The following is a 69,227-nucleotide window of genomic DNA, read 5'->3' on the forward strand; positions in this document are numbered from 1 at the left end:
TATCATATATCATATATCATATATATCATATATATATTATCTATTTCTCAATACATAAAATATCTTTTTAGTATAAATTATTTATTTTGTAAATATATCTATTTTGTCAATATATAAATATATATAAATGTATAAAGATGAGGAACTTTAAAAGTTTTAGTATTTACACATAGACACACACTTTCCCACTGAGTTTTCAGGCATTTTTGAGGCTGTAAACTCCTTTTTTGTGAGGTTCCACCTGCCCCCATTGATTCCTTACTCATCCTTTCCCTCATGCCACAATGGAGCTGGAAGTTAAGAATGAAAATGTAAAGATTAAACAGGGAAAACAACCCCAAATCTCAATAATTCACTTTACAGCAAAAATATGTGCCTTTGTTTACATACATCCAGTAAAATATTCCCTCTAGAGAAATCCTGGATTTCCTTTTGCAGTCACTGAACTGGCACAGCTGCAAGCTGATGCCATTAATTTTTTATCTCCAAAATACACAGTTACCCTTCAAGGAGGGATTTTTAAGAAATTACACTTAAATTATTTTTATTTTTAACTTAATAACTAACTACTTATAGCTCTGAATGTGGACTTTTTATCTAATTACACAATACCACTTAAATCTATAAAGAATAAGGTGAAGAAGGACCAGGTTCTGCCTTAAATTTTATATATATATATATATATATTACTATATTCTAAAACTTTAAACTAAGTTTTCTACATTGTGGTACTACACACTGTTATTTAAACTATACACTCATAATCTTAGTTCTGTCATTTAATTTTGGAAGCTTTCTCCACAGCTTTAAGTTAAATGCAGCGTTCTCTTGGGGGTCAGTTCCTGTCAGCACAGAAAGTCTAAAATTCTCAGTAACCAGGGTTCCAACCTTTAATCATCTTTTTCTCAAAAGAGAATTTTCCACCTTCCCATCCCTTAATCCCTTCTGCATCTCCTGGTCCCTTCAGACTCCTTGAAGGGCCATAAATTTCCAATCCCAGATGTCCAATATTCCAACTCCCTTTGGCTTTATTTGAGGCTCGCCGGGGTTAATTTTGGCAAAATTAACGTTTGGCTGATGGGATGGTGAAAGTAAAAACCATTCAGCCAGTGCTGAATGCGCTGGGAGGGTCTCAAAATGCGATTTTTGGGACGGAGAGCGATCCCGGTTCTCCCGAGCATCCCAAATTCGGGATTGCGGGAAGCGCTCGCTGCGCATGCGCGGCGGCCCCGCCCGGCCGGGATCCACCTGGGATTCACCCGGGATTCACCGGGATTTACCCGGGATTTACCCGGGATTTGGGCCAGGACCGGGAAAACGGCCCCGCCCAGGTGGGTCCGAGCCCGGGTGGCGGCATTCCCACGGGAACAGCCCCGGGATGAGCCGGGATCGGGAAGCGCCGGCGGCTGCCGGGGCAGCGGCACCGGGCAGGGCCCGGCCCGGCCGCGGACACGGCGGCGGGAAAGGAGCCTCGGCCCCGAGTCCCTCAGGGAAAGTCAATCCCAGATCCCTCAGGGAAATTCGGTCCCAAATCCCTCGGAGAAATTCGGTCCCCAATCCCTCAGGGAAATTCGGTCCTGAATTCCTTCAGGGAAATTCTGTTTCGAATTCCTCAGGGAAATTCAGTCCTGAATTCCTCGGGGAAATTCTGACCCAAATCCCTCAGGGAAATTTGGTCCCAAATCCCTCAGGGAAATTCTATCCCAAATTCCTCAGGGAAATTTGGTCCTAAATTCTTCAGGGAAATCCCATCCCAAATTCCTCAGGGAAATTCAGTCCCAAATTCCTGAGGGAAATTCGGTCCCAAATCCCTCAGGGAAATTCAGTCCCAAATTTCTGAGGGAAATTCGGTCCAAAATCCCTCAGGGAAATTGTGCCCCAAATCCTTCAGGGAAATTCCATCCCAAATCCCTCGGGGAAAATCCAGCCCCAATCCCTCAGGAAAATTGTGCCCCAAATCCTTCAGGGAAATTCCATCCCAAATCCCTCAGGGAAAATTTAGTCCCAAACTCCTCAGGAAAATTTAGTCCCAAACTCCTCAGGAAAATTTGGTCCCAAATCCCTCAGGGAAATTTGGTCCTGAATCCCACAGGGAAATTCTATCCCAAATTCCTCAGGGAAATTCAGTCCTGAATTCTTCAGGGAAAACCCATCCCAAATTCCTCAGGGAAAATCAGTCCCAAATCCCTCAGGGAAATTGTGCCCCAAATCCTTCAGGGAAATTCCATCCCAAATCCCTCAGGGAAAATCCAGCCCCAATCCCTCAGGAAAATTTAGTCCCAAACTCCTCAGGAAAATTTGGTCCCAAATCCCTCAGGGAAATTCGGTCCCAAATCCCTCAGGGAAATTTGGTCCTGAATTCCTCAGGAAAATTTGGTCCTGAATCCCGCAGGGAAATTACATCACAAATTCCTCAAGGAAATTTGGTCCCAAATTCCTCTGGGAAATTCCTCCCAAATCCCTCAGGGAAATTCCACCCCAAATCCCTCAGGGAAACCTTTGTGAGGGTATTTGGGAGCTGGGAAGTGAAAAACATCCACCTCCCGTGGGAGTTGCTCCATGGGAAGTTAATAATTAGTCCTCATTTGCTCTGTAAATGCAATTAAGGCATTTACAAGGGCAGCAGCCTCGGGCCCTGTTGGTGTAGAGCAAACTTGAAGGAAAATGTGGGGGAAAACCCAGTTCAGGGATGAAAGGTGCACCTTACAAAACAGAGATCAGGCAGAGGAGTTTATTCCTGGTTTTGCTTTAATTGCAGCACCAAAATGCTCCATCAAGGCCCCAGGCTGGGGGGAAAAGCTGGAGCCAGTGCTTGCCTCCCCATGCATCCTTCCCACAGTGTCCAGTGCAGGGAGGAATGGATGGCAGCAAGGACAAATGTGTCTGGGAAACACAGGGTGGGGTGTGAGGGAGCCCAGCACAGCTGCTGGCTTGCCCTGACACCCCCTGGGGGCCTGGCCACCCTTCAGGCACACACGGCTGTCCTAATCCCAGTACAGACCAGTACAGGTGTCCTAATCCCAGTACAGGTGTCCCAATCCAGTACAGGTGTTCCAATCCCAGTACAGCCCAGTACAGCTGTCCTAATCCCAGTACAGGTGTTCCAATCCCAGTACAGGTGTTCCAATTCCAGTACAGGTTTTCAAATCCCAGTACAGCCCAGTACAGGTGTCCTATTCCCAGTACAGCTGTCCTAATCCCAGCACAGCCCAGTACAGGTGTCCTAATCCCAGTACAGGTGTTCCAACCCCAGTACAGCCTGGTACAAGTGTCCCAATCCCTGTAGAGTCCAGTACAGGTGTCCCAATCCCTGTAGAGTCCAGTACAGCTTCCTGACACCTGTAGAGCTGTCCCAGTCCCAGTACAGCCCAGTACAGGTGTCTCTGTCCCTGTCCAGCCCAGTACAGCTTTCCCAGTCCCTGTCAAGCTTTCCCAATCCCAGTACAGCCCAGTACAGGTGTCCCAACCCCAATACAGCCCAGTACTGGTGTCTCTATCCCTGCCCAGCTGTCCCAATCCCAGTACAGCCTAGTACAGGTGTCCCAACCCCAATACAGCCCAGTACTGGTGTCTCTATCCCTGCCCAGCTGTCCCAGTCCCAGTACAGCCCAGTACAGGTGTCCCAATCCCAGTCCAGCCCTGTCCAGCTGTCCCTGTCCCTGTCCAGCTTTCCCAATCCCAGTCCAGCCCAGTACAGGTGTCCCAGTCCCAGTCCAGCCCAGTACAGGTGTCCCTGTCCCTGTCCAGCCCAGTAGAGCTCTCCCAGTCCCTGCAGAGACCTCAAGAGCCAGAGCCACCTTGGCACATCCTGCTGTTCCAGGTGGGACACGCCACAGGATCTCCTGTGGGACAACTTCTGCCTTCCCTTGCTCCCAGGATGCAGCCACCACTGAGGGGGTGTTGCTGCCTAAAGCTTTAAAAACACAACCCCAAAACAGTACAGGAAATATGAAAATGCCACAGTAAGATTGAAACTTTACACTCTGAGGTCACATCCAGGGTAGAAGAGTTGAGGCTGTAGGAGCCATGGAGGACAATTCCAGCACTGGGTGTATCCCAGGATTTTCCCTGCAGCCTCACTGGTGATTCCCTGCCTGCAGCACGCCCTGCCCATGAACTGTGCAGGTTTTTATGCTGCCCATGAACTGTGCAGGTTTTTATCCTGCCCATGAATGATGCAGGTTTTTATGCTGCCCATGAATGTGCAGGTTTTTATGCTGCCCATGAATTGTGCAGGTTTTTATCCTGCCCATGAACGATGCAGGTTTTTATGCTGCCCATGAACTGTGCAGGTTTTTATCCTGCCCATGAATGATGCAGGTTTTTATCCTGCCCATGAATTGTGCAGGTTTTTATCCTGCCCATGAATGATGCAGGTTTTTATGCTGCCCATGAATGATGCAGGTTTTTATCCTGCCCATGAATTGTGCAGGTTTTTATCCTGCCCATGAATGATGCAGGTTTTTATGCTGCCCATGAATGATGCAGGTTTTTATCCTGCCCATGAATTGTGCAGGTTTTTATCCTGCCCATGAACTGTGCAGGTTTTTATCCTGCCCATGAATGATGCAGGTTTTTATCCTGCCCATGAATTGTGCAGGTTTTTATGCTGCCCATGAATTGTGCAGGTTTTTATCCTGACCATGAATGATGCAGGTTTTTATCCTGCCCATGAACTGTGCAGGTTTTTATCCTGCCCATGAACTGTGCAGGTTTTTATGCTGCCCATGAATTGTGCAGGTTTTTATCCTGCCCATGAATGATGCAGGTTTTTATCCTGCCCATGAACTGTGCAGGTTTTTATCCTGCCCATGAACGATGCAGGTTTTTATGCTGCCCATGAACTGTGCAGGTTTTTATCCTGCCCATGAATGATGCAGGTTTTTATCCTGCCCATGAATTGTGCAGGTTTTTATGCTGCCCATGAATTGTGCAGGTTTTTATCCTGCCCATGAATGATGCAGGTTTTTATCCTGCCCATGAACTGTGCAGGTTTTTATCCTGCCCATGAACTGTGCAGGTTTTTATGCTGCCCATGAATGATGCAGGTTTTTATGCTGCCCATGAACTGTGCAGGTTTTTCTCAGGTTACAGTGTGTGTGTTGACAAGGTGTCAGCCCGGATTCTTAATCAAGATGCCAGGGAAGATGGAGCAGCTGCCCCGTGAGGCTTTGTTAGGCCTGCCCATAATGTGATCACTGGGTTATTACAGTTCCTAGAAATTGAATTCTGGCAATTCCAGCCTGTCACTCAAGCACCCTGACAGCCCAGCTCTCCTGGTGGGGTTTGAGTTGGCTGCTTTTCCACAAAATTCCACCTGGGAATTCTGCAGCAGTTTGTCCTTGCTCTGCTGCTCTCTTAAGGTTTTGTCATTTTTAATCATTTTTAGTGATTCAGGATTTAAAAATTACTTTTTTCTAAACTCCTACAATGTTATAGTTCCTCTTCTTTTGTGAAAAAAACCCAAGAACCTCTAAAGGTTATAATGAGTGATTTTAACACTAATATGAAGTGACAATTCTTGCTAAGGTTTGATGATTTTATGTCAATAAAAGCACAACCCTAAAGCCATTTATTTGTGATTGATTATAGCACTGATGAATAGAGTAACACATAATATCTTCTATTACATAGGTTCTGGAATAATTTTGTTTTCAGTAGATTGATTTCCTGAGAACTCTTTATTCTTCTGTTCATCCTGACCTTTTTAAATAAATACCTTCCTTTCTAGGCTAGGTGGAAAAAACTCTTCACACCAGAGGCCATCCACACTGCACAGCCAGTTTATTCTTTAGTAAACCCTCATTTATGCAGCTTGATTTGTTTTCCACATGAAAATATTCCTGTTTCCCAGGGGTTTGAAGCTTACTCTGAAAATGGCACATTTTAAAACCAATTATCCTCAATCCTCTTTAACCAGTGGCTTTGGTGCTATGTCTTTTTAGACCTGGATATTATTTAATAAATTTTTTTTTTATAACAAACTAAGTACATAGGATGATGTACAACTGCAGAATGTCCTCAGCAGTCACAAATCACTCACCATAAAGAAATTTCCTTTCTGCCTCTTTCTAGTTCTGCACAATTTGTGTCTCCTTGCATTGAACTAAATGCACATCACCAGCCCTCACACCTGGAGAGTTCTGCTTTATTGAGCAATAACTTAATGTCAAATCAGCTGCCAGAACTCAGAGTTTACCCAATTCTCATGGAATTGTGGAGGATCCCTTGGGATGGACTCTGTCAGTCCACCCAATACCTAAATGAAAATGTCATTTTACCACAGAATTTTCTTACCACAGAATTCCTCCATTCTCCAGCCTCACTAGAGCTATAAAAGAGGTCAAATATTGTCAAATATTATAGAGAGATGCATATAAATCCCATCAATCTTGCTAAGCAGAGATTAATTAAGACATCACAATTTTGAAGAAATGAAATTCAGTTGGTAAGGACCTGATGAGGGATTTGTTTAAACAAAACCACTTTAAAATAAGCATAGTCCTTAATAATTCACCACTTAATCATGTTCCTCAGTGCCACATCCACACAGATTTTAAATACAGGGCTCTAAGACAGTAAGAACAAATATTGCTCTCATTTAGGGCTCTGCACAGCAATAAATGTAGCTGGAGAGTGAGCAGCAGCTCTGCATTAATAGTTTAGAAATAAAAATAAGTAGAGTGCCAAGAATGAGATAATTAATTCAAAATTAGGAAAACTCTCTCTGCTTCAGCATCAAAACTAATTTTCCTCTCTGAAACCAATGCTAAGGCCCAGCTCTTGTGGATTTCTGACAGGATGGGTTTTGTTTCCTTGTTTGAGGAAGCTCTGGGGGCTTGCAGAGTTCAGTAGCACTGAAGCCTCATCAGGAAAAATTCAGACAGACAAGTCCATTCCCAGATTCAGTGAAGTAATTGAGTAAACTCTGCTGGAAATTGAAAAGCTTCAGGAGAGACACTGATTAAAGTGATATCTGGCAGTCTTGCATTTGACAATCAAATTATAGCAGAGGACTAATCAAAGCAAGATACCTACATGATCTATATCTGTATTTATAACATTTTCATCAGTTCTGAAATGTTAATCCCAGTCTGGAAATTCAGGCTGTGATTACTCTTGTTTTGCCTGCACTGACAGGCATCCTAAGGAATCCTAGAAATTCAGATTTTATTTTTTTTTCTGATGATTCTTCAGGCAGATAAAAACTCATCTCTTGCTCTTCCCAAGCCTTACAGAAATTCTTACTCCAGAGTGCTGGAGGCTGTAGGAAATGCAGTATCTTGTCTCCTTGGAGACCATAAAAGAGCTGTTTGTGTGAGCTGAACACACCCCACAAATGACAGGCCAGAGCCTAATTGTGTAAATCCTTCCTAAAACTTTCATTAATTCTGCTGGGAACAAAACTGCAGGGAAAAAACATTATCCCACTTCATAACAAGAGGTGTGCAGTTATACCAACACTTTTCAATTTTGAAGGATTTCCTGTATCTTCACAAACAGCACTGAATGATTTGCATGGAATTAGTGGAGAGGGGATTTTTAGAAAAGCTTTTTGCTCATGAAGTAAAAAATACATTTTTGAACAGGAAAATGTTCTTGTGCTTAAGGTTGAAGGGAGATGGGGTGGGCAACAAAAATCAAATTCAAGATCTGTGGAGGAGCTCATCCCAGATGTTTGACACTCAGAAGGACAAAAGTTGGTTCTTCACACCCACCAAGTAAAAAAAAAAATAAAAAGAAAAAAACAACAGCAACAAAGTCAATTTAACCCACAAAGTAAAATTCCTGGATGTGCAGGATCTTCTTGCTGCATCCTGCTGGCCTCCTTTGGCTTTTCCAGCTCCTTGTCTCGTGCTCCTGGGGGTGAAGGCACAGGGGTTTGGGTGCAACCTCCTGGCCAGTGCAGAATTTGGATTTAGATGTTTGTCAGTTTTCATTTGTATTACAGTTTTACAGAGTTTTATAGTACTTTATGTTAACAAATTTAAAATGGAGCTGCATTTTTTTTCTGTAAGGTTTTTTTTAAGGATAAGCTGTTTAATTAAGAAATGACACTTAAATTATTTTTTTTTCTTTTAACTTAATAACTACTTGAGGTTTTTAATGTGGATTATTATTATCGAATTACACAGTATTTAAATTCATGAAGAAGAAGAGGAAGAAGAAGGAGTGGTTTTTCTTCTAAAGCATTTATTTTGTTTTATATACATATATTATATTTTTAGATGTTAAACTTTAAGGTCTTTACTGTGTGAAATGGATTGAGAGGTTCACTGGAGGAACATCCACAGGTTTTGTGCTCTGTGCTTTCCACTTGTGATCACTGAGTCTCTGTGTGTAAGAAGGGACTTGTACATTAATTATAGTTCAAATAGACTAAACTTGGCCTTCTCCCTTGAAAGCTGAATGGGAATTTTGTATTTTTTTTATGTATCCAGTCTATCCTAAAGATATTTCCCAAGAGAGCAGCAGTAGCTGTGATTCCCATCACCTAATTTTGGTCTGATACTGAGAAAAGGAAACAAAAATTCAACTTACTCTGCATTAAAAAGATGCTTGTGATGGGGAGAGAGGAATTGCAATCACTTAAGTATCTGAAGTGATATTATACACTCTTATTTAAACTACACACTTATAATTTTCATTTTTAACTTAATAACTAGCTACTTGTGGCTTGCAATGTGGACTTTTTTATCTAATTACACAATACTACTTAAATCTATGAAGAAGAAGGACCAGCTTCTGCCTTAAAATTTTTATTTTGTTATATATTCTAAAACTTTAAACTTTAGTTTTTCAACTATGTGATATTACACTTTTATTTAAACTATACACTCATCATTTTAGTTCTATCATTTAATTTTGGAAGTTTTCTCCACAGCCTCAGGTCAAATGCAGTGTTCTCTTGGGGATCAGTGCTTGTTAGCACAGAAAGTCTGAAATTCTCAGTAATTTCATCAGGTTTCTAACAGAGGCCCTCAATCATTGCTGTTCTTTATTCATTTCTCCCACTCAGATGCATCACTGTGCACGTAACAGCCACGTGCAGAAGCCATGAATTCCAGAAAACTCCCTTCAGAAGCACGGAGAACCTTCCCTGCTGCCAAGGCCCCCAGCCAGCAGCCATCCCACATCCTGGTGGTGGATGCCACCTGCCCTGGCTGGGCCAGCACCTGCTCCGTGCTCTCCCAGGCTCTGGAGAACGTCCTGGTGCTGGCCTGCGGCCTGGCAGGGCCCTGCAGGGTGCCCCTGCTCAGCCTCTACGTGGTGCAGCCCCAGCAGGAGTGTCTGCTGCCCTTCACGGTAATGCCCCAGGCTGTGCTGCTGCTCGGGGGGGGAAAAAATGTTAATTACTGACAGCTAAATGCATATCTAAAAATCTGTGTGTAAACTGCATCTTAAAAATCAGCCGTTCTCAGAACGATCTTTTCGCCGTGAGGTGAATTTCATGAAATTTCATAAATTTCATAAAGTTGAAAAGGAGGAGTGTCATTTTTGATCTGTCAACCTGATCAATTAGGTTTTGTGCTCTACCTTCCTAAAACATCTGTTTTGGAGGGTCTGTTGCACCTTTTGTGTGCTGCTTTGTGCTGTGCTGCTTCTCTCTCAGAACTATCACACACAGCTCCAGCTGGACAAATATTACCAATGTGTGAGAGGTTCTAGATGTTGGAGGGGAAAGGTGCAGAATTAAAAAAAAAAATTAAAAAATATATATATGTGCTGAATATATTACCAATATGTGAGAGGTTGTAGATATTGAAGTGGAAAGGAGCATAATTTAAAAAAAAATAAATATATATATTTTTTATATATATATATATATGTATATATATATGTATATATGTGCTGAATATGTATGTATGTATCTATCTATAATATATATCTAATATATATAATATATAATATATATATATAAAATATATATAATATATATGATATATATAATACATATAATATATATTATATATATCTGTGCTGAATTTTAGAAACATCCAGATGATTCTGTGATTTCAGGAAAAGTCTTTTAAGACTAAATCCAATTCTAAACCCAGACCTGCCAAATCTACCACTTAAGCATGTTCCTAAGTGCCACATCCACACAGATTTTAAATATACAGATCGAAGTCAGTAAGAACAAATAGAACAAATATTGCTCTCAAATCATCTGGAGAAGTCCTGTAAGACTAAATCCAATTCTAAACCCAGCACTGCCAAATCCACCACTTCAGCATGTTCCTAAGTGCCACATCCACACAGATTTTAAATACAGAGCTCTAAGTCAGTAAGAAGAAATTGCTCTCATTTAGGGCTCTGCACAGGAATAAATGTAGATGGAGAATGAGCAGCAGCTCTGCAGTAATAGTTTGGGAATACAAATATGCATCTTAAAGTTCACAAGAATTTTGAAGTCATCCTGTTAGAAATAATCACACTGAGCACTCCCATTTACACAGCATCGGTGTAAACACACAGGATTAACCCTTCCAATTCACACAGCAATGGTGGAAACATTCTGAAGAGTTTTGTCAAGTCTCCACATCTTGAGAAAAATAAAAAAGCAGAAGTCAAGAGTAAATTAGCAAATGTGATCTGCAAGAAGACTCTGGCTAGTGCTGGTGTTTGTTTGGTAGGAAAGGTTATAGATAATGTGACAAGGACAATCTTATGACTGCTGCTCCTGATCAGCTGTCTTTTTTATTTAAACAACAATTCCTCATTTTGATAGTCACAGTTTTTAAAGACAGAGGAGCCCTTAGATCACTGTTTTGTATGTTCACATCACAGGCTATTATATTTCACTAAAGTACCCCTGTTCATTAAAACTTCCTTCCAGAAAGCCATCTAGTTTTGATCTGAAGACAAGATGGGTAATCAAGGACTTCTCTTGATAATTTCATCCAGTGCTTAATAACTGGCATTGTGAAACCTGTACCTGGTTCCAAATTTGCACTTATTTGCTTTATCCTCCAGGGATTTCTTAATATTGAAGAACATGCTTGTATTTTATCCTTTCTTCCTCTAAATAGGAGTAGGTCCCTTCTCTGTTCTGGCTGGGAAATCAAGAACAAATTATAAGTTTAACTGCAAAACATTTTTACAATGATTTTAATAATTTCCAAGCCATTCTTTGTATTCACTTTACTGTACTGAAGCTGTTCCTCAGAGCTGTGTTAGACAAATCATGAAGTCAGGAAAGCCCCAGAACTGAAAATAGAGATGGGGAGAGTACATGGGGAAGTGTCACACACACTTACCCTGGGTTTAACCTTTCCTCTGTGCTTGTTTATGGTCTCTGTTCCCACTGTAGGAGAGTCCATAAAGCCTCCCTGGAAAGGGCAGGGAGGGCAAAGAAAGAGAAGCCAGAATGAAAGTAGATAACTCAGGGGGAGAGTAAATGGTGGCAAGATAAGAAATCAGCATTGAAGCATCAAAAAATTTAATGTGGCACTGAGTAAGGACTGAGCAGAGCCTCTGCAGCTTCCCACTCAGTCCCACTGACAGCCCACCTGCAAACCAGGGCTCAGGGGTGCTTCAGTGACCCAGAGCTCCACACACTGAAGCAAACAAGTCAAATGTTCACCTGCTGCCTCTTCAGTGGGGAAGGTGACCTCTGGCAGCAGTGTCTTGTATTGCTTTAAATAAATTTGGTAGAGTTCACTCAGTATCTTTCCCGTGGCCACAATGGACCAGTTTAGCTGCTGGGTCTGTCTCAGCTCTGAGTTCTTGGTGAGGCTCAGGTGAGCTGACTTCTCTGTGACCACCAGCCTTCCTCCACATTATGGAGAGGTATTTTATGTTGTTTTACAGCAACATAAAGTCATGTTGTTACAACATTTTATGTTGTTTAGCAGCTGTCTTGGTTTGAAAAGACAGGTATCTGCTAAGGAAGGCAGGAGCCTCCCCTGAAATGGAAAATGTAAACCCACTCCCTCTGAATTATCATAAATTTGAAATTAAGGGGCTCTCAGGTAAAGATATGGGAGTAGGAATAATGACTCTTTATTAGGAAAATTAAAAATACAAATGTAATAGTACAAACAAAAAAATAAACCAAACCACTGCCAGAGTCAGACCATGCCCTGTCCCCTGTGTGTCAGGGGGTGGCACAGCCCCATCCCATGGGGCTCAGCCCTCCTGCAGTGCCAGCTGTGGCTCTGCTGGAGCAGGGATCCTGCACAAGGGGGGAGTTTTCCTCTGCAGCTCCAGGGCTGCTGGAGATGGGCCTGGGCTCCCTCTGGCCATGCAGGGCAGCAGAAGCTGCTCCTCTGGCAATGCCCTGGGCAAAGGCTGCTGTGCTGTCCCAAACCTCAGATTGGATCCAGGTAGGAATGCTTGGCTCCTCCCCTGGGCAGAGCATCTCCCCATGGGATGATGGAATTGGATCAGCCATGCAGGGACACTCACTGGCCATGGACAGAAGAGAATTAATAATTAATGACCCATGGACAGAAGACAATTAATAATGAATGGCCCATGAACAGCAGAGATCTCCTGGAGGGAGCATTGGCTGTGGAACAGATACAGAAAACTGCCCAATGAACAGAAGATAACATCCCACTTCTAACAGATAGTGATGAATACACACACCCAGCTAAATCTTGTAACCTAAGAGACCAGCCTTTCCTTGAACCCTGTTTTGCAGCAAGTGAAAGAAAACTTTGCTCGAGTTCAGGCCTGCATTTCAGAGCTCCGCTCGCTGCCAGCTGAAGGCTGCTTCCCCCAGGGAGGGAATGGAGTGCTGCAAGCTGTGCAGGATGGATTGCAGCAGTTCAAGCAGTACAGCAGGCACACAGCAGCAGGAGGCTCCACAAATAGTTCTGTTGAGGTAAGAAAATGCTGGGAAGGGACTGGGAGCCATCCCCCGTCATTGTGATTTATAAATGTGTATTTAGTGAGCATGCAGAAGAATTTAGCTATTCAGCACTCTGGATGTTACAGAGATTCACAGAAGTCCTGAAGGAAGATATCAAGTCTTCAAATCCCTCTGGACAGATTCCTGTGGAAAAGAGGACACATCTAGGGAAAGCTGTCCTGGTCCAGGGTCTGATAGGTTTTGGTGGACACACTTTTGGTGGACACACTTTTGGTGGATTTTGGTGGCTGTGTTTTCAGCTCTAAATGTGTGATTTTGCATAAAGGGGAGGGAAGCTGCTACTAACACATGAGAACAGATGTGTGAATGCAGAAAGCAGAGCAAGGTTCACAGGAGGAAGTATTTTTTAAATAGTATCAACTGACATGAAAGGACAGGGAGTTATCAAGGGGAAAGGACTCACACAGGAATGTTTTCCTCTGGACAGCAGAAAATACCAGCTTCAAACAATCCTACATTTCAGACTGCCCAGGCTCAGGGTCCACCTGCCAGTCATAAACAAATTGAAATGGAAATTGAAATTTGCCAAGTCTTTCTGCTTTGTTTAGCTCCTTAAACCCTTTCAGAGTGTGACAGAGTCACGCTGTGGTCAGGCTGCAATTGAGACTCACTCCCAGTGTCTGTCCAAGAAACTTTTCCACTGATTTTCTGCCTTTCTTGGGGCTTTAAGGTATTTTTCCTGACCATTTGAAAGGTGATTTGTGCTTTAAAGCTGGGGTTGGAACAAACAGAGCATGCTTTGGACACAATACCTTATTTGACACACCACAAAATCCAGGACATTTTCTAGTATACTTGAAGGAACAAGCTACATTAAAAATTAAGTTAACCCATGGATATAGGGAGTTTTTAGTCCCCTAAGCAGTTCTTCTGGGCTAGTTCTTCTAGATTATGCAATTATTCTTCTAGTTCTTCTAGATTATGCAATTTTCTTGTACTTCTCTTTGCAAGGGGATGTAAGAAACGCTGCAGGGACAGGCTTTGGTCACTGACAGGCAGGAGGGAGTTTTACCCTCACAAAAGGCCAAAAAAAAGTTTCAAAAAAGGCCTCTTTCTGCTCCAGATACTTAAGTGATTGCAATTTCCTCCCCTCCCCATCACAAGCATTTTTTTAATGCAGAGTAAGTTGAATTTTTGTTTCCTTTTCTCAGTATCAGACCAGAACTGGGTGGTGGGAATCACACCTACTGCTGCTCTCTTGGGAAATATCTTTAGGATAGACTGGATACATTAAAATAAAAATAAAATTCCCATTCAGCTTTCAAGGGAGAAGGCCAAGTTTAGTTTCTTTGAACTATAATTAATGTACAAGTCCCTTCTTACACACAGAGATTCAGTGATCACAAGTGCAAAGCACAGAGCACAAAACCAGTGAACCTCTCAATCCATTTCATATTGGCTTAAATGTGAGCCAAAACTCAAAAAAACCCAAAAAACTTATAAATCTTCTTTTGATATTTCAGCAAGATTTCTCCTCTCTCATAAATGAGACCAGTGTTACTCAACATCTTCACCTCCCAGGAGAGAATTGGGGTAGAGGCAGCTTCTTCAAGCTCTGATTTGTATTTCAGATCACAATTCTGACCAGCCAGCCCAGCAGAGACATGGTAAAGCAGCTGGAAAAGAAGTTACAAGACATAGACCTGGTCAGCCTGAGAAAAATACAGGTCATTGAGGTAGTGAAGAGAGATTTCCTGGAGCCTGAGGATGTGGAGCAGTGTGTGCCAGCAGAGGAGCTCAGCAGTGGTGAGTGGAGGGCACTTTTAGGGAAGTTATGGCTTTGGGCAGCATGACAATCCAACATCTGCCACTTCCCTTTGGGCCATTTAATGTCCCTTGGGTCAGGGGGGACTGCTGTGGCTGGAGGAAATTTGTACCACAGCACTTCTTGGGGCTTGGAGAACTTACAGAGCTCCTGTGTTGTTGGAGTCCTGGATGTTGGAGTCCTGGATGCAGAGAATTTTAGATTTTCTGTGCTGCCAGGCACTGACCCCCAGGAGAACACTGAATTTAACCTGAGGGCGTAGAGAAAGCTTCCAAAATGAAATTATAGAACTGGGATTGTGGGTGTGGAGTTGGACTAGAAATGTGTGATATCACATGGTGGAAAACTCAAGAGTTTAAGGTTTTAGAATGTAGCAATGTATATAAAGCAAGATGGAAGTTTTAAGGTGGACATTAGTTCTTCTTCTCCACCTTCTTCTCCATGGGTTTGCTGGTATTTTGTAATTGGATAAAAAAGTCCACATTGTGGACTTCGAGTGATTAGTTATTGGGTTAAAAGTGAAAATAATTTAGGTGTCATTTCTTAATTGGATAATTTATCCTTAAAAGACCTTGTAGAGAGAGAGATGGGGCCATTTTGTGTCTTGTTAGTGAAATGCTGCAGAACTCACTGCTGTGAGACTGTAACATAGATAAGAACTAATAAACATCTGAGTCTGAGCATGAAATACCCTCTCAAGTGCTTCAGTCCCAACCTTGACAGAACAAAGAAGCCCAGAACTGGCAGTGTGTTGCTTCAGCTCATGGTGTTATTTAAAATCCATGTGTGACACAGCTTCACTGAGGGGGTTAAAGAGAAAAAGGCATCGAGTTCTGGGGGTAACACACTCTGAGCATGGAGGAAAGCAGCAGCAGGAAGCAGGAACTGTATCAAAGACAAAAAAAACAGTTAATTAAGAGGCTTGGTCAGTGCCAGTAACTCTTCCCAGCAATGTGCAGCCTGGGAGAGAGGATTATGTGGGGATTTTTTAGGTTCTGAATGAGATAGAGACAGGATTTCTGAGCTTTTTCCATGATGTGGTTTTTCTTATCTTCTACATAGGCAGGAAGGATGAGTTCAGCTCACATCATTACAGCATGCTTCAGAAGGCCATAAGATCTTTAATCACAAGGGTTTTTTAAGGAGTTCTTGACTAATAAAACACTGCACTAATAAAGGATATTTATGGTTTTGACCCAATCCTTAAATATTTTGTCTTATGGACCCATGCTACAGTGTACATGTTCTTAGCTAATCATTTATGACACACAAACTCACAGTACTGCATTCTAATTTCTTTGTTGACCTTGGTAGCTACTTTAATTTTTTCTATATCTTAAACTCTAAAACTCTCAACTTTTTTTTACTTAGCTTAACATGCCTTTGCTTTAAACTACAAATCCAAATTCTTGCTTCTAGCACTTAAGTTTGGAAGCCTTTTCTAAAGTCTCAGCTCACATCTTGTGTTTAATTCTAAGCTTTGGCTTGCAGGCCCAAAGTTCTGAGAATTCTTTGTATTTCAGATATTCCAACAACAGGATTAAAAGGGTTATTTCTGGTTTTTTACTGAGGAACAAGCAGGGTTATTTGTTTCTTGCTGTTCATTTTCTTTCGTGGTTGCAGCAAATTTCTGGTCAGTTGTCACAGTAGGGAAGGCTTGGAGGGCTCAGCTCACAGAGGAGGAGATGCTCTGTGCCTCTCTGTCACAGGGCTGCTTCAGGGAATGCAAAACCCCACCCAAATTATGTCTAAATGTGGATTTTTGTGTAGCCCTTTCATCCAGTAAATGGAATGAAAATATAAATGTGGACATAAAAGCCATTGAAATGTCAAGGGATGAAATTCTCATTTTCTGAGTGGATGAACTATTTGCTCTCTAAAAAAAGCAACAGGGGATGAATAAGTCAGATCATTGGGAAAATGAGCCCAACTGGTTTATGATACCCATTGGAGCTCCCTCCTTCTGTTTCAGAAAAAAAAATCCATTTTCCTATTAAAAAATTACAGTAAAGAGCATTGAATTTGCAAGATCCAGTGCACAGGAAGTGCAAGATTGGTGCTGTGTTGAACTAGAAAATAAATGTGATGCAGCACTTAATCAAGAGCTTCATTTCACTGAGGATATTTCTTCCATTAGTTTCTTTAGGGGTTATTTGAATATACTTACATTTTTAATATCCAGAGCAGGATCAGGATATCCCCTCCACAGGCTCATTCCCAGGTCAGTGCAGCTGGAAAAGACTGAAAACCTCACATTGGCAAATCTTAGAACAGCTTTGAACATGCTGAGATCTCAGAATCAGAGCAAAGTGATTTAACTAAACTCTGTGGAGAGAAGGACATCTGAGGTGGGAATAATCTGGGGGAGTAACCAAGAGGATGTCTGGCCTTGGGATGGACTGATCTCTGATAATAATAATAATAATAATAATAATAATAATAATAATAATAATAATAATAATAATAATAATAATAATAAATCATTACCATCACCATTATTATCATTATTATTAATAATTTATTTTATATATTACCATTATATTGCATTATAATTATATTATATATTATAAATATCATTATACTAATATTATAATGACATGGTATTAATTTTATGCAATCAATATATTGTTATTATTGTTATCATCATAATCATCACCACCATTATTATTATTAATAATTTATTATATATAACCATTATATTGTATTATAATTATATTGTAATTATATTTCATATTATAAATATAATTATACTATTATCATAATTATATAATATTAATTTTATACAATCAATATATTATTATTATTGTCATCATCATTATCATCATCACCACTATCATTATTAATATTTTATTTTATATTTTAAAATTATATTATATTATTATTATATTGTAATTTTATAATACATTATAATTATAATTTTACTATTATCATAATTATGTAATATTAATTTTATACAATCAATATATGATTATAATTATTATAATAACTTATATTATAGTTATAACTCATAATAAATAATTAGATATAATAAATGATTGTAATTATATTATAATTCTATTGTATCATAAATTATCAATATAGTTATACTATTATTCTATTATAATAATGATGATGATGATGATGATGATGATGATGATGATGATGATGATGATTAGTATTGATGTTGATGTTGTTATTATTTCTCTTCCCCTGCCCCATTACACTCCCTGAAAGCAGCTGAGCTTTGCCAGACCTTTAGCTAACAAAGGTTAATATTTGCATGTGCTGGAGATAACTGCTCCCAGCTATTTCTCTTTGATAAAAACAAACAACAAGTCCTGCAGATAAAGCACTGCTGACTTTTTATGACCCCAGCCCATCTTCTGCAATCCCAGAGCTCCTTTCTCTGCCTGGCTCTGCCCTCCAGGAGGTTTGAGACCCACAGCACAGGAGATTTTGGCACCCCAACCTGCTTTTCCTAATGAATGCAGTGAATTTCTTTTAAACTTGTCATGTCTTGTGCCAACTGCAGATGTATAAGTGATTAAATATCTATTCCAGAGAAAAAAATTAAGAAAACAAAAATCAGGAAAATATTTACTGAGGGAGGAACTAAAGCATTTAGCAGCCCCAAAAACAAATAATTCCCTTTGTCAGCTGTGTTTTGCTGTTGATAAAAGTTAATTACATGTATTTCCTGGTGCTTTGTCTTCTGAGCTGTTAATGCCCTCTTCAGTGCACATCCCTGAGAGAAGCCCAAGTCTAAAATCTGTAGGAAATGCATCCAAAACAGGATCATCCTACAACAGTGAATTCTGCAGGGAAAGGGGAGCAACACTCAGGGCAAGGGGCTGGAGGTGGGAACAGCTCCAAATAAAAAAAAAAAGAAATATAAGAAGTAGTAAAGAACTAAAAGAATAAAGGAATTCAATATCCTGGCAGCCAGTGACAGTCAGAGAGGACAAGGAAAGGTTTTTAGTAGCAAGGGCAGTGGGAAAGAAAGATCTCCTGTTGAGAGTGGGAGCTGAGTTTGCTTTGCTGCAGACACACAACCAACATCATCTCTTCCTCAAGGCTGGGAGGTGGGGACAGGCAAAAAGTGTGTCCTGAAGAGTTACAGTCATTACAGTAGTCCTGGATTATTTGCCAGCTAGAAATTAGTTCATTTCTGGGTATTTTTCTTTGGGTTTGGGGTTTTTTAAATGCATAAGTGTCATTTTTGCCAAATGGCGTTAGAAATGAAAAGATTTCTCAGTGTAGAAGGATGCAGCGCTGGTTTTTAATCCCCTTGCTGGCCTGGTAAACACAAGGGGTGGAAAAATGCTATTTCTGCTATTAATTCCTCTTCTGAGAAAGCCTTTCCACATCCTGGCTGTATGGTAAAGTTATTAGTGCTACCACACTGCACCTTCTGGGTTTACCAGTGGTTATATTGCATGCCTTATGCAATTTGCAAATGGTTTTTTTTTTCCTTCTCTTTATTTTGTTTATCCCATTTTATTTTTGTTTATCTGATGGACTTCAAGTAGCTTCTCATCTGCATGCATCTTTGAGATATTATTTGTGGGTGGTTTGGGGTTTTTTTGGGAGGTTTATCTTGTTTATATCCTGCCTAACTCTGCTGTCCAGCCTACATTTCTCCACGCTTAAAAGTTGTTGCTACATCAAACCACATTTCTCTGCACCTCCAACCAAGGAGTCTAACAATTGCTGAAGAAATCTTTTCAATGGCTGAAAATATTGGTGCTTTTTCACCTATTTTTTCTTTTATCCTGCAGATATGGCAATCCTGGGAATGGACATCGAGGTGCAAACCATAGAGGACAATGTCATCAGCCTGGAGATGCTGTTTAAAACCTGGCTCCATGACCATGGCACAGAGAGGGAACAGCTCCATCTCCTCCTTCCCTCAGGAGGTTTTGGCCACGCTGCTGCACCCAAGAACACCTTAAGTATTTCATTTTCTCTCCTCTCTGCTCCCCTTCAAGGAGCTCCTGAATCCCTCAGCCTTAAAAGTTCCCCAGGATTGTCCTATGGGCACCTTCCCTCCCATTTAGAGACCCAGGTGAGGTCTGTGGATAACTTGGAAAATCATCAGGCTTACAAAGCTGCTCTTTGCTGCCACAGCTGCTGAGGCTGCAATTGTTTCCATTTTGCAGCAAAGATGTGCCTGGAGGTGCATGTGAATTTACAGCCACGTGGCCAAGGTAAAAAGGAGCCTTGAGAGCTGAATAGCCCTAAAAATTGTGTTCAAAACAGAGTCTGTGCCAGAGCTGCACTTAAATAAATGCTGTTTTACAGAGAGCTGCACTTGAATAAAGGCTGTCTTGCAGAGGGACTTGGGGACAGGTTGATGCCTTGTGCCAGGCTTTAGTATTTTCTTTCCCCCAGTAGTTGCTAGAAAACATTAATTTTGAAGTGCTTTGAGCATGTCATGTGCTAAACATTGCCCATCCCAGCGACCTAACCCATTCTCCTTCTCCCAGTGTGCCTGAAGTGTGATTTGCAGGAGAGGCTGCTGGACCCAGCCCTGCTTTTGGGGACATGTGATGGCACTGGGAGAGCAGCAGATGCCAGCTCTCCCTGGCACATGGCAGCCTGGCCATGCCCAGCTCTGCACAAACTCCGGGTGCTGAAGTGAGTGGTGCTTCTTGTCTTCCACTGGGTGACTGGGGGAGGGTGTAAGAAAAGCTCCACTTTCCTGGGGCCTGCTGACATCACCAGGAGGCTCTGGTGGTGCTGATGAGCCAAATTGTGGTGTGAAAAACCCTCAGTTCCATCACTCTTCCTCTCATGGAACAGCACAGCCCACGTGCAGACCACAGTCACACCTGGTGTCACCACAGCACCCAATGAGGGTGACACCACAGATGCCATTCCTGCTCAAGTTCTTTCACCCCAGTGAAATGTTTTATTGTAATTATTCTGCTCTCTCATTACCTAACGAGGCCACAGCAATTAACTGGATGTCAGAAACTAAGCAAAGCCTCACAGTGCTGTGATTTCACCTAAGAATTCACTTTCCTGGCAGCAGTTCAGGGCAGAGCACAGAGATGCTCTCCAGTGTCTTTATAGGAAAAAGCAGGATAATTTCTAAGCTGTGCAGTTAATGCTGAGCACTAACATGAGCTGTATCCTGCAGGGCTCTGAAGTCTGAAGGGGTCTGTGAGTCTGTACTCTATGGGCTGCCCTTCATCATCAAGCCCACAAGCTGCTGGCAGCTGGACTGGGATGAACTGGAGACAAACCAGCACAGCTTCCATGCTTTGTGTCACAGCCTCCTGGTGAGTGTGGGAAGGGCACTGTGATGGGCAGGGATGGCCAGGGAAGGGAACACTGAGTGCACACCTTGTAGCATCTGTCAGGAAACATTTTAAAAGCTACAACCTCATCTCATGGGCCAGAATTGGACTTGTAAATCCTTCCATCTGCTGGGAAGATGCTCCAGCTCATCAGAGCTTAGGGAAGACTCTCAAACCTTCCAGAAATGAGTGTTTGGAGGTGTGAAGTGCAAATGCCAGGGTTGGAGTTAGATTTGAGACTTCAGCAGCGAAAATAATTAACCAAGGCTTGGACTGTGGAGAACTGGCTGTTACTGACAAGCTGCAAACCAAAATTGGGTGGGTTTTTTTAAGAATTGACTTGCTAAAAAAATAACCTAAATGCCATACTGTCCTGAGCCCTGCTGCAGAATACTTTCCCTTCCATGATGTGTGAGTGTGCCTGCCCTGAACCCACGGTGGCAGTGCTGAAGGAAGTGGCTGTTGCTGTTGCTGTTGCTCACACCTGGATTTTGCCCTTTAGAAAAGGAAGTGGATGCTCTTGGCCAGGCAGGAGCCCCAGAACGCGGGACCAAACTGGAACGTGGTGGTGCACCCCTATTATGTCATCGTCCCCTCTGACTCTGCCACTCTCCTGGTGAAAGCAGTGGCCATCAGAGAGCTCCTGCTGCCATCAGCCTTCCCAGCCCTCCTGGCTGAGCACCCCGAGCGTGTCAGGGGCCCCATCGAGGTGAGTCACTCATTATCAACTCTCCTTATCACCTCAGTAGATAGCGAGAGAAGGAAATGGCTGTGACAATGTCTAGTGACATTGTGTGATGTTGCACTCCAGAACTCCTTCCCAGCACACAGCTTTCTCCATGGACAGCAAATACCTGTCCTTGGGAGCAATGTTGGTGTCTGATGGTGGGAAGAGGCCTTGTGAAGCAGAGTTGAGGGTGACAGTGCCCAGAAAGGGAGTTGCAGCTTGTTGGCTGATTCTGGGCGTGGGAAAGGATAGGACTGCATCCTGCAAGGGGATGTTTAAGTCCATTAAGATCTGTCTGGAGATGCCTCTTGTTCTATACACAGTTTGCAGCACAGCCAAAAATCCCTTCACCTTTTACTGCAGGGTGGGTGGTTTGGAGTGTCTGCAACACTGTCCCTGAAAAAGAAACCAAAAAAACCACAAACATGCAAACCCCACAGCTTCCACCTGTCACATCCTGTAGCAAACTCAAGTTCTCTCTTCCAAGCAGAATGCCCTGAACAACTTGGAAGTGGAAGTTGCTTACAACCCCTTGCACCTGAAGAGCAACCTCTACAAATACCTGAAGAGCTCCTTGTACAAACCTCCCCACCGGCAGCAGCCCCAGCCCCGGGAGCAGCGCCCGGAGCGCCACCAGCCCAGGCAGGTGAGTCCTGTGTGTGAGCAGCCTGCATGGGCTCTGATGTCCCCTCCTGGCCAGATTCCAGCAGATTGTGCCCTCCTGGCCAGCTTCCTGCAGGAATTCCCAGCAAGGTGAGGCACAGCCAGCACCTCCCCACACAAGGATTTGTGTTTTGTCCCTGTCTTGCAGCCTCAGAGCAGAGCCAAAGCTGCAGTGGCTCCCCTGCTGATGGCTCCCTCTCCCCTCCAAACGTTCAGACCAGCAGCAGCAGCAGCCAGGAGAGGCTCCTGTGAGGGCTCCCTGCTCCCCAAGGAGTACGAGGAGTTCCTGCAGTGAGCAGCAGCAGCTGCCCCTGGGCAGCCACAGCTCCTGGCTCAGCAGCTGGCCGGATGTGGTCAGGCAAGACACCGAGCTTGGCCTTGGGCAGGCAGGCACTTCCCATCGTTTGTTCCTCCTTGTTGTTGTTTCACGTTGTGTTCGTCACCCAGCCAGTTCTGCAGGAAGTTTGCTGCTCAGGGACCCTCTGTCCAGAGCTCCAGCTGTCCCCTGCAGCAGCAGCAGCACCACGTATTTCCTGTTCTTGCCAGCACACGTCACCAGCCTGCCTCAAATTTGCGTTTGTGAGACTGGGCCAGCACAGGCCACAAATCACAGATTGCTGTCAGTGGCAGCAGAAGAGCTGCAGGCAGGGCAGGGAGGAAATCAGACAAGGCAGGCAGTTGTGCTGAGCTGCCCTCATCCCACAGCAGCAGGTGCAGTGGGGTGGTTAAACAGGAATGAAACAGGGCTCTTGGATTTAATCCTAAGGCCTGGAGTTCTGCTCTCCAGATGATTCAGTTGCTTTCAAGACTGGCCTTGCTGTCCAATGCCCCAGCTCGTGAAGGGGGTTGGAGTAAATGCCCAGCCAAAGCAATTCCAGAGAATTCCTGCCCAGATGCCAGCCTGTTTTCCAGTGTAGGGTAGGTGTGAGCCAGGGGCAGCTTGACCAAGCCAAGGTGGGGTGGTCTCACTGAGCCCCTAAAGCCAAGCACCAGCAGAGTTTGTGTTCTACTTACCTGGTTCTGAAAAGCTGTTCCAAAATAAAGTTTTCCTCCATGGAGCTCACTCCCTGCCTGTGGTTTCTGACATGTCCAGCACTGCTCTCCCACCACTGACCTGTGCTTCCTGGGAAACAGCTGCAGGAGAGCAAGGGCATGAGGCAAGCACCACAATCCCATCTCTTCTCCCTGGGATCCCAGCTCTGACAGACCCAAAGGCATGGGCTGGCTCTTCCCATGCCCATCTCATCAGGCAGCTGCTGGGGGGCAAGGCATCAAGGGCAGGTACCATGGAAGAGAGGGCTGGCACCCCTGCAGGCACAGGGATGGTTTGGAGCAGGAATGAACACACAAATGGCCCAGCCTGGGGCTTGCAAACCAGTCAACATCATCAAAATAATCAAGTCAGGTTTAGGGAGGAGGCAGCAGGGAGGCAACAAAGTTTTTGGAACCACTCAACCTCCCTCAGATTTCCCAAAGCCCATTAGGCTTTTCCCCTTCTCCTGCAGCAAAACCCCAGTAGAGAAGAGAACCCAGCAGAGGGGAACAGCCACAGATTGGTCCTGACCACAGCTGAGCTGTGTTTTTACAGGACTGAGGCTTCCCCTGCAACCTGGGCACCAGATAAATGCCCGGAGTTCATCACCTTATCACCAGCCTGGGGACCTGAACCTCCAGGCCTCCCCAGCAGTTTGGCTGAGCCGGGGCTGCAGAAGTTGAGCTTAGCCCTCCCACAGGTGCAGCACAGAGCTGCCTGCCACCTGCCTGTTCTTTAGGTACCAACAAGCTGCCAAACCTGCAGAAGTCACCAGCAGACATGGGGACAGCCAATGCCAGCGTGCCTGGTGTGGTCCCACACAGAAAGCACAACCTGTATTGACCCTGGGTTGGCTGCTGGCCAAGGCTTGCTACACAGCAGTGCCACAAACCACACAGCAGGCATCACAGATTTGGCCATTAAACTCAAGGGGATCCAGGCTGGGCCCTCCCAGGCCTCCCAAAGCAGCTGGGAGTGGGGGAATTCAGCAGTGGGATCAGGCTGGAAAAGGAGAGATCCTGTAACTCACCAACAGCCACTGAGCTGCAGCAGAGCTGGCATCTGTCTCTGCCCAGCCCTGCGCCTGGAGGCCATCACATATCTGAGAGCCTGACTCTTATTTCCCTTAATCCCCTGGCATCAGGGCCTCCAGCCACAGCTCAACCTGGCAGGCACTTTTCTTTGAGCTCAGGAGCTCTGGCACAGACACAAACGTGCACCTGCACCTCCCCATCCATGCCACAGGCAAACGTGTCCTTCTGAGACATAAAGACTTTAATATTAAAATAACTTTGTATAAAAATACTTTTGGAGACTGATGGCAAGCAGCCTTCCACACACCATAAAAGGCACCAGAGGCCTGCAGCCTGGTCAGACAGGAAGCCAGAGCAGAGCCAGAGCAGCAGGTACAGGAAAACACCAGCCCTCCTGCAGACCAGAAGGCACAGTGGAGCCAGCTCCAGGGCTGGAGAAACACACTGGGGCTTGCTCCAGCCACAGCTCTCTTGCTGTTTCCCTCCAGGAAAACCCTCAGCACTGGTGAGAAAAGGGGCTCTGCCTGAGCCCAAAAACCCCAAGTCATCCTGGGGAGGAAAAGCCCAGCTGGCACTGGGATGCCCAGTCCCTGCTGGCATACAGACAGAGCAGCAGCAGCTTAGATCTCCCCTAAATCCTCATAGAGAGGCCACAAGCTGTACTCATCCACACACTGCTCCTTCCTCTGCAGCTGCTGGGGCTTCACCACCTGGCTGTACAGCACCTCCACGTTGTTGTTGTTGCTGCTGTTGAGGCTGGGTTTGGTCAGCACCTTCTCGGGGGCAGCGCTGCCCCATCGCCTGCCAGGCTCCTCCAGCCTTTCTGCCCCTTTGGGGATAAAGGCTGCCTGGGGCTTGGGGGCTGGCACCGGCTTGGGGTTCTTGGCCTTGGCAGGGAAGTTGGGTACCGAGTAATCGTCAGTGCTGGGGTTGTAGGGGTACTCATAGCCCCCCCTGCCATCGTGGCCCTGCGTGCGCCAGGCCTCGCTCGTGGGCCGCGCCTCGTCGTAGATGTAGGTGAAGGGATGCAGCGAGCGGGGGGCACGGCCCTCGGGCTCGTCATAGATGTGCTCCTTGTGCCCAGGGACAGCCTGGCCACGACCCTCAGCCCTGCCCTGGCCCTCAGCCCTGCCCTGGCCCTGCCCCTCGGCCCGGACCTGCTCGTACGGGCCCGAGTACGGCGGCACCGGCGGCCGCGCCTTGGGCTCCTCCACGGCCCCGCCGGGCGCCTTGGCCACGCTCAGGGCCTTGCTGTCCACAGGGTCCGAGTACAGCGGGTCTGGCCACGGCTGCAGGCCCTTCACCGAGTCCAGGGGCTCCGAGTACACGCTGGAAGGGTCCTCAGAGGGTGGCACAGCACGGAGCACCTTGGGCAGAGGGGAGCGTGGGGGGGTGCTGGACACCGTGGGCTTGGCCGGTGGCACAGGCAGCTCTGGCAGAGTCCGGCTCTTCAGCAGAGATGTGGCATCTCTCTCCTCTGCTGCTGCTGCTGCTGCACCAGCCCTGGGTGCCAGCCCTGCTCTGGGTGCCGGGGTGTCATCCCCCTCAGCAGGCAGCTCCAGGTTCAGGCTGTCAGCCAGGGCCTGGCGGATCTGCACCATGCCAGGGCTGTCAGCTTCCAGCGAGTCACAGCTCTGCCGGTTCTCCTCCACCTGAGCCTTCTGCTCCTGGATGGAGGCTTCCACCAGGCGGAAGATCTCGTTGCCCTGCTTGGTCTCAAAGGTGAAGTTGCCAGGTCCTGAGTCACAGCGCCTGCCAGCCTCGAAGGAGAACATCACCTGGAGGAGAAGCAGAAGGGTCAGGTCCTGCTCAGCATCCAGCACCTTGTGCAGGCTGTGCTTCCCACCAAAGGGTGTGTGGCTGCAGCACTGAGCCTGCACACCCTGAAATCCTGCTCTGAAATCCTGCCCTGAAATCCTGCTCTGAAATCCTGCTCTGAAATCCTGCCCTGAAATCCTGCCCTGAAATCCTGCCCTGAAATCCTGCTCCTTCCACTCCCACAGCAAGGGCCACCCTGTGCCCAGCAGCTGGGCAGGGACAGGCCACACTACAAGATGTAGAGCTGGAGCACACCTGAGTGTGCTCATCACTGTGAGTGCCCCAGAGAGCTGCAGCTCCTGCTGGAGCCCTGCCGCCTTCCATGAGCAATTCCAGCAGTTTCTACCATTGGCACCAGATAGTCTAGGAAACAACACTGAGGAAGGAGTAAGGTGAGAAGGTGAGTGACAGTTCAGCAGGGGAAACTAGTATGGAATATTAGGAAAAAAGGGAGAGATCTGGAAGCAAGAGATTGAAGAGGATGAACACGGCTTTCCACAGGAGAAAGCTCAGCAGCAGCAGCTCAGTTACCAAGAGTAAGCAAAGCACTGACCTACCAGCATTAATCTGTTCATGGTAAAAGGTCCTTTAAAGAGAAGTCTTGCACCAGGGCTGTGCTTCCTCTGGCCTGAACACTCTCTGGTGAGCAGGTTCCCACCAGCTGACGCCCACACCCTTCCTGAGCCTCAGGATTTTCTGCCTCTCTCACAGGCAGCAGCAGCCCCTGTGGTTGCTACAAAGGTCTCTGGGGACAAACTCCTTTTTATGGGTCAGTGCTGCTGAACAGAAGCACAATCAGACCCTCTCTGCTCAGGTCACTGTGGGTGCAGCTCCCCACACCCTACAACTCTCCTCCTTCCCCCAGCACAAACTGCAGATGAGCTGGACACCCCCACAAGGGCAGCTCGCTTTCCACCCCTGCTTTGGGAATGTGCTGCAGAAAACACCATAAATGTGTGGCCAACATGGTCCCTGCTATAAACAGCTCCAGGACAGCACTGAACAACCCCAGGACACCACTAAAGAGCCCAGGGCCACCACTTCTCCCTGTCCAGCATGGCCCTTGCACCCAGGGTAGAGCAAGGCAGATTGAGGATTCACTGCACGAGGACTCTGGAGAGGGTCACACCCTCAAAGGTCACTGAGAATAGGAGCAGCTCCCCCCACAGAGTGAACAACTCCAGAGCAACTGGTGTCTCAAAGCCCCTCTGCTCTGGCCACCATGCTTAGGAGGGAGGGACTGAACCCAGGGCAGAGACAGGAGCCAAGGTTCCTGGAGTTTGGGGACAGCGTGTGTGCAGCACTGAGGGATGTCCCTGCTCCTGGCACAAGCTGGGAAGCGCTGGGATGGAGAAGGGGAGCAGTGGGACAAGCACAGAGGGGACGAGAGTCTCACCAGCCCCCGCTCCAGCCCAGTGACACAGGCAGGAACTGGGGACAGCCAAGGGGCTACAGCAATGCTGGCAGGGCTGGCTGCAGGACACCAGGCCAGCCTTGCACAAGGGAGCAGCTCCAGGGCAGCAGCTGCAGCAGAGCACAGAGGGGGCCCCCCTTGCCCACCTTGTCCCGGCCGTATCTGCGCAGCAGCCGGTAGGGCCACACAAAGAGGATCCTGTCTGTCCGTGGGTCCTTCAGCACCAGGCTGTCCCTCTCAGCCTTCAGCACGTAGGTGCCACGCAGCTCACAGCGCTCTGCAGCCTCTGTCCTCTGCACTGTCACCCAGAAGGCGTTCACTGTGGGGACAGGGCTGCTCAGGGACACACACTGAGGGGACAGGGCTGCTCAGGGGACAGCCAGCCCCACTGCAGGGACAGGGCTGCTCAGGGGACACCAACCCCACTGCAGGGACAGGGCTGCTCAGGGGACAGCCAGCCCCACTGTGGGGACAGGGCTGCTCAGGGACAGCCAGCCCCACTGAGGGGACAGGGCTGCTCAGGGACACACATGGCTCCATTGTGGGGACAGGGCTGCTCAGGGACACACATGGCTCCATTGTGGGGACAGGGCTGCTCAGGGACAGCCAGCCCCACTGAGGGGACAGGGCTGCTCAGGGACACACATGGCTCCATTGTGGGGACAGGGCTGCTCAGGGACAGCCAGCCCCACTGTGGGGACAGGGCTGCTCAGGGACAGCCAGCCCCACTGTGGAGACAGGGCTGCTCAGGGACACACACTGCAGGGACAGGGCTGCTCAGGGGACACAGGCAATGCCCAGCATGGCCCCAGTGATGGGGCAGCAGCAGGACAAGGCTCCATGGGAGGTGTCCCCAGGCCAGGGCAGCTGCAGGTCCCACCTTCGTCTCTGGTGTAGTAGATGGAGTTCACGGCCATCTCCAGGGCTGGTGACTCCCCGCTGCCCTCTCGGCCATGCTGTGACACCAGGCCATCACTGGGGCCATTCCCCTGGCAAAGGACAAAGGAGAGCAGATCAGACCCAGAGCTCTCTTCCCACATCAGCCCCCAGCCCCCTTGCATGGCCCCACACAGCCTGGCTGTCCTGCACCCTGCCCGCCCCAGAGCTGGCACAGGATCCCCTGAGCCCACCTGAGCACTGGGGGGACTTCCCTGAGCTCCTGGCAGCACCCTGTCCCCAGCTCTGGGCTCTGCACCCACAGAGCTGCCCCCACAGCATGGCACAAGCCAAACACACCCTCCTGGCCATACCACCCCAAGGACAGGGGGCTGGTGGCCTGGTGACACGGGGATCTGTGTCCTGCCCTGCCCAGGAGGAGGGGCAGCCTGCAGAGGGGAAGCGAGCGCTTCTATTTTAGCACATGCAGAACTGAAAATGCAACACACACACTGTGAGCCACTGTGTCCCAGCAGCAGGGCCCCCAAAGGGCCTGGGGGGGGACACAAACCCGTGGTGCTTTCACAGATCCTCCTGCAGAAAAGCCCCTCCCAATTACAGGCTCCCTGAGCCCTGTGCAGCTGGCACAAGGGAGGCTCAGTGTGTGGAGCTGTTCTTGGGGTTGCAGCAGAGGGTGCATCTTGCACAAGGCAAGTGCCACAGTTTCAGTTTTAAACTCACACACATGAGCTTCTTAACAAGAACCCCAAAAACGGCCATCCAGCCCTTGTGTCTGGATCCTAAAACCTCATATCCTGCGAGCTGACAGCAGCAGCTCCTCCTCAGCTAAAGCATCCAGCACAGCAGGGCTCCAGCCTGGGACTGCAAAGCCAAGGGCCACCAAATCTGCCAGAGCCTCTAAGGCTCCATTTGACTGCACTTCTCCTCATCTTCAAAAGGAAATTAAAAACAAAAATAAAAATCTGTTCTGAACTCCAAATGATCTCTGGCCCCAGCTCCCAAGCTGCTGGACCCTGCAGCCCCTCTGGGCAGGAACATGACACAAAATCACATTCTCCATGCAGATGATCAGCAATCCCAGCTGAGGATCTCTGGCTCTGTGCAGAGAGGCCACGTGGTGCAGCTCTTGTGCCTCCTGCTCCAGGTCAGGCCTTTTTAAAACACATGCCAGCCTTGTAACCTTTTGTTCCCATCCTCCTAAACCTTCAGCTTGCTTCTGGAGCTCAGGCACATGAATGATGGCTCCCATGTGGGGGATGGGAGCTCCAAGCAGGTGCTCCCTGGCCTGGCCACCACCCTGCCCCACTCCCAGGGTGTGTTGTGTGCCCAGCTCAGCCCAAAAGCCACTTTCAGGGCAAAGGCTGCAACCCTGACTGCACCAGGAGACACAGAGACATTCCCACCATGACTGCACCAGGAGACTGCAGGGAGGGACAAAGGTAAATCACACTCAGGGGCCATCCTGGCATCACCAGCTGTGCACCCAGTCCTCCTGCCAGGCAGCCCTGCCCAGCACTCCAAGGCTGGAATCAGCTGGAGCCCAACCCAGGGCTCTGCAAACTCCTCCCAGGAGGGAGAGGCAGCGCTGAGGAGCTGGGCAGGCATGGGCTGTGTCCCAGAGGGCACAGAAAACCTCACTGCCAGGGCACCCAGTGCCCAAAGAGCCTTGGCTGGGCACACTGGCTGACCAGCTCCAGGGGCTGCAGAGGACGGGGCTGGGCAGTGCTCCAGAGCCCCAGCACAGATGGGTGCCCACAGCAGCAGCCAGGAGTGAGCCTCGAGGCTGGGAAAGTTCCTGGAACCAGACAGGTCCCACAGGGCTCCCCAGGACCAGCAGCTCCAGGGGCTGCAGAGGACGGGGCTGGGCAGTGCTCCAGCGCCCCAGCACACATGGGGTGCCCACAGCAGCAGCCAGGAGTGAGCCCCGAGGCTGGGAAAGGGGGTTCCAGCTCCTGGAAGCAGACAGGTCCCACAAGGCTCTCGAGGCTGCGCTTCCTCCGCCGCTGCTGTGGCAGGAAAGGCGGCAATGGTTGGGCCAAGAGGAAACGCTCCTGGCCATCAGCTTGGCCTCCTGCCAGCCCTCTGCAGGGGCGAGCACGGGCTCCTCACAGGGCAAGAAGAGCCCGGCTCGAAATTTGGAGCCACAACCTCGAATTATTGACAGCACGCTGAGGAGTCCCACAAACCACAGCGGGAGCCACCGAGAGGGCACCGGAGCGCCAGGGCCGGCTGGTTTCAACCTCAGGGTGTCCTCCCCGAGCCGCCAGGTGGGAACGGGTCACCCCCCCACGCTGACGCCCTTGTCCCGTCCTGTCCCCTCCGCCCCCAGCCCGGGGCTCACCGGGAAGGCGATCTGGCACAGCTTCGCCACCCACTCCTCGCTCTGCTGCTTCTCGGCCGCGAAGAGGAAGCTGCGCTCGCGGGTCTCCAGGCGGAAAGTGGCGGTGCCGGCGCGGGGGCCGCCCTCGCCCACCGGGGCCACGCTGGTGCAGTCGCTGAGCCGCACCACGGTGCGGGCGAGCCGCCGGGTGCCCGCCCGCCCGGCCGCCGACGGCTCCTTGCAGTCGAACACCTCGAGCCGGGCCACGCCGTGCTGGCTGGCGGGGTAGAGCGCGGACCAGCCGCGCTTCCAGCGCTGCGGGCAGCGGGGTCACACCGCGCACCGGGAGCGGCACCGGGAGCGGCACCGGGAGCGGCACCGGGAGCGCCCCCGCCCCGGCGCGCAGCCGGCCCGAGGGCAGGGAGGGAAGGAGGGGAGGGAGAGGGACAGGGAGGAAGGGATCCCCGGACTCACCTTGGTGCCGAACTTGTGGCTCTGCTGCACCAGCAGCGGCCCCTCCATGGCCGGCGGCTCCATCCCCGCGCGCTTCCGCCCGCGCCGCTGGGGCGGGGACCGGGACGGGACCGGGAGGGGACCAGGACGGGGAATGAGGCGGGAACGGGGCGGGGATGGGGCGGGGACCGGGGCGGGGCCGGGGCGGGGACCGGACGGGAATGGGGCGGGAACGGGGCGGGGACCGGGATGGGGACGGGGACCAGGACGGCGACGGGGGCGGGGACCGGGACAGGGCGCGGATGGGGCGGGGACCGGGCGGGGACCGAGACTGGGATGGGACCGGGACAGGGCGCGGATGGGGCGGGGAACAGGACGGGGACCAAGACTGGGATGGGACCGGGACGGGACCGGGGCGGGGAGCAGGGCGGGGACGCGCGTGTCAGGGGCGGGGCGTGCTCGCGCCTGTGCGCGTGCACGTGAACAGATGTGTGCACAGCTGGGCTCGTGCACGCGCGTGTGACACCGGCGTGCGCTCTCCATGGGGACGGGAAAACGCGCTCGGGTGGGCTGAGGGTAAGCGAGGTGTGAAAAACGCCAATCGCTTGGTTTTGGATTTTTAAAAGTTTAACAGTAGTAAAATGGTTGTAAAAATAGTAATATAATTAGGGTAGTAAAAATTTGGACAGTTTGGATTAGGAACAATATAAAAACAATAAAAACAAAGAATTACAGACAGTCCAGGTACCTCTTTCTGAGCAAAATAGGCCCGGAAAAGGACCCACGTTAACAGAGGATTAACCCTTAAAAACAATAACCTGTTGCATATTCATACACCTCATCCATGATGCATAAATTCCATTCAAACAAAGGATTCTGTCTGGTCAGTGTCAACTTTTTCCTCTTAATCCTGACGGCTCTTCAGGGTTGAATGAGTTCGTTTCTTCTGATAATGGAGCAATAATGTCTTTTTCTCTGAAAGATTCAGGTGTCCTGTGGCTGCTATCTTGCTGCGAGTCCTCTCTTTAAAAAAAAGTATCTTACATAGCTTAGTTTCTATTTTAACATTATATATAGCCTAAAACTCTATTTAACACACTACTTAAGAAAATTAACACAGCATAACTTTCTAACATAACACATATAATATTCATTTTCATATTTGTGAAAAGCCAATCATAAAATATGCATTTTTCACAGAGGGCAATATGGGGCGTGGACAAGGGGATAGGTGATGTTTCACAGGACAGAGAAAAGAAGTGATGTCTTTGACAGGAGAGAAAATGGAGGACTAGAGGCTGCTTACCTCAAGCTCATAGTCCAGGAAAATTGTGGAACAGCCAGGTGCTCACAGAGAGAGCAGAAAAGGCAGAGAATCACAGCAAATCACAGCAAAATCCCCTGTGTATGCACAGGCCTGCAGGATGTCATTCTCTGACTGTGTTTGAGGACAGATTAACGCCATCCATATCTCATGCCATGTCCCTCCAGGGGCACTGGGCTGCTCCCAGGACTGCCCCTGTCACTGCTGCCCACTCCAGCCTGCCCCAGAAGCCTCCTGCAGGGCCAGGCTTGAGTCCAGCATTCCCAGCTGCAGGTGGGCCAGGGGAGGCTCTGAGGCAAAGAACAAGGACAAACCTTGTGCTCAGCACACCCAGCATGGATGAGTCAGCCTGGTGGCACTCTGGTGGCACTGGGACTCTGCCAGCTCACTGCTGGTCACTCTTGGGCTTCTTGCTGCTTTGATGGCCCAGGCGCCACGACTTGATTTCCTGACACAACATAAACCTGCAAAGGGAGGAGGCAGAAGCCACAGATCCCGGTTTTCCAGGCTCTGATGCCCATTTCTCCAGCTGTGGTTTTGACGGAATGGCTGCAGGTGTGGAGAGCAGCTGAGGGCAGCTTTGCAGTGCCTGGATGGATGCAGGGGTGACCCTCAGCACTGTCCTGGCTTCACCCCTCACATTTGCATGGTAACAAAATTGTGCTGGTGCCCTGGTTTAGGAATGACATTCCCCAATTAAGCGCTCACATTGAAACATCCCAGACCGATTGCTCACAGCCCCACCCTCCCCCGAGGGCAGGACGGAGAGGAGAATTGGAGGCACGAAAATTAAAGATCACCCGGGCTGAGATGAGAGCAATGTGCTAGAAACAGCAATGGGATGTAACCACAGCAATACCAACAACAGAGTGTACAAGACAGATGAAAGATCAAACCACAAACCCGGGCAAAATAACGACATCAGTGGTCTGAAACTGATCTCAGTGGTCTGAAACAGAAGAAAATGACGTGGTGGTGTCAGACAGCCCGGGCCGTGCGTAGGCTGGGCTCTACAGGGAGCTCGTGAGTGGCAGCACATCTGCCCGTGGGACAGCCACAACCACGAGCCAGACGAGCTCAGAGCCGGGGCCACAAGGCAAACAGCCTGGCACAGGTGAGTCCCTGCCTGGCACCTGGACCTGGCATCACACCCTCGGCCTGGCATGAGGGTGTGCCAGGGCAGGTGCCAGCTCGGGGGTGAGCACGGGGAGATGATGACATCCACCCCTCGGGAACAGCTCCGGGGCTGCGGGCTCCCGGGGAGCTTCAAAGGCGGGAGAAGGCAGCGTTGCACCGGGAGGAGCCCCGCGGTTGGGGACGGGGGGACCGGGGCTGCCGTGGGCACCGGGGGGGCTCCGGTAACCGGGACCGCCGGGGGCTCCGCTCCGCGGGCTCCGAGACTGCGGCTCAAGCATCGCTTCCCAGGGGCTCCGCGGGCATTTTGGGGATCCCCCCCCGCTCCGCCCCATGGCCCCACCCGCGGAGCCGCCCCCTGCGCTGCGGCGAGCGCGTCCCGCGGGGGGGCGGGCGGTGGAGCCGCCCCTGCGCGAAGCTCTGCGAGCATCCTCCCGTCCCCTCCCGCGAGCCCTGCATCCCCCAGCAAACATTCCAGCCCTCCGCGCATCCTCCCGCCCCCCTGCGCACCTGTCATCCCCTCCGCGCATCCCTCCGCGCACGCCTTCAACCCCCGCTCCCCCTCCGTCCATCCTCCCAAGCACTCCTCCATCCCTCCGCGCATCTCTCCGCGCACTCCTCCACTCTCCGCGCACTCCTCCATCCCTCCTGCATCCCTCCTCCATCCCTCCTCGGTCCCCCCGCGCACCCCGCGCCCATCCCCGGCCGCCGGGGCCGCTCCTGCGCGGGGATGGCGGAGCGGCCGCGCTTCCTCTGCGGCGTGGTGGAAGGTAGGTCTGTCCGTCCGGGGCCGCTGCCCGACCCGCCCGAGCGTTTCGGGGCTGTTCCGACCCACCCGAAGGGAACCGGGGTCAGGAAGGGCCCCAGGATGGGGGGGAGGTAGGGGTGGGGCCCTTGCACCGACCCCCATCTGAGCCAGGGGGCTGGAGCAGCACCTCCCCAGAGAGCCCTGCAGCCACCCCAGCAGAGCCAGAGGGGCTCAGGGAGCCTCTGCTCGGCCTCCAGAGCTCCACACGGGGCTCTTGGCTGCCCTGGACTCAGGGGCACTTCCCGATGTGCTCACCCTGCCCACGGTGCACAGAGCTGGTCAGGGAGAGCTCTGTGCTGCTCCCTCCGCACATGCCCAGCTCCCTCTGGAGCTGGCAGAACCCTCTGCCCTCCTGCTGGCAGCTCAGCACCCCCGGGAGGGGCACGGCCCTCGGCCCCACCTGAGAGGGAGCAGGAGCACCGTGCAAATGGATGTAAAACAAACAGGAAATGCAGGGGTGGGGAGGCTGACATGATTCAGACGTGAATCACTGATGTAGTAGAGCTGACCTGGGAAGGAGGACAGGGATGATGCTGGCAAATGCATTCCAGGAGAACACTGCTGAGTGGCCTCCTTGGCAGCCCACGTCAGCTCACAGCAGCACGTGCTGTGGGAGTGTCACTTGCAGGGGCCATGCAGGGACTCTGGGGACCTCGCTGGGATCTCAAAATGGCAAATTATTTATCACAGAAATAACTTTTTTTTGGGGTGAAATGTTTGCTGAGATTCTCGAGTGGCCACAAATTTGTCCCCGTGCATGGTAGGGGATGGATGACAGTGACCTTATATTGTTTCAAAATATATGGAATAACCATGTAGGCGTTCAGGCAGGTAGAAAATGTGTCAGAGAGAGAGGACAGATGGAGGGTGGGTGTTACTGTGGTGCAAAGCCCCTCAGCACTGCCCAGGGCTGGTGCTGGGGGCTGCAGGGTGGGCTCCTGCCCAAGGGAGCCAAGGGAATGAGGGCAGGTGAGCTCTGGGACACTCAGGTGCTTTGGGAAATGCAGGTGACACTGGCCTCATGGAGAGCTGGTCCTTCCTCCCAGCTTGATGGAGTCAGTGCAGCCTGCACCACCCACTTTTGGGAATGCTGTCACTTCTCAGTATCTGCTGCCCTTGGCCCTGACTGCTGGAAATTGCAGTGATTGACTCAGAAGTTGCCCACAATGCAGAGAGAAAGCAGGGAGATACCTTGATGGCCAATTCTCATCACTGTCCAAGACATAATGGATTTTCTGTGAGACTTCACCTTGCATCTGCCAGATCTTGAAGAGAATTTAAGTGGCTGAAGGTTCTTCTCTTGCTAAATCTCAGGTCTGTGCTGGGGCTCTGACAGGTTCCCTTTAACCTTCACTTTGAGGAGCTGTCAAATCTGCATTTCTCCAAACCCATTTATCAGCCTGGCCCAGGGGAAGGGGTTTGTGTTCCTCTGCATATCCTTTCTCCCTGGCTTTGCAGACAGCTCTGCACCTCCCAGATCTCCCCACATGCAGAAATAGGAAGGGCCCTTCCCTGGAAGTGATCCCAAAGGCAGAATGGGTGCTGCATGTCTGGCAGTGCGTCTCTGCCTGCAGGGATAGCCCAGAGAGGCTGTTCTGAGGCACTTTCCAACAACTGCATTGTTGGGAAGGGTGAAAGTTTGACAAGAAAGTCTCACAGATGTGTGTGTGCTTGGTAGAAAGATTTTTGAATGTAGAATCTGAAGAAGGAATAGAGATGGAAGCGAGTTTTGATATAGAAGAAAAGAATTGCTGAGCCAGTCTCACTGGATAACCAAGGAGGCAAAGGGTGTGTTAGTTACAAGGGGTTTTAATGACTTAAAGGATAAACCCACCCCAAACAAGAAGATGTTTTTACTAAGCAGAAAGAGAGCACAGGCAAACAAATCAACAAATGTTCCAAGTAGAAAAAAGGTCTCAGAATTTTGCAAGTAGAAAAAAGATCTCAGAATTTTCCACTGTGAGAAAACTGAAAAGCAACTTCTAGCTTAAACTGTAATGTACTGACTTATAGTGATTGGAGAATAGTGACATGAATATGGTAATTACAGTAGTTATGATAGGCTAGAGATAAAAGTTAAGGTACAGATTGGTTCTACTGGATGAAGATGCTCAGCAAAGAAAAGTATATAATGCATTGTGACCTAAAGAAAAGTATATAACATATTGTGACCAAAAGAAAAGTATATAATGCAATGTAACCAAAAGAAAAGTATATAATGCATTGTAACAACAACAAAAAAATATAATATATTGTGACCAAAAGAAAAGTCTATAATGCATTGTGACCAAAAGGAAAGTCTATAATGCATTGTAACCTAAACTCAGGGTCTCCAGGCCTGCCTGCAGCTGGAGCTGACAGCTGTAGGCACAGGCTCTGTCACCCACAGCCCTGGACTGCTGTGACACCTTGGGTACAATAAACTGCATTTTGGAGAGCCCCTGAAGTCCCACATCTCTCATTCAGGCTCTCACTGCATTTTGCCTTTTTTCCCCTCTCTTTTCCAGGTTTCTATGGGCGACCCTGGTCAATGGATCAGAGGAAACTTCTCTTTCAATGGCAAGTACCCTGAATTTTCCTCTCTGAAGGTGGGGGTGGCAGCCAAGGGACCTCAGGCTCGCAGTGTCCCCCCTGTCCCGGCGCTCTCACGGCCCCGGGGAGGATCCGCGCTCGGCCGGGCCGTGGGTGCGGCGGGACGGACGGACGGACGGACACGGGGCCGGCAGGTGGTGCTGGGGCTCCGCACATCCCTGCATGGGACGTGATGCAGATGAGGAGACCAGAAACACAGACAAAACCCAGGCTAGAGTCCCATTTCTCCGGAGTTAAAAGGCAGTTTCTTCGTGGAGACGATTAATTATTCTGCCATCCAATGATTAGGATGAGCAGTTAGGATTCAGAGCTGATCTGTACTAATGAAAGAAAGGAGAGAGAGGTGGCTTCACAAACAAACTGTGGGGCTGCAGGTAGATAAACCCAGATATTGATATTTGAAAAAAAAATCAGTAAAAAGCAATAGGAGTAACCATAAATTCCATAGGAATTCCACTAATTGACACAGACTGTTGCTCACCCAAGGCCATGCTAAATTCCTGGACTTGGAGAAAAAGAGCAGAGACACAAAGAAAAAGAAGGGAGGTGGGAAATGCCTGCAGGTAGATAAACCCAGATATTGATATTTGAAAAAAGCAATAGGAGTAACCATAAATTCCATCAATTCCATAGGAATTCCATTAATTGACACAGACTCAACCAAGGCTGTGCTAAATTCCTGGACTTGGAGAAAAAGAGCAGAGACAAAGAAAAAGAAGGGAGGGGGGAAATCTGCAGGTAGATAAACCCAGATATTGATATTTGAAAAAAGCAATAGGAGTAACCAAAAATCCCATCAATTCCATAGGAATTCCACTAATTGACACAGACTTTTGCTCACCCAAGGTCGTGCTGAATTCCTGGGTTTGGAGAAAAAGAGCAGAGACACAAAGAAAAAGAAGAGAGGGGGGAATGCACCTTGGAAGAAGGGGGTCTGGATTAGGTGATTCAGGAACTCTTTGCCTCTCAAGTACCTCAACCAACAGGGAAAGAGAGAGGGAAATATAGCTGGGAAATGAATGAAAAGGAGGTGACAGTGTGGGCAGTGACAAGTGGAATTAAGGAGCAGAGTGCAGGGACAGAATTCAGACAGAATTCCCAGAATGACCAGGTTGGAAGAGACCTCCAAGATCATCGAGTCCAACCCAGCCCCAACCCCTCAACCAAACCCCGGCACCCAGTGCCACATCCAGGCTTTGTTAAACACACCCAGGCATGGGGACTCCACCACCTCCCTGGGCAGAACATTCCAGAACTTTTTCTGTGAAAAGCTTTTCCCTGCTATCCAGCCTGGATTTCCCTTGGCACAGCTCGAGGCTGTGTGCTCTGGTTGTGTCAGAGAAAGAGAAAGAGCCCAGCCCCAGCTGAGCACAGGCACCTTTCAGGAGCTGTGCAGAGTGATGGGGGCACCCCTGAGTCTCCTTTTCTCCAGGCTGAGCACCCCCAGCTCCCTGAGATACAGAAAATGGAAGGAAAACAAGCTGGGATGTTCTAAAGTAGCTCAGGAATGAGAAAGTCTTGCCTGGTGCTGCACTGGGATGTGTTCACATGTGGCACATGAGGGTCCATTGGTATTTTTCTTATCTAGAAAGAAACAAAATAAGGGACTTTTATCAGGAGATACCTGAAGTGCTTTCTGTTCTGTCCACCGTGGGAAAATGTAAAACACTGTCTGCTGAGGAGGATGAATACAACCAAATGAATATATCAGATGGCTTCCATGCAGAAGTGCCAAAGAGGGAGGTGTCTGCCCTGTCTGTCCCAGGGGGCACATCCTGCTGGTGTCTGACACAAACCTTGGAGTCCCAGGACTCTTGCTACTCAGAGGGACCCTGAGGTGTTGGAAAGTCTCTTTTCCCAGCCTGGTGATCAAAGAAGGAGTCAGGGCTCTTCATTTCTTGGTCTCAAGGTTGTTTATTGTTTCTTATCTATAAAATTCTTTTTCTTGTCCTGCCGAGGTCCATTCAGCAGGTCAGACAGAGGCACCCTGCCTGCCCCCAGGCAGTGTTATCTTTTTATACTAAAAACAATATTTACAATTCCTTCCCAATACCCATCACCTATGTTAGACAGTGAGCTTCTACTCTAAACCAACCCAAAAGTGCCACCATCACAGCAGAAGATGGAGGCCAAGAAGAAGAAGGAGAAAGGCTGGACACACCCAGATCCCTCCATCTTGCCCCCTTAACCCCCATGCTAAAAACACCAAAAATCTATTTTTTCACCCCATGATAAATTCACTATCATTCTACTTAAACTCTCATGGCTTGTAATTCTTCATATAAGGTTGGTGATTGTTTTTTCCAAGGGCTAAATCAAAGGCACAGGGGTCTTGGTCTCTGCGCCAAGGTCTCTGAGCCCCCTGGGCCGGGGCTGGAGCCCTCCAGGGCAGCCAGAGGAATTTCCTGGGTTCCCACATTAGAGCTCAGCTCTGGGAGCACTGGCTGGGATCTCTGTCTCCCTGTGGCTGTGCAAAGAGCCCGTGTGGAGCCTGGCTGACTCCTTTCTCTCCCTGCCCAGGCTGCAGCACCGAGGGCTGAACTGCTACATGTATGCACCCAAGGATGAGCTGAAGCACCGGCTGCTCTGGAGAGAGCCCTACACAGAGCATGAGGCAGGTAGCGGCTCTGCTGGGCCCCTGGGGGGCTGCAGGCGTCCCAGGTCCCTCAGGGGAAAGCATGGGCTGTGTCCCAGCTATTTCCATCCTGCCAGGACCTTGCCCATGCCAGGGAAGCCCCCAGACCTTGCCAAGGGCAAGAAGACTCCCAGAGCGTGCCCACCATGGGGCATTGCCTAAGGGACCAGCCAGCCTCTCATGTGGGTCTCAGGCAGTGTGCTTGAGTACAGCCAGGCCCACAGACCCTTGTCAGAAGCCCTCTGTGTCATAAGGAAGTGGAAATGGTCTTGCTGGAGCCTCTCCCTCCCTGTGACCTCAGCTCCTTCCTTCCACAATCCTGGGATCACTCTCCCTCCACCCCTTGTCCTGCTCCATCCCTTGTCCTGCTCGATCCTTTGTTTCCTTGCATCCCTTGTGCCACTCCATACCCTGTCCCCCTTCATCCCTTGTCCTGCTCCATCCCTTGTCCTGCTCAATCATTTGTTTCCTTCCATCCCTTGTGCCACTCCATACCCTGTCCCCCTTCATCCCTTGTCCTGCTCCATCCCTTGTCCCACTCCATCCCTTGTCCTGCTCGATCCTTTTTCTCTCTCCATCCCTTATTTCCCTCCATCCCTTCTACCCTCCATTCCTGGTCCTATTCCATCCCTTGATCCTGCTCCATTCCTTGTCCCCCTCCACCCCTTATTCCCCTCCATTCCTTGTTGCATTCCATCCCTTGGTCCTGCTCCATCCTTTTTCCCCCTCCATCCCTTGTCCATTCTTTGTCCCCCTCCATCCTTTATTCCCCTTCATTCCTTGTCCTATTCCATCCCTTATTCTCCTTCATCCTTTGTCCCCATCCATCCTTTATTCCCTTCATTCCCCTTCATCCCTTATCCCCCTCTATCCCTTTTTCCTCTCTATCCCTTATCCCCCCTCATTCCTTGTCCATCCCTTGTCCTGCTCCATCCCTTGTCCCCCTCCATCCTTTATCCCCCTTCCATCCCTTGTGCTGATCCATCCTTTTCACCCTCCATCCCTCATCCCCCTCCATCCCCCTCCATTCCTCATCCCCCATCCATCCCTTGTCCTGCTCCATTCCTTGTCCCCCTCCATCCCCCTCCATCCCTCATCCCCCTCCATCCCTTGTCCCTCTCCCCTGTCCCTCCCAGCTCTCACAGGTGCCCTGTGCTCTGTCCCCAGCCCGCATGCGGTCTCTCATCGAGGCTGCCCAGGAACGGGGGGTGGAGTTGATTTTCGCCATTTCTGCCGGCCAGGACATGGTGTTTTCCAGCGCTGGGGATCGCCTCCTGCTGCAGCAAAAACTCAGGCAGGTACCGTGGGCCATTCCTTCATCCCACTGCTCCCAGGCCAGGGGCACATGTGCTATGTGTGCCCCCTGTGCCCACCCACATGTGCCCATGTGTGCCCCCCGTGCCCACCCCATGGGCTGGTATGGGCTGTGAACCCCTCCTGCTGCTCTGGGCTGCCCAGTGGCCAATGTGCCGTCCCTGTCACTGTGACAGCGAGCTGAGGGCTCCATGGGTGCCTGACTGGGGGCAGGAGAAGGAGCAGCCAAGCCCCAGAAACTGCTGGGCAGCGCTGAGAGTGGCACAGGACGGAGCAGAGCCCCAGGGCGGGCAAAGAGCTGCTGGCATGGTGGAGTTGCTCCATGGGCAGCTGCCACCTCCTTGGCAGGAGCTGCCCCATGCTGTGCCATGCCCAGATGCCCCTGTGGAGCCCCCTGGGGGTCTCTGCTGCCCGGGGGTCCCAGCAGCCCCTGTCTGTGCCCACAGGTGGCTGCCCTGGGGTGCCGCTCCTTCGCGCTGCTCTTCGACGACATCGACCCCTGCATGTGCCAAGCTGACAGAGATGTCTTCCCCTCCCTGGCACAGGCTCAGGCCTCTGTGGCCAACGAGGTGTACCAGGAGCTGGGCCAACCCTCAGTCTTCCTCTTCTGCCCTACAGGTACTGCCTGCAGCCCCAGCTGCCCAAAGCGGGGAGCGCCCTCAGACTGGGGTGCCCTTGGGCTGCACCCCTGTTCCTGCTGAGAGCTGAGTGCCCTGGCAGCCCCCACAGCTCTCCCTGGGCTCCTCATCAACCCAGGGGAGCTCTGGCCACCTCAGGACTAGCCCATGATCCTGGCAGCCCATCCCAGCCTCCTCATCCTCCTAGTGGAGCTCTGCCCATCTCAGGACTAGGCTAGGACTAGTCCATCATTCTGGCAGCCCTTCCCAGCCTTTTCACCCTCCCAGGGGAGCTCTGGCCATCCCAGGGCTAGACTAGGACTAGTCCATGATCCTGGCAGCCCATCCCAGCCTTTTCACCCTCTCAGGGGAGCTCTGGCCATCCCAGGGCTAGACTAGGACTAGTCCATGATCCCGGCAGCCCTTCCCAGCCTTTTCACCCTCCCAGGGGAGCTCTGGCCACCTCAGGGCTGGCCCATGATCCCGGCAGTCCCTCCTCTTGTGGTCCCCAGCCCTCAGGAGATGCTCTGTGCTCTCTCCCCAGAATATTGCAGCTCCCTGTGCTCTCCCAGCCCCAGCCAGTCCTGCTACCTGCAGACCATTGGCCAGGAGCTGCTCCCAGGGATTGCTGTCATCTGGACAGGTGAGCCAGGACCAGCTCTGGGGCTGTGGCTGCCAAAATAGGCTGAGCCCCGTGGCAGGGAGAAATGATGATGAGGACTCCACCTTATCAGAAGGCTAATTCATTACTTTATTAGACTATATATATATTTTTTTAGTAATATATATTATCAGTAGTAATATATAATATTATATAATATTCAATTAATATAATAATTATCATAATAATTGTAATAATTATCATAATTAATAATAATTATAAATAATAATTATATAAATGTAATACATATAAAATATAAATATAAAATATAAATATAAAAATAAAATTAAATTCCAAATATAAATATAAAATTATAAATTATATAATATATAATATATAATATATATTATATTATTATAAATATAATATAGTATATTATATGAATATAATTGCATGAATAATAGTTAATAAGATAATTATAACATAATGCTCTAGTAATTACATTAGTATTATCAATAATATATAATACTATATATTACTTTATTATATTATTAGACTATGTTACATTACATCTAAACTGAATCTGCCAAGCACTCAGCTGCAGTCCACTGTACAGAATCTCAGCCTTCAGTCCCAACACACACACACACACACACATTTGGCCTGATAGGCCAAGGAAACAAAACCCCATCACTTTGGGTAAACACTCTCCATATTGCATTCTACTTTGGCACAAACACAGGCACAGCAAATGAGATAAGAATTGTTTTTCCTTTCTCTGAGGTTCAGAGAATGTGAAACCCAGAAATATTCTTGGGAAGAATTGTGCCTTGCTTTTCTCTGTGAGGAGAAATGTGGCTCCATGTGGCTGCAGACTGTCCTGGGAGAGCCACCAGCAGTGACAGTGACCCCGCTGTGGTGCCTCACACTGGGGTGTGCAGGGCTTTGAGCTGGGGCTCTGCTCTCCTCACTGTGGCTGTGGTGACCACAACCTCATCTTCACGTTCTTGTCCCTGCTGTGTCCCTTCCCTGGCGTCCCAGGCCCCAAGGTGGTGTCCCAGGAGCTGTCAGCAGAGCTGCTGGAGGAGGTGGAGGCCGTCCTGAGGCGCCCTCCCGTCATCTGGGACAACCTCTACGCCAACGACTACGACTGCAGACGAGTCTTCCTGGGCCCTTACATGGGCCGAGCTCCTGGCCTCATGTCCAGGCTCCAAGGGCTGCTCCTCAACCCCAACTGTGAGCTCCAGGCCAACTTCATCCCCATCCACACGCTGGGCACCTGGTTTGGGAGCGAGCTGGGGAGCTGTGCCCACCCTGAGCGTGCAGGTACCCCACACCCGTGCCTAAGGCAGCTCTGCCTGCCCAGCCCTGCAGGGCTGCCCAGGCTGATGAGCTGCAGTTCCTCAGGAATGGAGGGAGCCCTGGGGGACAGCCAAGGAGCTCAGGATGGAAGCTACAGCCCCCAGGAAGCCTTGGAGCTGGCACTGCGTGACTGGGTGGCTGAGATAAACCAGCAGGCCTTGGAGCCAGGTAAATGGATTTGCATGAGCAGCATCCCTCAATCCCTGGAGTGGGGGGTGAGGAACTCCACCCTGCCCATCTGGAGGGTCTGGGGCTGGTGTGGCAGCAGGGCCATGCATGCCATGGTGGGCAGGTGTGCTGTGCTGCCCCGTGGGTGCTCCTGCCACGGCCACAGCCTGGACAGGGTTTCCTCGGCTGGCCAAAGCAGAGCCTGGGCCAGCTCTGGAGGAAGAGCTTGGTGTTTGGCAATGTTTGCCTCTCCAAAGCCACAGCCTCAGCAGCCCTGGGGGCCTGAACTTGAGCCCAGGGTCCTGGCAGCTCAGGGGTGGAGGTTCCTGGCACTGTCATGGCCCATTTCCATGCAGGTGTCCAAAGGAGCTTCCCCCTCTTGTTCCTTTCTGGCAGGAGGAAGGACCCCAGGACAGCCCAGTGTCAGCCTCAAGGGAGGACCAAAGCTGCAGCCTGGCACAGCAGGAGGACAGGAGGCCACTCCTGACCCTCAGCCCCACAGCTCTGCTCCTGGTGGGGCAGACCAGCACAGCCCTGAGCCCTGTGGAGAGGCACCAGAGGAGGGGTGCAGGGAGGTGACCTCAGCCAGGACACCCAGTGGCCACCAGCAGAGCCCTACAAGGGCTGGGGACCAGCTCACCACCACAGGGAGCTGTGAGCCCCCCTCTGCTCTGCCCAGTGTGGCTGGGAGTGCCCAGTCTGCAGCAACCCCAGTGGCCACCAAGACCCTCCCCAGCCCCACCAGGAGCTCCAGCAGTGGGGCCAACACCAGTCAGAACATTTCCCTGCCCACCAGTGATGCCAGGACAGGGGATGGCAGCCCCGTCCACTCTCCCAGCAGCACCCAGCCTGAGGCCATCAGGACTGATGTGCCCCAGACACCCCCAGGACCTGGGAATGGTGCCAGCCCTGGTGCCCCAGCCCCACTGACTGATGAGGTTGGTGCTGGCCCTGATCCCATGGCACCAGTGACCCCAGAGGAGGCTGGGCCTGGCCCCATGACCCCCAAAGATGCCAGGACCAGCCCCACAGCAAAGATGACCCCAGAGGAGCCCAGGACCAGCCCCATGGCACCAGTGACCCCAGAGAAGGCTGAATCTAGCCCCATGACCCTTAAAGAGGCCAGGACCAGCCCCACATCACAGGTAACCCTAAAGAAGGCTGAGTCTGGCCCCATGACTCCCAAGGAGGCTGGGTCTGGCCCCACATCCCAGGTGACCCCAGAAGAGGCTGGGTCTGGCCCCATGATGTCCAAGGAGGCCAGGACCAGCCCAACATCCCAGGTGACCCCAGAAGAGGCTGGGTCTGGCCCCATGATGTCCAAGGAGGCCAGGACCAGCCCCACATCCCAGGTGACCCCAGAGAAGGCCAGGACCAGCCCCACATCCCAGGTGACCCCAGAGGAGGCCAGGGCCAGCCCCACATCCCAAGTGACCCCAGAGGAGGCCAGGGCCAGCCCCACATCCCAGGTGACCCCAGAGGAGGTCAGGGCCACCCTCACAGCACTAATGACCCCAGAAGAAGCTGAGCCTGACCCCATGGCACCGACGACCCCAAAGGAGGCCAGACCCCACCCCACAGCACCACTGAGCCCAGAGGAGGCCGTGCCCAGCCCCACATCACCCCTGACCCTGGAGGAGGTACGGATGCTGGTGGAGCTCTTCTACCTGCCCTACCAGCACGGGGCTCTGGCACAGCAGCTCCTGGAGCACTTTCGGTGGCTGCGAGCAAACAGCCTCAGCGTGGGGGTCCCGGCCACAGCTCCTGATGCCTGTGGGGTAAGGCTGCTCCTGGAAGGTCTCTGCCATGGTTGGGGTGTTGTCTCGGTTTGGAAAGACAGGGGTCTGCTAAGGAAGGCAGGAGCTTCCCCTGAAGTGGAGAATGTAAACCCTCCCCACCCCTCCGAATTGCCCTAAATTTTAAATTAAGGAGGCAAAAATATGGGAGCAGGAAATAACAGTTCTTTAATAGGGAAGAAAAAAAAAAAAGGATAAAATAAACAATGCAGTACACTAGAACAACACTGACAGAGTCAGAACACAACCTGACACCCTGTTGGTCAGGGTGTTGGTAGCAGCCCAATAGGAAATGTGGCTGCAGCCCTCCTGAAGTGTCAGGTGTGGTTCTGTTGGAGCAAGGGGGTCCTGTAGAAAAGGGTGTATTCTTCCTCTGAAGATCCAGTGGAAGAAGAGGCAGCTGCTGTTCCTCTGGGGAATCCAGTGGAGAAGCTGTGCTGGCGTCTCAAAACCTCTGGATTATATCCGGGTAGGAATGCTTGGCTCCTCCCAATGGGCTCACATCTCCCAATGGGATGCTATAGTTCTTATCAGTCATGCAGTGACATTCAATAGTCTGTTATCAGCAGACATCCCCTCCTGAGGGAGTAGTGATTGTGGTCACTCAAAGAGAGAGATAAGGCCCACTTGACAAAAGATAACCTGCCCATACAGATGGTAATAGAAAACATCTTGCATTGCAATCCGGCTCAGGTGTCCCCCAGGTGCCTGACAGGCTGTGTGTGTCCCCAGGGCACGCGGTGGCAGGGCCAGGCTCGCTCCTTTCAGCGGCTCTGCGCACGGACGTGCCGCCTGCACAGCCGCCTGGTCAGCACGGCCGGCAGGGCACTGCTCTACGACCTGCACCCCTACCTGTGGGACATCCGAAACCTGCTGCTGGCTGCCAGTGCCTTCGTCCTCTGGCTGGGTACGTGGCCGATGCCATCCCTGCCATCCCTGCCAGCCCCATCACACCTATCCAAACCCAGCCCTGTCAGAGTAGACTATTTGTAGGCAGCCCCCAACAAATGATGAAGAAGACTCCACATTATCAGAAGGCTAATTAATTACTTACTTATATTATTCTATACTATATTACACTACATCTAAACTGAATCTGCCCAGCACTCAGCCCTGCACAGAATCTCATGACTGTCACCCAACAGAAGTTTCATCCCTTCTTGGTGTTTCTCATGGGTATCTCCTCAGAGCTCTAACTCTTCCTCACAAAATCACCTACTCCAGTTCCTTCTCAACACCCCCACCCCACTCTTTTATCACACTCTTCTTCTCATGGGTTACAGCTGTGGGCCTGTTAAAGTCAGGCCCTGCTCCTAATCTTTGATAATTGGCCCAGCTGCAACTCCTTAGGGGTAAGATTACTTTCTACACTATCTTTATTTTCTTATATTCTTATCCCCCTACACGTGGCTGATGCCAGTCCTGCCAGCCCCATCACACCTATCCAAACCCAGCCATGTCAGAGCAGAGTATTTGCAGGCAGCCCCCAACAAGGGGAGAGAAATTATGCATCTGACTCCACCTTATCAGAAGTCTAATTACTTTATTATACTATACTATTCTATACTTTATTACATTACATCTAAACTGAATCTGCCCAGCACCCAACCCTGCACAGAATCTCGTGACTGTCACCCAACACACACACACACACACACACCTGGCCCTGCTAGGCCAAGGAAACAAAACACCATCACTCTGGGTAAACAATCTCCATATTGCATTCTACTTTGGCACAAACACAGGCACAGCAAATAAGAATATTCTTGGGAAGAATTGTGCCTTGCTTTTCTCTGTGAAGAGAAATGTGGGGTTCCATCAGAGCGCCAGGACCCTGCAGCACAGGGGCACACCTGGAGCTTGCTCTCTTCCCCAAGAAGGAGGTGAAGGTGTCTGGGACCCAGCCCAGAGATTTGGGGTTCTGATGTGCACCTGGTAGTGCCAGGGTCCCTCCTGAGAGCTCACCTCCCCTTGACATTTTCTGCTGCTGACCCTTGTCCTCTGCTCACCTCCTTTGCAGATGGTCACCTCCTGTGCGACCCTGACCCCAAGGGCACTTGGGGGAGCTGCTTTGGCTGTAAGTATGGGCACTGCCCTGGCTCACCCACCTGGCTGGGGGTCTGGCTGCTGCCCCCCATCACCTCCAGCCCCACAGCAGCACCCAGCACTCACCATCTGTGGCATTCACATTCTCTGAACAGAGAGAAAGAGAGATAATTCTCTCTCACAGTTTGTTTTTTTTTCCCCTGGAGAAGCACAGAGAGAAGAAGAGAAAACAATTCTCAGCTCTACTTGCTGCTCCTGTTGTTTTTGCACATGTGGAATGTGTTAGGGAGATTATTTACCTGAAGGGATTTGGTAATTGGATTCTGCTAAGAATTGTTTTCTCTTCTTCTCTCTGTGCTTCTCCAGGAAAAAACCTGTGAGAGAGAATTATCTCTCTCTCTGTTCAGAGAATGTGAATGCCACAGGCATCAGGCTGTTCTTCCCCACTCTGCCTGCAGGAATGGCCCTGGGAATGCTGCCAGGGAGGGAGCAGATCTTCACCATATCTCACAGCCATTTCTAGGATATGGTTCCTCAGCCCTTTTATCCCAGAGACCCCTTACCCTGTGTGGGAAAAGGGTTCTGGAAGCAGCAATGCCCTGGGTGAGAGGTGGGGCTGTGTTTTGAATGCCTGTGCATCACTTTGCACAGCTTTCCTCTGGTTTGGGGCTCCCTGGTTGCTCTGTGAGCCTTGTGACCTCTTACAAAGCAAGAACCGTTCCCAGGTGATGACCTGAGCAGGTCCCCAAGTTCAGTGTGAGAGGGATCCGTGTGCCTTGATCCCCTTCCTTAGGGAAGCAGCATGCAGGGCACATTCTCACCATCCTGGGCTGCACAGCTGGGGAGCAGCTCCTTGGAGCTGTGGCAGAGGCTGATCTCCCCCTGCCCAGCAGCCTTTTGTTCACCTCAGGTGTGTCTGTGTCCTGCTGCTTCCAGGGTGCCAGAGCATCAGTGCCCCGATGCTGCTGGGGAGGGACGCCGAGCCCTGGGCGCGCCGTGGGGGCCTCTTTGGAGAGCTGCAGGTGAGAGTGGCTCCCTCCCTCCCTCCCTGTGGGGCTGAGGAGCCTTTGGGAAGTCACCATCCCAACCCTGCTGAGCTGCTGCAACCTCAGGAAGGCAGAGCTGCCTCTGCAACCTCAGCTGTGGTTCCTGGGGTTTCAGGAGTCTCAGAGCCGTTCTCCTGCTGCTTCCAGGATGGGGTTTGGAGCCAGGATGAACTGATGGGCTGTATCTCTTCCAGGCATTGCTGCCCGTGGGGAACAGCTGTGACCTCTTCTACCATCCTCCCCCGCTCTTCCCATCCAGCCAGCTGTACCTGCTGCGCCCACTGCTGCCCCTGGACAAGGTGGGAGCTGTGGCATGGAGGGGGCTCCTGCCAGAGCCTTTGTGTGGCTTGTTCTGCCCATAAAATAATGAGTTACATGTTCATCTGCTGCTGAACTCCCAGGATGAGTTCCCAGTGTGGGGTGGGTCCCTCTGTCCAGCTCTGCTCAGGGCCAGCTGGTCCAGGGCAGGTTTTGGGGCTGTGGTCAGCAGCATGTCAGACACTGGCTTGGAGAATGTGCTGTGGCCTCAGCAAATCCACCTCTCTGACAGGGGCCTGGGCAGAGCAGGAGAGGGAACCCCCTCAGCCATGGCTAAACCAGCACAGGCCAGGTTTGCCAGGTTGTGGATGATCTCCAGAGCAGCTGCAGTGCTGATCTCCAGCACTGGCTGTGAGCAGATGCCAGGAAAAATCCAGAATAGGACAAGTGTGGATGGCAACTTCCTGCAGCCTTCACCAGTCTGCAGCTCTGGGCACTGCCAGAGCCTGTGGGGATCCATCTCCAAATGCCTTCTTCAAACACTCATCCAGTTTATGGGGTGATTCCCTGATGGAGAGCATCAGTTTCTGTCAGCTGTGCCATGCTTGTGCCAGCTCTGCTCTGACATCCCTTGATGGGACAGGGAGGGAAGGGGAGAATCTGGATATGGAGGGACAAAATGTTCAAGGTTTCCCTGCAGTGAGCACCCCTGTCCCTCACCCTGCTCCTGTCCAGCTCAAGGAAAGGCTAACACCACAAATCCAGCCAGCACAGACACGAGTGCAGCTCATTTGCTCAGGCTGAACCTTGACAACAACACTGTTGAGAGGAAGAGCCAGCTGAGCCCATCAGCCCGTGGCAGGAACAGGCACAGCAGGGCATGGCCCTGCCTCTGTTTTTGGGTGATCAGGGCAGCCTCCCCTTTCAGGAGCAAGGCTTTTCTCAGAATGTTTGCAGCAGCAAACTCATCTGTGACCAGGACAGGACATTTGGGGATGTCCTGCTGTGCTCAGGCTCTCTGGAGACCTGAGTTTCAGGGTTGTTTTTGGTGCTCCAGCAGCTGCTCTTGGGATGCCTGACCAGAATGGCAATTTCTGGTTTGAAGGCTGCCTGTGCTGTGGCCACGAGCCCAAGGCCAGCAGAAGGTGGTGGCACTGTGGCATGGCAGGTACAGCCAGGGCTGACACGGATCTGGCTCTTCCAGGGAGAGCTTTACCGCATGTGCCGGGAGAGTCTGGACTGTGATCCCAAAGTGGCAGAGATCCTTGTGGCCCACCCGGATCTCCTCGGTGACAGGTGAGATGTGGCCCCTCTGAGGCTCCCTCCTGGACATGGTGCAGGGCTGGGGAGTGAGGAGATGGCCTCTCTTGGTGTCCCTGTGGTGACCAGCACTGCCCCATGGCTGGCAGTGGCCTCACTGGGAGGGACAGGGAGGGACATCCCCATGCTGATGTCCAGCAGCCACCACTGTGGATGTCCAGCCTGGGTGCTGGAGGCTGCAATGGGTCCCCTTGGCTGAGGGGTCTCAGAGGGGTGCTCACTGGGTGCTGGGTGTGCTGTCCAGCTGGGGAATGAAGAGGGAGGCTGCTCTGAGGTTTCCCAGGTGCTCCAGGCTCAGCTCAGCCATGCTCCCCCTCTCCCTGGCAGGCTCCTGGGCAGCTTCCTCAGCCTGAGCCCTGAGTACACCTTTGTGCTGGAGGATGAGGATGGCCCCTGTGGCTACGCAGCCGGAGCACTCCATGCCGAAGGCTTCCTGCAGCAGCGAGACAGCAGCTGGCTGCCAGCCATAAGGCACAAGTACCCCCCAGAGCTGGGCACAGGGGGGGCAGCTCTGGGACAGGTGAGGGGACACCTGGAGCGGGGATAGGAGAGGTGGAGGGGGTTCCCTCATTGTGTTTGTCTCCCACAGGACGCCCTGGAGGAAGCAGTGCTCTTCTTCCACGCAGAGCCCCTGGCAGTGCCCCAGCCCGTGCTGAGGCGTTTCCCCTCCCTGGTACAGCTGGGCACGGCCCCCCGTGTGCTGGATGTGGGGGCCAGTCGCAGCCTGGCCCTCTGCCTGCTGAGTGCACTCAGGGCCAATGGTGAGCATGACCCCCGAGTGCTGCCCTTCATCCGAGCGCTGGGAGCTGTCCCCTGCCAGTGCTCCCGGGCACTGTCCCCTCCCCTTGCACTGGGGACATGCGGGCCTGTGTCTCAGGGCATCACTCTGTGATAAAGGGGCCAGGGAGAGACTGATTCCCTTATGGAGGGGGTCACTGTCACTGTGTCCCCAGTCCCAGTGCCCTCACCCTCACTTCCCTTCCAGGCTCACGGGGAGTGTTCTGCCAGGTCAGTGACTCCGACAGGCAGCAGCTGAGCTTCTACAGCAAGCTGGGCTTTGTCGCCCTGCCGGTGGCCTGGGGCAGCTCTCCCGGCTCTCAGCTCCTGGGACGACTCCTCTGATGACAGGGCACAGGGAGGCAGTGCCCCAGGCCAGGCTGAGCCCCCCCATCCCACACAGCATCGGCCTGAGCAAGCGGGAGCAGAGGGGCACCTGGAGCAGGCCAGGTACACATGAGAGGTGACATGGGGGCGAGCAGGATGTCACTGGGATGTGTGCAGGGCTGTGAGGCACCTGGGTAGCAGAGAGCTATTTCTGCTGCTCATGGGATTTGGCCAGCTCTGTGCCACCCCAAATGATTGCTGGGTACCCTGCACCTTTGCTGGGGAGCCTCAGGCCTGCAGGAGCTCGTGAGCAGTGTTTGGGTTTGTGGTCCTGGGGCACAGCACGGTGCCTTAGTGCCACAGGAGTGTCCCTGTCATGCAGGCTGGGCTGCCCAGCTCTCTCCATCCCCCGTGTGGCCTGAGACTGGGCAGCCGGTGCTGGGGCTGGCTCTCGGCACTGAGGACCTGCTTGTCTGTATGGACTGATCTGGTTTGGGATGCAGCGGGGCAGTCTATCTTTTTGTGCCTGGGGCCTGAGGGAAGCGCTGTCCTTGGCAATAAAGCGTTTGCTGGGCTCTCACCATGGCTCGTTTCTTGGGGGAAGGTGTTGGGGTGCCAGCACATCCCTGTCACACCCTCACTCTCACACATCTCACACTGGCTGTGCTGCAGTCGGTCCAGTGTCCCCTCAAACAAAGCAGCTCCCCACACATCCCGGCTGCTCCCAGCCTCCAGCCGCAGGCAGTGTGAGCTCACAGCCCCAGCCCTGCAGGGCTTTCCTGCAGGATGGGACCCCCGGGCTCGGGGGGTCTGGGGACCGCAGCCTGCCCAGGACAGGGAGGATGACCCAGGGGGGGATCTGTCCATCCACCCCACTGCAGCCTCTGCAAAAGGGCACTCAGGGCTGAACCATTCCTGGCTGCTTCCCTCTCTTGCCCGGGGTGAGGAGAGGGCTGGGTGGGGTCGGGACGGCCAAAACCCCGGGAGCGGGGGCTCGGCTGGCGGCTCCAGGAGCGGCCGGGCAGCTCCGTGCCGGGGGGCCGGGGCCGGGCCTGGAGCCGAGCCCGGCCGGGGCGGGGGCTGGAGCCGGCCCCATGGCGGGGCGCGGGTCGGGCCCGTCCGGGCCGTGCCGGCGGCGGGGCCGGGGCCGCTCGGAGCGGGCCGGGGCGGCCCCGGACACGGCCACGGGCACGGCGCGGGGCGGGCCGGGGCGGAGCGCGGCGGCACCGACCGAAATTGCTCGGCTCGGCACGGCACGGCAGGACACGATACGGCACTGCACGGCTCGGCTCGGCACGGCTCAGTTCGGTACGGCACTGCAGGACTTGGTACGGCTCGGTTCGGCTCGGTTGTGCTCGGTTCGGCACGGCACGGTTCGGCTCGGTTCGGCGCCCCTGAGGTACCGCGCGGGCCCGGCTGTCCCGGGAGCGGCGGGGGCTGCGCCTTGCGGGGCCGGGGCGCCTCGGGGGTGTCTCGGGTGCGGGGCTGGGGGCGGCGATGCCGTGTCCGTGCCGTGCCGTGCCAGAGCTGCCGTGGGCCGTGCGGGACCGGGAGCGGGGCGGGCAGCGCGGGTGTCCCACGGGAAGCGGAGCCCGGCGGGTTTTGGGGTTGTACCGCGCCCTAAAGCGTGCGGGCTGCGGGCAGAGCAGCGGGTTACACATGGAAATCCTGAGTGTCAGGATTTCCACGAGGAGCGGACATGCTGTAGCTCATGGAAAGAGAGGATGGATGGAGGGATGTGGGGCGGGAGGGCTGGAAGGGATGATTCTTCTCGGCTGGCTTTTCGCCCTCCCTGCCGCTCTCAGGAGCCCGCAGCTGAGCCGGTGCCGTCCCCAGCAGGTCCAGGAAGGCTGGTTCCCTGCTCCAGGGTGTCTGGGGCACAAACCCCACAGCCCCCAGCCCCCTGCCCGCCCCTCTGCCCCTGGGGATGGCCGATGTTTGCGCATTCCTCCGAGGGCTTTCCCTCCTGCCGGCAGCCGGTTCCTCCAGGGCTGCCTCTCCCGAGCCCGGGCAGCTCAGAGCAGAGCGGGCAGAGCTCTGCTGAGGGCCCTGCTGTGTCCTGGGGGGGCTGGGAGGGGGTAGGAGCTGTGCTGGGACTTGTCCTGAAATAGGGGGAGACAGCAGGACGTGGGGACATCAAGTAGCCCAAAGGGAGTGGACCTGGAGTTGTCAGAGAAGTGCAGCCCCAGCCCCACACAGTGTTTTGTCCCTTTCTGCAGCAGGGTCCCTGTCCTTGCCTGGGATGGGGACACACGGTGGGTGGGCAGAGAGGGGCAGTGAGCTCCCAGCCACAGGACGTTGTAGTTTTGGGACTGACACCAATCCTGCCAGGGAATCCAGACTCCTATGGTGACCCTGGGCTGCTTCTGTGACCAGTTTGTGGCACCATGTGCCCTTCCAGACCCCGGAGCTCTGACCCATGTCAGGTCCCCTCCTGAGCAGGGTGGGGGTGTCAGGGCTCCCCTGCTTTGTGCACATTTGCTCCCGGCTCTCCAGGGCTGCCGGGAAGTGGGAAAAGAGGAGCAGGAGGGATTGCGAAAGGGCCGTGTGTGTGTGTGTGTGTGTGCGTGAGGGGCCCTGGGGAGAACGGGAGGGATGGAGCCCTGAAGGCATGGGACTCACCAGACCTTCTCCTGACCCCATGCTCTCAGGGATGTCCCGGCATGGGACATCAACAGATAGTGGCTGTGTCACCCCTTAACCTTCTCAAGGAAGGATAAACAGAGCGAGCTTCCTCTCCCTTGTGCTGGCGGCTTTCCCAGTGCTGCTCTTCTCTGAGTCCTCCCAGTTGTCAGTGCCTGGGATGCTCCATGTCCCCCGTGGGTGTGTCCAAGGCTGCTGCTGGGCGAGCACATCCCTGAGGGGACTCAGTGGCCTGGCCTTTCCCTGCTGCTGAGGCTTGGGATGTCATCCCTGTACTGCAGGGATGCCCTGTGCTGATCAAACCCATGGATCTGCCTCAGCAGGAGCTGCCCCTTCCCGGCTCTGTTGGCTGTTCAGAGGTTTTGGTGGGGCAGGCTGTTGTCCTTCTGTGTGCCCTGTGAGTGCTGAAGGACACACATGGTTTGGACAGTCCTGGAAGGGGCAGCCCCTTTGCAAGATGCAGGGCAGTGATGAGGACAGTGCCTGGCTGTAAGTCACCTGTCAGGGTGACTCTGTCCTCTGATCCATCACCCACTGGGACAAGCAGCACCAGTGGGCTGGCATGGGAGCAGTTTGAGCAGTGTCATGGCTCCTACTGCCATGTGGGGCTGTCCCCTGCCCTGAAGGGCCCTTTCACCCATGCCAGCCTCAGCAGAGCAGGGCTGAGGCTGAGGACTGGAGAGAACCCCAGGATTTTGGCTCTGCGGTACTCTCAGACACCCCACCAGCAGCTCCAGCTGTGCTGCAGGCTGGGATGTGGCCCAGGGCCTCGTGCACACCCGGCTGGGACATTCCTGAGGTTTCCTGGGCAGTGGCAAGGACCTGGGCTGCTTCCCAGCTCCCACGCCCAGCCAGCCCATCCACCAGGGAGGGCCCTTTACCCTCACTGTGGAGTTCTGCTGAGCGCCTGTGCCTGGGGCACCACATCCAGAGTGCCACAAGCACATCCAGAGTGCCACAAGCACATCCAGAGTGGTCCAAGGGGACACTGTCCCAGGCTGGAGCTGACAGCAGGGTGCTTGGTTGGGATGCTGGGGTGGGCTGCCCATTCAGAGCAAAGCCTGCAAGCAGAACAAGCAGCAGAGCAGCAGGAGAGGAGCAAACTCACAGCTTGTGCCTCAGAGGTGGAAAAAGTGCTGTGGACAATGAGAGCCCTGTTAGCCTGGCTGCCCAGGACATGGACACGGGCACGGAGCGCGTTCAGAGAGGGAGGGAGGTGCTGCAGGAACGGGCATGGAGCCGTGCTGGGCTGCAGGGAGCTCACATGGCAGGGCTGGGCTGGCCATGGAAAAGGCTTTGGACCCACAGAGCACAGCTGGAATGTCACTGGGAAACTCTGAGGTGAGTGGCAGAGCTGAGGAGCCAAGGCAGAGGAAGCACAGTGGGATAAGAGATGCTGGAGCAGAGCTGGAGCAGGACCCAGGAGCAGGGATTACAGACCCTGAGGTCACACTGCTGAGGCTCAGAGGGGAGTCAGTGATTTGATGCACAAACCCCAAGCACTTTTCAGGTGCCATGTTCTGGTCCTCTGTGTTTTGCTTGTGAATGCACAGATTTTAATTTTCCATGTAGCCAAGGATGTAGGCTGCACCATGCTGATTTACCAGGCTGTCCCTGTCCCCATCTCTGATTCCCCCATTTCTCTCTCTGCAGTCTGTACCAGGAAGGTGCTTTTTTTCCTCCTCCTGGCACAGTTTTGCTTTGAAAGACATGTGATCCTCACCAGAAAGCCCACAGAGCTGTGACTTCCCCATGTAACCACATTTTAGTTCCAGCAGGTGACCAGTTTTAATCCACTTAGCAGAAGGTGCACTGGTTTTGTTGAGTGCTAATTATTCATTAAAAGGTGGTGCAAGACGAATCGAATGCCTTCCAGTCTCAGCCTGTTGTATCAACACAGTTACTTCAATTAACAGGGCCTGTGATCTCATAAAAGGCCATTCCCACTTCCTGACACGGGCTATTTCTGCCAGACCGTGGAGATTGGCATTAATTGTGTCCTTCAGGGTTGTACTGACCCCGTTGTGAAAGTGCCCAGTTCCACAGCAGAGCATCCTGCTCGCTCAGGAGCGCTGGGGAAGCTCCAGTTCCTAAGGAAACACACCCCAAGGTGTGCTGTGGTTAGCACTGAGGGGCTCACGCTGTGTGTCAGGACAGCTCTGAGGGTTTGCAGCCCTTCCTCTGGGCAGGGCAGCGTCCCCTCGCTGACCCAGGGCTGGAAGAAGAAGTTTTGTTCCTGCTGTGAGATGGCAAACTCATCCCTTCTCTGCTTCCCAGGCAGAGTGTAGAGATGAGGATGGACAATTCCCATTTTCCTAAGAAATTCCCATTCCTGAGCCACTGGCAGGACTGGGGTGGCCCTTTGCACCCTCCCTCCCTTCCTGCTGGCTGGGTAAAAGGTGCAGCAGAGCATTTCCCTGCTGTCTGCCCACAAGCACACGTCCTGCTGAGCTCTGGCAGTGCCAGAGCAGGCAGCTGAGGCACCAGGAGCCCAGAGCTGGCTCCCACCAACCCCAGCTGCCTGGGCCATGTCCCCACCAGCTCTGTGGTGTCCCCAGTTGTGACAGAGGAGAGAGCCAGACTCACACTGATGTGGTTGCTCCGAGGGAGCTGATGTGCTTCACAGAATGACAGGGTTGGAAAAGACCTCCAGGGCCACCAAGTCCAACCTGTGACCAATCCCCACCTTGTGAGCCAGAGCAGAGTGCTCAGTGCCACATCCAGTCATTGCCACCACTGTGTCTGCTGTGGAACTGGACCAGCAGTGCTGCTCCTTGTTACTCCTCACTCTCTTCCTGGGCATCTCTGCAGGCTCATCCCGAGCTTCTCACTGCTCCTGGTGGCACCTCCAATGTCACATGTGCCCAAAGGGGCGGGCAGGCAGAAGGGCTGGGCCCTGTGGAGGCTTGTGTTGGTGTTTTGGGTGTGGCAGAGGGGCTGGCACTGGGCACCATCCTGGTCCATCCCTGCTTTGGTCCAGGAGGCGTTCTCAAGAGGCTGGAGTGTGGAGCAGGTCCTCATCATGTGGAAAAGTGAACCAAGCAGGAATGGGGCTGATTCCTCTGTGAAAACCCTGCCCTGGAGGCTGGTGGGGAGGTGGAGCAGCTGTGCCAGCCCCCAGCTCTGCATGGGGTTTGAATTTGTTTCCCTTTCTCTGTGACACTGCAGCTAAATACAGGAAATTTAAATCACCCCAGGAAAGCCCAAACTTGGTTTTTTTTTTTTAATGTTTTCTAATGGCAAGCATGGTCTGTGTGAGTGCAGAAGGCAGGATCTGTGCTCAGGGGGACTTGGAGACAGAAATATTCTTCTGGGGGGCTTCCCTGGGGGTATTTTGGGGGAATGCTTTCCTATCATGGCAGGGACTGGCAGGGATGGTGGCACAATCAGAGCTTGTTAACACCCCCCGTGCAGAAATGCTGCTCCTGAGCTACAGGATCCATGGGAATAACACACTGGGAAGGGGGAGCAGCTCACAGAGAAGGGTTTTCACTATTGTCTGCCGTGGGACTGGTACAGGAATACCACATCTCCCTCAGGTATTCGGGGAGCCACAAATATTGTCAGAGGAATGCGAATGCTCCGGCTGCCTCGCTCGTCATGGAAGGGAGGGCAGGAGCGTGGGCTGGAATCCCCTCAGGCAGCAGCCATTCCCTGCTCCTGCTGGATTGAGCTCCTGGCTGGTCTAGCCGGGCTTTCCCTGCACCCTGAGCCTGTTCCAGCTCCCTCGGCTCTGGCAGCTCATCCCCTCCTTCCATTCACCTCTCCTGGGCACACCCCCGTGCCCATCTGCCCTCACTGCCCTCGGGATGTGATCAGACAGCACGGTGGGGGCTGTTGGCAGAGGGGGACAGGGGCACTGGGCATGTCCCTGATAGCCCCAGGGGTGCAGGGGCTGTGTGTTAGGGGCACTCTGGCCAGGCACGTGTGTTGGGGAAGGTGAAACAGGAAAGCCTTACAAATATGATTGCCTGGCAAAAGATTTTGAGAATATAGAAACTATAAGCGAGATTGAAATGAAAGCAAGCTCTGAGATACCTCAGTTACTGAACAACTGGAGAACAGTGGTGTGGCAGACTGAAGGTAATCCCCTTTTGATGGAACAACACCCTCTGCTTGCAGACAGGTCACAGGGTCAGAGCAGACCCTGCCAGCTTGGCAGAAGGGGCCCAAAGAGGAGTTTTTAGGGTTTAAGATGTAACACAGTATGGTAATGTAATGATTCTTATAGGCTGTATGGAAATGCTATAGGATTTGTATATTGTACTAAATTACTTAGTGAGAATTAGAATATTCAGCACAGAAGAAGATTTATTGTATTGTAACAGGAACCTCACTCTCTTACCCTTTTTACTCTCTTACCCTCTCATCCTCTCTACCCCTCTCTTCTCTCAGTCCTGCTCTGAGCTGTGCCTGGCAGCTCCCAGCAGGGCCCTGCACCCAGGCCCTCTGCAATAAACCCCAAATTCCACAACCTGGCTGCAGAGATCTCTCGTCTCCCTCTGTCCTGACCATCCCTACCCCCTGACACTCCTACACACGTGGCTGTGCTGCTGGTGGGGAGGGGGTTTAACCAGCACAGAACTGGGCAGGGGGGCTGGAGGGGGGGAATGGATGGGGGGGAATGGATGGGGGGGAATGGTGTTCCAGCACAACCCTGACCCTGCCTACCCCTGCAGGGCCACACAGCCATGGGAGGCTGCAGCACATGGGCATGGCCAGAGCTGCTGGTGCTGCTGGTGGTGCTGGGCAGCGCGTGGCTGCGGGTGGGCAGTGCCCAGCCCACCCCCCCGGGCCCCACGCAGCCCCCCGGGCCCCAGCTGAGGTTCCGCCTGGCCGGGTACCCCCGCAAGCACAACGAGGGGCGCGTGGAGATCTTCTACAACGACGAGTGGGGCACCATCTGCGACGACGACTTCACGCTGGGCAACGCGCACGTGCTGTGCCGCCACCTCGGCTTCGTGGCTGCCACCGGCTGGGCACACAGCGCCAAGTACGGCAAAGGAGTCGGTAAGAGAGGGGTGGTGGGCACAGCACCCCCTGGCACAGCCCCCACGGGTCTGCAAGGGGCAGGGTCTGTGTTTGCAGAGTGCCCAACAGTGATTGTGTGCTCAGGTATGCACAGTAAGAGAGGGGTGGTGGGCAGAGCACCCCCCTGGCACAGCCATGACATCTCTGCAAGGGGCAGGTCCTGTGTTTGCAGAGTGCCCAACAGTGATTGTGTGCTCAGCTGTGCACGTGTGGGAGCTTTCTGTGTGGCAGAGCAGCCCCTTGGAGAGGTGGATGCTCCACTTCTGCAGACACCCACCCAGAACTATTGTAAATTCAGGCAACCCTGACAAAGAGAGAGATGGTGCATCTGACTCCATCTTCTCAGAAGGCTAATTTATTACTTTATTATACTATATTATATTAAAGAATACTTATACTATACTTTACTGTACTATCCTATACTAAAGAATACAGAAAGGATACTTACAGAAGGCTAAAAAGATAATAATGAAAACTCCTGACTCTCTCCAGAGTCTTGACACAGCTTGGCCCTGATTGGCCAAAGAGTGAAAACAACTCACAGCAGAATCCAATGAAACAATCACCTGTGGATAAACAATCTGCAAACACATTCCACATGAGCAAAACACAGGAGAAGCAAATGAGATCAGAATTGTTTTCCTTTTCTCTGAGGCCTCTCTTGCTGCCTTTCTGCTTCCCAAGAGAAAAACCCTGGGTGAAGGAATCAGGGAATGTGAATGCCACCCAAAACTTCACTCCTGGCATTTCACTGGCCTCAGCTTTGTGCTACAGCTCCTGCTGTAACCTGTGTGATCCCTGGCCATGCCCCTGGGTACATTCCCTGCTCCCAGGGGATGCTTGGCTCCCCCTCACCCCCAGGCTGTGTCTGGCAGGGCGGATCTGGCTGGACAATGTGAATTGTGCTGGAAACGAGAAGAGCATCGGGGACTGCAAACACCGGGGCTGGGGGAACAGCGACTGCAGCCACGAGGAGGATGCAGGTGTGGTCTGCAAGGATGAGCGCATCCCAGGCTTCAAGGACTCCAATGTCATCGAGGTGAGGAGGCTGCTGAGCTGGCCAGAGCAGCTGGTGACATCCAGGATGCCACAGAGCACCCTGGGTGTGGGGCAGTCTGGGATCTCTCCCTGGGAGTGCAGGAAAGCAGCCCTGGCTTTCCTGCTTGTGCTCCCCGGAGATGCACCCGGGCACCCAAGGGGACAAGAGGCTCTGAGCTCCTCTCTGCATGAGGTTCAACCTTTGGCTGCCCAGGGCCATCAGATGTGGCCAGCAGGAATGCAGGACTGGCTGTCCCTGTGCCCTGCCTGTGTCTGGGGACCCCTCTCCTTCATCCGTGGAGATTCCCTGGGGGTGGGCTGGCAGGAGGAGGGCCGATGGGATGAAATGTGAGCCGGGGCTGACCCGCTCCCCGCAGACGGAGCAGAGCCACCTGGAGGAGGTGCGGCTGCGGCCGGTGGTGTCCGGGGGGCGGCGGCAGCTGCCGGTGACAGAGGGCATCGTGGAGGTGCGCTACAAGGACAGCTGGGCACAGATCTGCGACCAGGGCTGGGACAGCCACAACAGCCGCGTGGTCTGCGGCATGATGGGATTCCCTGCAGAGAAAAAAGTCAACAGGAACTTCTACAGGTGAGTGAGGCCAGCAGGGAGCATGCAGGGGTGGGGTGTCCAAGCAGGGATGGGGATGGTGCCAGGGGCGTGGGGCAGTGCTGGGGGGGACAGCACAGGCTGTGCTGTTGGGTGTTGTGGATTCTAAAATCCCTCCCACCCTGCTGCTCACCAGTCCAAGCTCCAGCTGGACATCTGGGCAGTTGCTAACCAACCTGGGGGGCTGTGGGGTGGTTGGGAGGCTGTATCCCCCTGCCACACACACTGCAGCAAAGGGGAGTGCTTTTGCTCCCTGGTAGTGCTGTCCCCATGCCAAGGGGAGGTTTGCAGCCATCAGGGGATGCTCCAGCCACACCGTGGGCTGACAAGGGGCAGGGACACGCCGTGCCTGGCACTGGGTGTGCCCTGAGCTGGTGTTGCTCCACAGGAGGCTGAGGCGAGCAGCCAGGACCAAGGGCCCCAGCCTGAGGCTGGGCAGCAGGTAAGGGGCCAGGGCCCCATCTGCTGAGCCATGGCAGAGCTGGGCTGTCCAGCCCCACCAGTCTCTGCTGTCTGAATGGATCTGGGCACAAACAGATCCAGATGGAGCAGACTGAATGCTTGGGCTGTGCTGGCCCAGTAGGACAAACCCCACCCCAGGGCATCTGCCTGGGCGTGCTGGAGTTCCCCATTCCCCACAAGAGACCATCTCTCTCCCAGGCTGGTCATGCTCCAGCAGAGCAGCCCTGTCCTGCACACCAGGCAGGAGTCCTGGCACCCCGGGAGGGCAGCAGGAGGCCTCGGAGCAGAGCTGTCTCTCCTGGTGGATGGGGAGGAAGGGCTGTGGAAATGAGCTGCTTTCTGCAGAAAGCAGCACTGGGGGTGCTGGAAGGGCTGTGCACCCCTCCATTCCCTGCAGGATGGGCTGACATGGGCACCAGAGCCTGTGCTCAGCAGTGCTGATGGGCACAGTGTGGCAGGTCCTGCCCCAAGTGCCACATCTGCTTGGGGTCTGCCCACTCATCCTCTGCCTACTCATTCTTGCTGCCTTTCTGCCAGGCCCAGGGGATGGTCTGGCTGCCTTTTCCCTCCATCCCCGAATCCTGCTGCTGGATCTGTTGGTGGATACAGTGAGCCAGAGCCCATCCTCTCTGGGCAGGGGCTTGGCACGTCTTTCCTGAGCCCCAGTCCCACCACCTTCCCTGGTGCTGAATGTGCCCTACACTCATTGTGAGCTCTTTGTTGTGACATTCCCAGATCTGTGTCCCCTACAGTAATCCTTGCCATCTCCTGCAGCTGCTGATGGGAATTCAGGCAGGGTCATCCCATGGGTTTCCTCAGCTCCCACCTGAAGGTCCTGGTTGCTCCAATGTGCTGTTTCCTGTCTGGTTTGGTGCTGACTGCCCCTTTCCCAGCGAGCAGCTCCTTCCCCTGCAGCACTGGAGGAGATGTTTTGTGTCTCTATGAGGCTGAAATCCTGTCCCTCTGCCCTGAGCAGGAACTGGCTCCTGAGAGCCACACTGTTTTGTATGGGGTGATCAATTTGGGGCTGCACAGCCACAGTCGTATGAAAGCACAAGGATAATCCAGGCTGGAAGGGACCTCTGGGAGTCCTGGGCCAACTCCCTGTGTGGAGCAGAGCCAGCTGTGGGTTAAACCCAGGATTTCATCCAGCTGGCTTTTGAAACCTTCCAAGGATGGAAATTCAGCAGCCCTGCGGTCTCTGCTCCAATGTAGAACTGCCCTCATGGGCAAAAGGTTTTCCTTACCCTGAGCCTGAACCTTTTGTTGTCAGTCATGCCTCTTTCCTCTTGTGCTCTTCCCTCCCTGCTGGAAGAGCCAGGATCCTCACAGCTCCCAGCTCAGCCCTGGCTGGAGCAGTCCCACACCCCCAGCCCCTCCCAGGCCTCTGGCTGGCTGCTCTCCCTGGGGCTCACACCACACACATGGCATCTTCTTGTCCTGGGGACCCAGATCCAGGTGCAGGATCCAGATGTGGTTTCCTGAGTGTGAGTGGGCACTGATGCCCTCTGGCTGTCTGAATCCCAGCCCTGTGCTGTGTCCTGTGCAGCTGACACCAACCTGTGCTGCCCTGTGGGGACAGTGGCCAGGCTCAGCTCTGCCTGGTCCCTGGGGCTGGCAGTCCCCTGCCCTCCTTTGGGCCACTCTGCTCTTCACTCCTTGTGGGCTCTGGGGTTTTGGCTCTGCTCAGCATCTTCCTCCCTGAGGGAAACAAGCACTTGAGGATGTTGGGATTGCACCTACACCTTGTGTGTGCTGAGCCCCAGGCAGCTTTCCCTCATGGCTCAGCCTGTGCCAGGGCTGCTTCCCTCGCTGGCAGCAGCCCTTGCCAGCCTGCAGCAAGTCCCACTGTGCCCCATGGCTCCAGGACAAGCACCCTGGGGCTGCCTGTGCTGCTTGCTGGGTGTCCTGCACCTTGGGGACATGGCACAGTGGTAGCATGGTGTCTGGATGAGGACACAGACACAACCACACCTGACTGATCAAATGGTGGCTGCTGGTGTTTGATCTTTTGGTCTGTGACAAGGCAGAGCAGATGTGGCTGCATCCAGCAGTTTCCTGGTGGGAATGCATGCAGGAAACTGCATCACTGCTGTGGAGTGTGGCTGTGTCACACTGCTGGCAGCAGATGATGCTGTTGCACCCCTGTGTGACACAAAGGGGATGCACATGATTTCAGCCTCCAGTGAAGCCAGGGCAGGTTGTGCTCCCTGTGTCACTGCTGAGGGCAGAGGTGACAGCCTGAAATCCCAGGCTTTGTGATGGTTGTTTTCTATTTTCCAGGCTGGCCTCCAAATCTCAGCCTAAACAAAAGCGCAGGGAGGACGTAGGGCCCAAGAAGAGGTAAATGGCTCAGTGGAGAGCCAGAGGCAGGAGCCCTAGAGCTGTGTGTGTCCCCATGTGTGTCCCTGTGCTGCTGGGGGTGTGGCACAGGCACCTGGCAAGGGCTGGGTGACACCTAGCAGGCACCGTGTGTCACCCTGGGGACAGGGCAAGGGGCACAGCCAGCACGTGCAGCTGCAGGCAGGGTGGCTGGTGACACCTCCACTGCCACTGCTCACTCTGGCCATGGCTCAGGGCTCCTGTCCCCCTCACAGGCTCTTCACAGAGCGGCAGCAGCTCAACTACCGCCTGCACTCGGTGTCCTGCACGGGGACAGAGGTGCACCTGTCCATGTGCTCCTTCGAGTTCTACCGGGGCAACTCCTCAGCAGCCTGCGGCTCCGGCATGCCCGCCGTGGTCAGCTGCGTGCCCGGGCCCCTCTTCGCCACTGGCAGTGCCCACAAGAAGAAACAGCGCCAGCAGCAGCAGCAGCAGGGCCAGGTGAGCCCTGCAGGGAGGGGGACGAGTTCTGTGGTGGCCCACAGCAGGACAGTGCCCCACTCTGGGCCAGGCTCTGTCCCCAGGTGCGCGGGTTGCTGGCTGACCGGCTCCGGAGCGGGAGGTGGGGACGGTGTCCTGTCCCTGCACATCCCAGCGCTGTGTGTGCCACCCCGCACTGTGCCACCCTTGTCCCTGCTCCCACAGCCCCGGATCCGGCTGAAGGGCGGCGCCAGGGTGGGCGAGGGCCGCGTTGAGGTGCTCAGGAGCAGCGAGTGGGGCACCATCTGCGACGACCGCTGGAACCTGCAGTCGGCCAGCGTGGTGTGCCGCGAGCTGGGCTTCGGCAGCGCCAAGGAGGCCCTCACCGGGGCACGCATGGGCCAAGGTGAGCCTGCTGGGCAGAGTACAGGGGTGGATTTATTACAGCAGGGGGTTCTTGGGGTCTCTCCAACCCCAGCTGCAGTAGGTGTCTGGATAGCAAAGTCTTGCTTGTTGGGATCTCTAGCTGGTCAGAGTGACCCCAAGAAAAGTTGGAAAGTCTCTTTTCCCATCCCGGCGCTTGAAGAAGGAGTCAGGGCTCTTCATTGCTCGGTCTCAAAGTTGTTTATTTTATTTTATCTATAAAAAATTTTCTCCTGCCCTGCCGAGGTCAGCTCAGCAAGACAGTTCCAGGCACTCTGCCTGCCCCCGGGGCAGTGTTATCTTTTTATACTAAAAACTACATATACAATGTTTACAATTACTTCCCAAAACCTATCACCTATGTTAGACAGTGAGCTTCTTAATCTAAACCAATCTGTAAGTGCCAACATCACAGCAGAAGATGGAGGCCAAGAAGAAGAAGCAGAAAGGCTGGACACACCCAGTTCCCTCCATCTTGCCTCCTGAACCCCCATACCAAAAACCCTAAAATCTACTTTTCCACCCCGAGATAGCTTCACTAATATTCTACTTAAACTGTTGTGGTTTGCTGATCTTCATACAAGGTTGGTAATTTGCTCCACGGGTCATAATCAAAACCACAGGTGTTTTGGGCTCTGTGCCAGGGTCCCTGAGACCCCTGGCAGGGGTCTTGGGTGCTCAGGACAGCCAGAGGGACGTCCTGGGTCCTGACACTTGCTAAGCTCCACTATTGGAATAATTACCAATATAGCCGGAACGGGACGTTCTGAGCTTGTCTGGCCCTTGCTGCTTGACCAAAAGGCAGCAACTGTGGTGATTTCACCCCAGAGACACTTTTGGCTGGCTGGATGCTGCAGATGGGCACGTGGAGACAAGCCCAGGCATGCAGGAGCTCTGGTGGTCCTCAGGCTTACCTCTGGTGGAGAAGCTTTAAGGTGATGGTGAAGGAAAGGAGTCGGTTCTGATGGAGGGTTTGGATCCAGAGCTTTATTCCTGGCCCACAGGCCTCTGAACTCAGCAACAGCTCCAGCAGAACCCCCTGAACCACATAGTTGCTGTTCCTTTGAACCCTGGGGAGAGGGAAGGGGCACGGAGGGCCACCAACCAGGTACAGGGCAGAGAAGTCTCAAGGGACAAAGGACACCTGGATGGCCCAATGTCCCCCAGGGGGTGGAGGGCATCTTTTGAATTCTGCCAATCACTCGATGCCCTTCTGGAATGCCAGGATTGACAGACAGTGCTGGGCGGGGGTCAGGGAGGGGGAGGGAGAGGAGACTGACACACCAGGGGAAGAAATCTTCACAGAGAAACCCAGGGTATCTGAGGCAAGCCATGACACCACACCGCAACACTCCACTTGTCCAGGTCCCTCAGGCAGGCTCCCAGCTGCAGGCAATCTTAGCAGGCAGCTCAGCTCTTAAGTGAGATCAGCTCTTTGAATTCAGCTCTCAGTGATTTCAGCTCTTTGCTTGTTAAGTGCCTCAGCAGACACAGGAGAGAGAGAGGAGAAGAATTGTATGAGGTTCTGTTGTATTTGCTGGGACCCTCATGGCAGGGAGGTGTCACTATAGAACACAAAATAACACAACTGACGTGCATACACTTGTTTTTAAGGTAAAGAAGGGAAGTTTGTTTTCTGACTCTAGTATTTATAGATTTCTAAAAGTGACAGTGGATTGGAGGGTGAAAGTGCCACCTCTTCAATGACACTGGACAAACTAACAGTTTATTAAATTTCTTTTCTTCTAGAAAAGAATGCAAAACAGTAAGTTATTTACAGAAAGTGCGTGAGAAAGTTTGTTACAAGAATGTAAACATCAGAAAGCTTAGAAAATCTTAAAAAATCAAGGTAACAGGGAGGAATGATGAATCTGATTCCATGTTCTCAGAAGGCTAATTTATTATTTTAAAATACCATATTAAAGAATACTAAACTAAACTATACTAAAGAATACAGAAAGGATTCTTACAGAAGTCTAAAAAGATAATAATGAAAACTCCTGACTCTCTCCAGAGTCCTGGCATAGCTTGGCACTGATTGGCCATTGAGTCAAAACACTCACACCAGAAATCCAATGAAACAATCACCTGTGGGTAAACAATCTCCAAACACATTCCACATGTGAGCACAACACAGGAGAAGCAAATCAGATAATTGTTGTTTTCCTTTTTCTCTGAGGCTTCTCAGCTTCCCAGGAGAAAAATCCTGGGTGAAGGGATTTTTCAGAAAATGTGAATGTGACATAGTTCCACAGAGGTGTCTTTATTAGCAGCTTCTGTGAAGGGTGACAGTGACAGCTCTTCGACTGAACAGTGCAGGAATGGGGGTTTCTATAGGGTATAGGGGTTTGGGGAAACAGTCCAATAGTAAGAGTTGAGGTCAAAGTGACCTGTTGTCTTACAGAGAGATAACAGGAGTCTGGAGGTGGAAGAGGGCCTTCTTTTGGTCCAGTCATCATGACTAGGCATTTCTTATCTTAGGCAACTGACTGCCAGGGAGGCCTTGCAGGCCCTGTGGCTGCTACAGCACCAGGCATCCCCTCCTGGAGCTGAGGATGAGGCACTTATCCAGGCTTTGCTTGGCTGGGGTGTCCTGTGAGCACTGGGATACATGGAGCATCCCAATGGGACCGTGGCCACTCAACCACACTGCCCCAGGCAGCAGCTGTGGAGGCTGGAGTGTCCAACTCCCTCAGACCTGCCAAAAAGAGAGGGGAGCCTTGGGGACATGGGTGGTCCTGTATTGCAATGAAAGGTGATTCTGATGAAGGGGAGAGAGAATGAAGCATCTGACTCCATGGGTATCAGAAGGCTAATGAATTACTTTATTATACTATACTGTGTACATTTCATCTAAAACTGAATGTGCCAAGCACTCAGCTGCACTCCACTGCAGAGAATCTCAGCCCACAGTCCCAACACACACATACACACACATCTGGCCCTGATAGGCCAAGGAAACAAAACATCCTCACTTTGGATAAACAATCTCCACATTGCATTCTACTTTGGCACAACACAGGCCCAGCAAGTGATAAGAATTATGTTTTCCCTTTCTCTGAGGTTCAGAGAATGTGACTCTCAGAAATCCTTGGGAAGAGAAACGTGACAACAGCCCTGAGCATCCCTGTGTCACAGGGGGGCCCTGATTTCTGCTGTCCTCCTGCAGGGACGGGCCCCATCCACCTGAACGAGGTGCAGTGCCGGGGCACCGAGAAGTCCCTGTGGAACTGTCCCTTCAGGAACATCACCCAGGAGGACTGCAAGCACACAGAGGACGCTGCTGTTCGCTGCAACATCCCCTACATGGGCTACGAGAACCTGGTGCACATCATGGGGGCTGCTGGCTCCAGGGGGCTCCCAGAAGTGGGGTCTCAGAGTGGGGGGCTGGGAAAGGCCCACAGAATCCATGGGAACCTCATCTGTCCTCCTCTGCACCCCACACATTTCCCCCTGTCCTGGGAGATCGGGGATTTTGTGGGTGGGAACCCCTGTGAGGAAGAGGGTGGAGGGGAGGCTGTGGGGGCTCTGGGTGTTCTGTGGGTGCTGCTCCCTGCTGCTTTTCCTGCTGCCAGCCTGTGCCCACTCCCCAACAGAAACACCAGGAAAAAAAATCACTGTGGGACAACCAGGAGATTTTTTTTTTTTTACCTGTGATGAAACAAGCAAATGGAGCCCTTTGTTCCTGTTTGCCCTGGCCCATCGTTTCATCCACTTTGTGCTCTTTTTAATGATCTTTAACTCTCTCACACCTGTAATGTCTGAAATGACGCCATTTCAAAATGAACTATTTTCAGTTCATGCAGTGCCGGGTGAGACAATTCCCAAACTCAAAAGCCATTTCTTGTCCCCAAATCCACCAGTTTTGGCATGTTCCCTGGCAACCAAAGCTGTGCTTGGCTCTGCTCAGTTCCTGCTTCCCCATCCCCATGTGCAGGCACAGCCTGGGACAGGGGCTGGGGACAGCCCTGCATGCAGGGGGAGCATCGCCTGTGACGGTGATGACGCTGCCACCGCCTTTCTCTGCAGATTCGGCTGAGCGGGGGCCGGAGCCGCTTCGAGGGGCGGGTCGAGGTGGCGGTGGGGGCTGGCGACGGGGACCAGCCCCGCTGGGGTCTGGTGTGCGGAGAAGGCTGGGGCACCCTCGAGGCGATGGTGGCCTGTCGCCAGCTGGGGCTGGGATTCGCTAACCACGGCTTACAAGTAGGTGCCAGCACCAGCTTGGCCAGGGCAGCAGCAGCCACCACCACTGCTCACAGGGCTGGGGACAGGGATGGATGGGGACGGAGGGGGGACAGGAGGTGGCACAGCATGGGGTGCCTGCTCACGGCCCCAGGGTTTCCCTGCAGATCCGCCTGGCCGGCGGGAGGACAGAGTTTGAGGGCCGCGTGGAGGTGAAGAGAGGCAGTAAGTGGGGCACGGTCTGCAGCGATGGCTGGACCACCAAGGAGGCCATGGTGGCCTGTCGTCAGCTCGGCCTGGGCTACTCCCTGCATGCTGTGACGGTAGGTGCCAGAGAGGAGGGCCCCTGGTGAGCACAGGCACCAGCCAGCACTTCCCAAACAACCGTGGGGCTGCATGGGGACAGATGGGCACAGAGGGACATGGACCCCTGTGGGCAGCTGTGGTGGGGGGCTTGGCTGCAGCCTGGGAAGAAGTGATCCTGGGCAATCCGGCCACCAGCCCTGCCACCCACCCTGCCTCACCCCCTCGCCAGGAGACCTGGTACTGGGACGCCAGCAACGTGACAGAGATGGTCATGAGCGGGGTGAAGTGTGCCGGCCACGAGATGTCCCTGAGCCACTGCCAGC

The 69,227-nt window shown here is 52.5% G+C and overlaps 4 protein-coding genes across 4 annotated transcripts in view; 3 read left to right on the top strand and 1 right to left on the bottom strand.

Annotated features, from left to right (window-relative positions):
- The first annotated feature begins 1,216 nt into the window (after positions 1-1,216).
- Positions 1,217-22,611, top strand: M1AP (meiosis 1 associated protein). Its single transcript, XM_066549252.1, is given in 12 exon segments — positions 1,217-1,268; positions 1,301-1,331; positions 9,020-9,047; positions 9,049-9,306; positions 12,650-12,832; positions 14,452-14,626; positions 19,403-19,576; positions 20,111-20,261; positions 20,767-20,908; positions 21,429-21,635; positions 22,144-22,299; positions 22,465-22,611. Coding segments are annotated over 12 exon segments (1,704 nt in total).
- Positions 22,612-24,606: 1,995 nt separating this feature from the next.
- DOK1 (docking protein 1) lies at positions 24,607-31,369 on the bottom strand. The gene is made up of 5 exons (XM_066549253.1): positions 31,307-31,369; positions 30,854-31,147; positions 28,496-28,604; positions 27,762-27,934; positions 24,607-26,161 (listed from the first exon to the last, which is right to left on the bottom strand). Exons 1-5 carry the CDS (start codon positions 31,367-31,369, stop codon positions 25,004-25,006), a joined length of 1,797 nt encoding a protein of 598 aa, XP_066405350.1. The 3' UTR covers positions 24,607-25,003.
- A 2,830-nt stretch (positions 31,370-34,199) lies between these two features.
- LOC136555790 (protein O-GlcNAcase-like) lies at positions 34,200-51,990 on the top strand. Its single transcript, XM_066548801.1, has 17 exons — positions 34,200-34,513; positions 37,059-37,110; positions 39,664-39,761; positions 40,946-41,076; positions 41,539-41,710; positions 42,254-42,352; positions 43,352-43,636; positions 43,718-43,840; positions 44,237-45,618; positions 46,369-46,543; positions 47,657-47,713; positions 48,619-48,704; positions 48,923-49,027; positions 50,191-50,282; positions 50,634-50,826; positions 50,896-51,067; positions 51,292-51,990. Exons 1-17 carry the CDS (start codon positions 34,474-34,476, stop codon positions 51,426-51,428), a joined length of 3,399 nt encoding a protein of 1,132 aa, XP_066404898.1. The 5' UTR covers positions 34,200-34,473; the 3' UTR covers positions 51,429-51,990.
- Positions 51,991-58,744: 6,754 nt separating this feature from the next.
- Positions 58,745-69,227, top strand: part of LOXL3 (lysyl oxidase like 3) — a 14,020-nt gene continuing 3,537 nt past the window's right edge. The window contains exons 1-8 of the mRNA XM_066549254.1: positions 58,745-59,063; positions 59,960-60,123; positions 60,500-60,711; positions 63,789-64,014; positions 64,219-64,399; positions 67,586-67,740; positions 68,446-68,619; positions 69,134-69,227. The exon at positions 69,134-69,227 is cut by the window's right edge and continues 69 nt beyond it. Coding sequence (XP_066405351.1) covers positions 58,745-59,063; positions 59,960-60,123; positions 60,500-60,711; positions 63,789-64,014; positions 64,219-64,399; positions 67,586-67,740; positions 68,446-68,619; positions 69,134-69,227 — 1,525 coding nt within the window. The remainder of the gene's footprint in view (positions 59,064-59,959; positions 60,124-60,499; positions 60,712-63,788; positions 64,015-64,218; positions 64,400-67,585; positions 67,741-68,445; positions 68,620-69,133) is intronic.

This window comes from Molothrus aeneus, chromosome 4 (assembly GCF_037042795.1).
Source record: "Molothrus aeneus isolate 106 chromosome 4, BPBGC_Maene_1.0, whole genome shotgun sequence".
Taxonomy (NCBI): domain Eukaryota; kingdom Metazoa; phylum Chordata; class Aves; order Passeriformes; family Icteridae; genus Molothrus; species Molothrus aeneus.

Excerpts from the sequence above, each read along its gene's own strand:
- DOK1 (XM_066549253.1), bottom strand. The coding sequence starts at position 31,369 with ATGGAGCCGCCGGCCATGGAGGGGCCGCTGCTGGTGCAGCAGAGCCAC. Across the intron at positions 27,935-28,495 it reads CTACTACACCAGAGACGAAG|TGAACGCCTTCTGGGTGACA; the intron begins GTGGGACCTGCA and ends CTGTCCCCACAG. Across the intron at positions 26,162-27,761 it reads GCAGATACGGCCGGGACAAG|GTGATGTTCTCCTTCGAGGC; the intron begins GTGGGCAAGGGG and ends CTTCTCCTCCAG.
- LOC136555790 (XM_066548801.1), top strand. The coding sequence starts at position 34,474 with ATGGCGGAGCGGCCGCGCTTCCTCTGCGGCGTGGTGGAAG. Across the intron at positions 49,028-50,190 it reads CACTGCTGCCCCTGGACAAG|GGAGAGCTTTACCGCATGTG; the intron begins GTGGGAGCTGTG and ends TGGCTCTTCCAG. Across the intron at positions 50,283-50,633 it reads CCGGATCTCCTCGGTGACAG|GCTCCTGGGCAGCTTCCTCA; the intron begins GTGAGATGTGGC and ends TCTCCCTGGCAG.